The 69,012-nt window shown below is 57.2% G+C and overlaps 2 protein-coding genes and 2 long non-coding RNA genes across 4 annotated transcripts; 2 read left to right on the top strand and 2 right to left on the bottom strand.

Moving 5' to 3' along the window:
• Nucleotides 1-27,773: 27,773 nt before the first annotated feature.
• On the bottom strand, nucleotides 27,774-30,405 carry DIO3 (iodothyronine deiodinase 3). Its single transcript, XM_069558872.1, has one exon. The coding sequence runs from the start codon at nucleotides 29,735-29,737 to the stop codon at nucleotides 28,832-28,834; it is 906 nt and encodes a 301-aa protein (XP_069414973.1). The 5' UTR covers nucleotides 29,738-30,405; the 3' UTR covers nucleotides 27,774-28,831.
• Nucleotides 30,406-30,631: 226 nt separating this feature from the next.
• On the top strand, nucleotides 30,632-40,853 carry LOC138423424 (uncharacterized). The gene is made up of 10 exons (XM_069559312.1): nucleotides 30,632-30,971; nucleotides 31,400-31,589; nucleotides 31,732-31,873; nucleotides 32,507-32,618; nucleotides 33,199-33,345; nucleotides 33,615-33,822; nucleotides 35,779-35,858; nucleotides 38,294-38,422; nucleotides 40,532-40,657; nucleotides 40,749-40,853. Exons 2-10 carry the CDS (start codon nucleotides 31,571-31,573, stop codon nucleotides 40,851-40,853), a joined length of 1,068 nt encoding a protein of 355 aa, XP_069415413.1. The 5' UTR covers nucleotides 30,632-30,971; nucleotides 31,400-31,570.
• A 1,418-nt stretch (nucleotides 40,854-42,271) lies between these two features.
• On the bottom strand, nucleotides 42,272-48,642 carry LOC138423665 (uncharacterized). Its single transcript, XR_011250385.1, has 2 exons — nucleotides 48,331-48,642; nucleotides 42,272-42,700 (listed from the first exon to the last, which is right to left on the bottom strand). It is a non-coding gene; the product is annotated as an uncharacterized lncRNA (long non-coding RNA).
• A 1,142-nt stretch (nucleotides 48,643-49,784) lies between these two features.
• On the top strand, nucleotides 49,785-66,188 carry LOC138423575 (uncharacterized). Its single transcript, XR_011250318.1, has 4 exons — nucleotides 49,785-49,879; nucleotides 62,477-62,553; nucleotides 65,402-65,452; nucleotides 66,112-66,188. It is a non-coding gene; the product is annotated as an uncharacterized lncRNA (long non-coding RNA).
• The last annotated feature ends 2,824 nt before the right edge of the window (nucleotides 66,189-69,012 follow it).

Raw genomic sequence — 69,012 nt, 5'->3', positions numbered from 1 at the left:
TGGCTCACCAGTGGCCTTGCAAACCAGCTCTCTTCCCAGGCCCTCATTTTCTCTGGCTTGGGAACCTGGGGTGCAGGGAAGTGAAGTGAAGTGAAAGTTGCTCAGTCGTGACTGACTCTTTGCGACCCCATGGACTATACAGTCCATGGAATTCTCCAGGCCGGAATACTGGAGTGGGTAGCCTTTCCCTTCTCCAGGGGATCTTCCCAACCAAGGGATCGAACCCAGGTCTCCTGTGTTGCAGGCGGATTCTTTACCAAGGGAAACCGCAAGGGAAGCCCAAGGGCAGGGGTGCAGGGAAGCGCTGCACAAGCCTCGCCTTCCTCAGCTGGAACACGAGGATTCAAAAGGGCCTGCCTTCCAGGGCCGCTGGAGGAGATGACGCACGTGCCTGGGGCACTGCGGGCTCTCTGGGGTCAGCTGCTGGTGCAAGCATGCCTGTGTTGTCATCGCACATCTCACCTGTGCAGAAGGAAGACCAGCCTTGATGGGGACACGTGTACAGCACTCCTCCTGGCCTCCGCGTGGGCGCGCAGGCCGGGGCAGCCATGCTGTTGAGACATCCGCCGACTGACCCGGGTGCCCACCCTGTGTGTGTGCAGTCACTGCCTGCAACAGCCCAGCGGGGCTCTGAGCACCCCTGCTGCAAGGGGCATGGCCAGAGATGGGGTGGGGGCCGGTGCCGGGGCGTAAGATGTGCCGGAGGGGGGAAACCCAGCCGTGGCTCAAACCAAATAGACAGCCATGCAGATGCGTCTTCCAAACCCTGAGCCGAGTGGAAAAAGTAAGAGAAAGCATGTGAGCTACTATGCGGCGCTGTTTACGTTAATTGAAATGACATGCAGACAAAACATAGAGGACCAGTCTGTCTGAGCACACGCCATCAGACGGTGTCCGGGAAACACTCGGGAGGGCTGCCCTTTGCCGGGGGCGGGCAGGGGAAGGGCGGAGAGGGGCCTGGAGACCAAGCGGCAAGCCAAGGACGTGCGTGTGGATTTGTGATGGGTCGTGTGCTGTGAACTGGATAGTGGCTTCACCTTTTCCATGCGTGCTAAGTTGCGTCGGTTGTGTCCAACTCTTGCAGCTGAGGTTAAAAGAACAGTGGAAAAAGAGAAGAACAGAAAGAAAGACAAGTTCCCAGTTTGATGTGCTCCATGAAGGCCAGAATGAGATCCTGGCCCATGTCTGAAGCGGGACAGTCACTGAAGCGGTGCCCAGACAGCCGAGGGGTGGCCCGCAGACATTGCCCACCGCTGGAGGACGGTGCGCTGATCCCCGCTTTTTACAGTGATAGCTCTTTCCCTCCGTGTCCTGTCTCCAAGCATGGGGGCTTTTCTTGAGACGATGGCTCCCATTTTACAGAAGAGGAAGCTGAGGTCTGGGGTGGATGGGGTGGATGGGGTGACCTCAGGTCACCCCATCCACGAGGGCGGGCGGGGAAGGGGCTCTTGCCCGTGAATGACTCAGAAACGCCGAGCTCGCCCAGGGCCCAGAGCTGGCCAGGCTGGGACGAACCCCGGCCAGCCAGCTCCCTGCCTCCAGCTCTCGTCCGCGCCTCCTCGGGGCCGCCGAGCATTCATCTGACTCCAGGCAACCAGTACACCCAACAAAGCTCGACAACACACGCATGTTTTCCTCCACAGCTCAGTGCACGGGCACCGCGGGTATTTACAGCAGTCCTGAAGCAGTGCTCCGGCGCCCAGGCCTCTGGCATCGTCGCTGAGGACGACTCGACAGCATGGAGAAGGCTTTTAGCAGTGAGCCCGCTTGTCATATTAGCATTCTCAGAAGATGACAAATCCCCATTACTTAAAGCAGCCACGTTACTGAGCCCAGTGCCTGCTCCCCAATCTGGATAATCCTTCTGGATGCTTCTGAACTCCCCCGATGCCCCTGCCTCTTGCCTCCAACACCAACCACCCTGCCTCCCGCCTCCAAGGCCTGTGTTTGAGCTCCAGTAGTCGGTGAGAAAACGTCCAAGGTCTTCTCCAGGCTGTGCAAAGCCCTGCGCTGGCCCGGCTGCAGGCTGTCACCTCATCTCCCCCAGGCCTCCCCACCCGCAAGTCCCAGGCCAGTGGTTCCTAGCACAGGGCCAGCGAGGCTGGGGGCAGGCCCCCCGCCGGCTCCCCTCCACCCCCAGGCCTTTGCCTGGGGTATTTCCAGATGCCTCTCCTAGGCCGAAACAGCCCGATGCACCTACAGGCCTCGTTCACCTGTTCCCCCACCGGGAATAGGCCAGTGTGTCACAGTCACCCCACAACATTTGCGGGCACAAGGTGACTTCCCAGGGGCCCGGGGAGGTCCTTTCTTTTTTTGAACTTGTTCCAGGGCTGCCTGCAGCTGGAGAGGAAGAAACGGGCAGGGGTTCTCCAGGGGCGGGAGACCACCTGGGCACAGCCAGGAAGAGAAGCTTTGGTGGCACCAGCATAGGATGGGGTGGTGGGTTGTGTGCTTGGAGCAGGCTCCCCAGGGCAGAGCCTGAGACAGTGCGGCTGGGGGTACAATGGGAAGCGGGGGAAGCCCCCACCTTGGGGGCGGCTGCTCGAGCCCATAGGGCTTCGGTGAGGTCTTAGGATCAAGGGCCCCCAAGTCAGTTCAGTTCAGTCGCTCAGTCGTGTCCGACTCTCTGCGACCCCATGGATTGCAGCACGCCAGGCCTCCCTGTCTATCACCAACTCCCAGAGCTTACTCAAACTCATGTCCATTGAGTCAGTGATGCCATCCAACCACCTCATCCTCTGTCGTCCCCTTCTCCTGCCTTCAGTCTTTCCCAGCATCAGGTTCTTTTCCAGTGAGTCAGTTCTTCACATCAGTTGGCCAAAGTATTGTAGTTTCAGCTTCAGCATCAGTCCTTCCAATGAATAATCAGGGTTGATTCCCCTTAGGATGGACTGGTTGGATCTCCTTGCAGTCCAAAGGACTCTCAAGAGTTTTCTCCAACACCACAGTTCAAAAGCATTAATTCTTTGGTGCTCAGCTTTCTTTATAGCCCAACTCTCACATCCGTACATGACCACTGGAAAAACCATAGTCTTGACTAGATGGACCTTTGTTGGCAAAGTAACATCTCTGCTTTTTAATATGCTGTCTAGGTTGGTCATAACTTTTCTTCCAAGGAGTAAGTGTCTTTTAATTTCATGGCTGCAATCACCATGTGCTGTGATTTTGGAGCCACCCCAAAATAAAGTCTGTCACTGTTTCCCCATCTATTTGCCACGAAGTCATGTGACCGGATGCCATGATCTTAGTTTTCTGAATGTTGAGCATCAATTTTTTCTCTCTCCTGTTTCACTTCCATCAAGGATGTACTCTGCATATAGGTTAAATAAACAGGGTAACAACACACAGCCTTGAGGTACTCCTTCCCCAATTTGGGACCAGTCCATTGTTCTACGTCTGATTCTAACTGTTGCTTCTTGACCTGCAGGAGGCAGGTAAGATGGTCGGGTATTCCCATCTCTTTAAGAGTAGCCATTGCCACAATGTATCAGACTTTTTGTTGCCAGCAACAGGAACACAACTCAGATTGATTTAAACAAAAAAATGGCTTCCCCAATGAGAAAGTCTGTGTGCCATCAGGCTTCAGGAATAGATGGATCCAGGAGCTCAACCCATGTCAATGGGACTCAGTGTCTCTTCATCCCCATTCTTGCTTCTGTCTTGGCTCTCTGCACAGAGGGGGACAAGAAGGCCCTAAAACTCTATTTTTGTTATAGTTTATAGTCAAAGAGGAGAGACCTCTCACAGGTCCATACAGCAAATGTCCAGGAAAAATGGAAGGCTGGGCCTGGATCATGGACCTTGTCCTGTGGCTGGCAGGGCTCAGCCTCCTAGAGCCACACTGAACGTTTTCTCTGTAGGAAGAGGGATTCATTATCAAAGGAGGGGTAGGAATGATGGACGAAGTGAAAACCACATCCCGTACCTATAGATCAGTTAGGGCACAGATGGCTGGGAAGAAATAGCAATAGATTTCTCTGCGGTGTCTGTAGCGGTGAGCCCTAAACCCAGTCCAGCCTGTATGAAGTAAGTCGTCACCATCCGCAAATCCCGCCTGCAGCTGAATAGTTCTGGGGAGTCAGCTGACCAGCTCTGCTGGGGGCCTTTGGGAAACTCCGTCCTCCCCCAGCGTCCCTGGCGGAGAGACGCTTCCTCTCTCCTATTTCTTCCTTGGGCCTTGTCGGGCCTGAGGGTGACACCAGAAAGGCTGCTGCCATCTGGCCACCAGCTCTGAGGGTGCGGGAGCAGGGAGAGGAGGAGGACCTGGGGCCCTGGGGGCCCTCCCCCCGAAGCGCCTGCGTGGAGCCCTCCCTGTTGCTGGCTAATGGTCAGGAAACCCATTTGAATAAGAGTCAGCTGTGATTAAAAAAAAAAAACCAAAAAAAAAAAAAAGGGTCTTAAAACTCAACACTGAACAAACTAAGATTGTGGCATCCAGTTCCATCACTTCATAGCAAATAGGTGGGGGGAAAAGTGGAAAGAGTGACAGGCTTAATATTCTTGGGCTCCAAAACCACTGCAGACAGTGACTGAAGCCATGGAGTTAAGAGCTGCTTGCTCCTTGGGAGGAAAGCTATGAGAGACTCAGACAGCATATTATCAAGCAGAGACATCATTTTGCCAACAAAGGTCTGTATAGTCAAGCTATGGTTTTTCCAGTAGTCATGTACGGACGTGAGGGTTGGACCATGAGGAAGAGTCCAAAGAATCGATGTGCTTTGGTACTTTGGTACTGAGTGCCAAAGAATCGATGCTTTCAAACTGTGGTCCTGGATAAGACTCTCGAGTGTCCTTTGGACGGCAAGGAGATCAAACCAGTCAATCCTAAAGGAAATCAACCCTGAATATTCATTGGAAGGACTGATGCTGAAGCTCCAATACTTTGTGGTCACCTGATGCAAAGAGCTGACTTATTAGAAAAGACCCTGATGCTGAGAAAGATTGAGGGCAGGAGGAGAAGGGGGTGACAGAGGATGAGATGGTTGGATGGCATCACCGACTTCAATGGACATGAGTTTGAGCAAGCTCTGGAGATAGTGAGGGACAGGGAAGCCCGGCGTGCTGCATTCCATGGGGTCACAAAGAGTCGGATAGGAATTAGCGACTGAACAACAACAGCAGCTGGGACTGGAGGCCGAAACCACTCTAATTGATATCAGTTGTCGTGTTTTCTGTGGCACCGAACAGAACTGAGATGTATGTTTCACAACTTGCTAGTCGAGTTCATGAGCTTTTGACAGCTCCATCGCATATCCGGAAGTTGTAAAACTGTTCCTCCTCTGGGCATGAGGCTGTGCGTGGAGGGTTTTGGGTGCACAGATGGGGTCCCCAAATTACCCACTAGAGTTGTGTAACAGGAACATTCCTTACCGGCTCTCGCAGAATTGCACAGATGCTGAAACCCACAGACCTAATCGAGCTGCAGCCCACCCTTCTCCAGGACTCTGGATTGTTTACGCTCAGGGGAGACTGAGAGGCTGGGTGACATGGAAATCTTGGGTAAGCTTGGTCTTGTTGATGATTTCAGTCCTGGGGCCCAGCGCACACTGAGAGGTCACTGAAATAACTGTTGAATTGGTGGTCTTCCCCACTACAGACCATGAACTGTTGGACTGAGTGGACGGATGGGTGGATGAGCGGGTGGATTTTGGATGGTTGGAGAGACAGGTGGAGCTTCCTGATCTGGGGAAGCAGGCGTTCAGACTGGGCTCTCGTTCTTCCAAGGGAGCCCAGCATTTTTGCCTCTAGTCAAGGAAGGCACGGGTTTCCTAGGTAACTCGGTGGTCCCCTACACCCTGGGCTCTAGCAGCTCTCAAAGAGGGGGCAATGAGGATTCTGTATGCCAGCTCAGGGCCCAGCAACCTCACCTAGATCCTCCCGAGGCCCTGTTCCAGAAGTCTGGGGAGGAGGGAATGGGAGGAGGGGAGAGTGAGGGGCAGGGATGCGGCGCCTGGGCAGATATGCCCCCTGCCCATTCAGTCCTGAGCTCCTGATTCAGGGCAGACTTCTTCCAGGAGTAAATCCCAGGACAAAGAGCAGGAATCAGGGAATTGTTTCTGAGGTTCAGTACTGAGAAACGTAGGCAGACTCGGCGACATGGCAGGGGAAATGCCAGGCAGGATGTCTGTGTGAGAAATTAGACTTCGTGGTGACATTAGGAAATGGGGCTCCAGGGTCTTAGCATCCTGCAGCCCCGGGGGGCGGCCTGTGTTCTGTGGGAATGGTTCCCCCAGGTCACAGTGCATCGCTGAGCCTGCAGAGGTGGCCTGGCTCCCCCTCATCCTTGGAGGGGCCTGGGGCTGTGTGTGCACGAGGGTGTGTGCACACGTGTGTGCCTGGGGCTCTGGGTAGAATCGCCCATGTGTGCACACCTGCCCGTGTGCTGTCCGTGCATGCTTGTGTGTGCGTGTCTCTCCATGCACGGCAGTGAGAAGCCGCACCTGAGAGGGGCCCAGGCTTCCGAATCCTCCTGGAACACGGCATCCTCACAGCCCGCTCCAGCGCGGCAGCTCCACACTCAATAGAAACGCTCTTCAAGGCTCTGAAGGCACAGATCTCAGGTCCACCCGCGTCTGAGTAACCAGAGTTCTCTGCACCCTGAGTGCCGCCAGGAGTGTTTCTGAGCTTCTTGGAAACAAGAAGCCATGCTGGACGCCACCAGGAGGACTCAGTCAGTGCTCCCAGGCCACAGAGGAGGACAGTTTGGAAAGAGAGGATGGGGTGCTTTTGGGGCTGGGACAGGGGTGGCCTCTGCCATCCGCTCCAGCCTTGTCAGCTCTGGGAGGACCTGGGTCCCTGCCGTTCCACCCCAGTGGCACCCCTCAGTCCAGGACATCTGACTTATCCCCTGTGTTTTGGGTCCTGGGGATCCTCTCTCCTCGGGGACCCTGTAAACCACCGCCCTCTTTCTCATCGCTGTCTTGGAGCCCTGGCTCTCCCTGACTCAGTTTCCCCAAAGTTTCAGGCAACAGCAAGGTACTTGGGCCTCTGCACAGATGCCAGATACCCACCAGACCCCACCAACTGCAGCCAGAATGAAGCTTCTAGTGGGCTACTATCAGGCCCCATCTAGATACTGGGACGTCTCGTGGAGAGGCCAAGGCAGGCCATCCACCACAGTGACAGCTAACAGCCTCTAGTGAGCTTGGCTTTGTGAGCCGTGTGTACCAGGAACACCCATAGTCACTTGAGTACTGAGATGCCACTTTCAACCCTATTCTTCGGAGAAGAAATCAAATAAGAGAGAGGTTAAGTCATTTGCCCAAGGTCACACAGTCACAGAATTGGAGCATAGATTTTTTTTTATGGTTTATTACAGGATATTGGGGCTTCCTAGGTGGTGCTAGTGGTAAAGAACCTGCCTGCCAATACAGGAGACATAAGTGACACAGGTTTGATCCCTGGGTTGGGAAGATCCCCTGGAGGAGGGCATGGCAACCCATTCCAGTGTTCTTGCCTGGAGAATCCCATGGACAGAGGAGCCTGGGGGGCTACAGTCTATAGGGTTGCACAGAGTCGGACATGACCGAAGCGACTTAACATGCATGGATATCAAACATAATTTCCTCTGCTATAAAAGTACATCATGAGAAATGCTGGGCTGGAAAAAACACAAGCTGGAATCAAGACTGCCTGGAGAAATATCAATAACCTCAAATATGCAGATGACACCACCCTTATGGCAGAAAGTGAAGAGGAACTAAAAAGCCTCTTGATGAAAGTGAAGGAGGAGAGTGAAAAAGTTGGCTTAAAGCTCAACATTCAGAAAACTAAGATCATGGCATCTGGTCCCATCACTTCATGGGAAATAGATGGGGAAACAGTGGAAACAGTGTCAGACTTTATTTTTTTGGGCTCCAAAATCACTGCAGATGGTGACTGCAGCCATGAAATTACAAGACGCTTTCCTTTTCATGGCCTTCCCATGAAAAGGAAAGTTATGACCAACCTAGATAGCATATTGAAAAGCAGAGACATTACTTTGCCAACAAAGGTCCATCTAGTCAAGGCTATGGTTTTTCCTGTGGTCATGTATGGATGTGAGAGTTGGAATGTGAAGAAAGCTGAGCACCGAAGAATTGCTGCTTTTGAACTGTGGTGTTGGAGAAGACTCTTGAGAGTCCCTTGGACTGCAAGGAGATCCAACCAGTCCATTCTGAAGGAGGTCAGCCCTGGGATTTCTTTGGAGGGAATGATGCTAAAGCTGAAACTCCAATACTTTGGCCAACTGATACAAAGAGTTGACTCATTGGAAAAGACTCTGATGCTGGGAGGGGTTGGGGGCAGGAGGAGAAGGGGATGACAGAGAATGAGATGGCTGGATGGCATCACGGACTCGATGGACATGAGTCTGAGTGAACTCCAGGAGTTGGTGATGGACAGGGAGGCCTGGCGTGCTGTGGTTCATGGGGTTGCAAAGAGTCAGACACGACTGAGCGACTGAACTGAACTGAACTGATACAGCAGGTCCTTGTTGTTTATCTGCTTTATATATAATACTTTGTATCTGCTAATCTCAAACTCCTAATGTATCCCTCCCCAGCCCTTTTTACCTTGGTGACCGTCCATCTGTTTCCTAGCTCTCTGAGTCCATTTCTGCTTTGTGAATAAGTTCATTTGTATCGTTTCTAGGTTGTATCATGCTTACATCACACACAAGTGATGTCACTGATGTCTGTCTTTCTCTGCATGACTGACTTCACACTGAATGATCATCTCTGTGTCCATCCATGTTGCTGAAAGCGGCATTGTTTCATTCTTTTTTATGGCTGAGTGGTATTGTACTGTGGGGCTTTCCTGGTGGCTCGGTGCTGAAGAATCCACGTGCCAATGCAGGAGACAGGGTTCAGTAGCTGGGTTGGGAAGATCTGCCAGAGAAGGAGGTGGCAGCCAACTCCAGTATTGTCTGGGAAGTCCCATGGACAGAGGAGCTGGCAGGCTTACAGTCCATGGGGTCTCAAAAGAGTCAGACACGACTGAAGCAGCTGAACAACGAAGTGTTCCACTGTATCCGTATCACGTCTACTCTGCTCATCCATCTGTTGAGAGACGTTCAGGTTGCTCTCATGTCCTGGCTACTGCGAACAGTGCTGCTATGAAAATTGGGGTGCCATGGGAGAAGGCAATGGCACCCCACTTCAGTACTCTTGCCTAGAAAATCCCATGGACGGAGGAGCCTGGTGGGCTGCAGTCCATGGGATCGCGAAGAGTCGGACACGACTGAGCGACTTCACTTTCACTTTTCACTTTCATGCATTGGAGAAGGAAATGGCAACCCACTCCAGTGTCCTTGCCTGGAGAATCCCAGGGACGGGGGAGCCGAGTGGGCTGCCGTCTATGGGGTCGCACAGAGTCAGACACGACTGAAGTGACTTAGCAGCAGTAGCAGCATGTACCTTTTCGAATTAGAGCTTTCTCTGGATATTGGCCCAGGAGTGGGATTGCTGGGTCATTTGGTAATTCTATGTTTAGTTTTTTTCAAGCACCCTCCGTACTGTTCTCCCCAGTGGCTGCACCAATTTACCTTCCCACCAACAGTGTAGGAGGGCTCCTTTTCCTCCACACCCGCTCCAGCCTTTGTCATTTGAAGACTTTGTATGATGGCCCTTCTGACTGGTGTGAGGGGTAGTTTCCATTTGCAGGTGGAGCATAGATTTGAATTTATATCTGAACAACTCAGCTATGCCCCCTACCACCTCCTGCCCCCTGAATGTGTCCCGACTCACAAACTGCAGCCCCATTTCTTGCCCCCCTTTCCCTTCCACATCTGAAGAGGTGCACCCTGACCATCCCATGGGGTGAAGCCACCTACGCTGTCCCTCCTGGGCTACAGGTGCAGACTGCTCTGACTGAGGAGTCTGTGCCCCGCCTAAGGGAAACTGACTCTGCCAGAGGCTGACACCCAGCTCTGGGCAGGCACAGGCGCCCAGGAGAAACTGGGCAGGATCAGGCTGGCCCTGAGCAGCCTCCAAGGAAGCGAGTGTGGACGGACAGAGAAGTGTCCCGCAGCCAGGAGCTGGGCCTGGGGTGGGCTTTGTGCCCACCTTCCCGCCCTTGGGCTGTGCTCCCCAGTTGCTTCCTTAGACTCTCCCCTTCTGGCTGTATGAGACAGGGTCCAGGAGCTCCTCAGACTTCCAGGCTTATCTGGGTACTTGTCTCCGTGGTTGTAAAGAACCCACCTCCCAGTGCAGGAGGTGCAAGAGACTCAGGTTCCATTCGGCGGTCGGGAAGATCCCCTGGAAGAGGAAATGGCAATCCACTCCAGTATTCTTGCCCGGGAAATCCCCATGGACAGAGGAGCCTGCCGGGCTCCCGTCCATGGGGTCGTGAAGAGTTGGACAAAACTGAGTGACCGAGCGCAGCACAGCAGCACCTGTCTCCATGAAGACAGCGTGTTTTGGCCGTGGAAACAAAGCTCGTATGTAAAGAAAAGCTCTGTTTTGAAAAAAAAGAAAAATTATATCAGAGCATACTTGATAAACAATGTCGTGTTAATCTCAGGTGTACAGCAAAGTGCTTCAATTATATGTACGCATGTATCTATCCTTTTTCAAATTCTTAAGAAAAGGCCCCTTACTCTCCATCAGTGAGGGGAGAGAACCCTCCCCCCAACCCCACGATGGCTCCTTCCCGAGTTCTGGGAATGTCACCTCCTCTCTCATGATGCTGGCTACGTGCTGGCCCTTCGGATGGACGCAGCCCCTGGGTGACTTCTCTGCCCCCCTCCTGGCCTGCAGTTTTAGAAAAATCCCACCTATGGATGGTTTACTGAGTGCTGCTGCCTGGGAAGGGCTTCAGACATGCAGAGCCATGAGCAGGGGTCTGGGAACCGGGGCAGCCTCCTGGCAGATGGGCGACCCTGCTCCTCAGCTCACGGACGAGGGGCTTGAATGCATTTCTCTTGGAGCCTCCTTCTACTCAGGCATCTAGACTATTTATAACTCAACGAATTATTTGCTGATACCAGCTGGCTGCTTTTCTTTCTCAAGTGGCCTGTGTAATATCTAAAAGAATGAAAGGCAATTTAAAAAAAAAGAGAGAAAGGCTCCTTCTGTAAATGATTTATTTTCTGGAGGTGTCACGGCAGCTGCAAACACTTCTGAAATCCGGAAGCTTTTAGACCTGGGCCATATTGTTCAAATCGGGTCTCACTGAGGCAAGATGGGACTTATCTGGAGTGGAGGGAGGGCTTGTCTGTGAGCAGTAACGCTGAAGGCACAAAATAGCAACACCCCCTTCAGGCACTGTGTCTAGGCACTGTCAAGCTTCATCAAGTCCATCACAAGAACTCTCTGATGTAGGTGCTACTTTTACTATTTTTTAGCAAAGAAGAATTTTATTTTTACAAATAAGATATACATACATATATTTTAAACTTTATTTTATATTGGGCTATAGCCGATTAACAATGTTGTGATAGTTTCAGATGGACAGCAAAGGGACTCAGCCATGCATATACATGTATCCATTCTCCTCTAGGAGAAGGCGGGAGGAGAATGGGGCAACAGAGGATGAGATGGTTGGATGGCATCATCGACTCGATGGACATGAGTTTGAACAAGCTCCGGGAGTTGGTGATGGGCAGGGAAGCCTGGCGTGCAAAGAGTCAGACACGACTGAGCGACTGAACTGAACTGACCTGATTCTCTGCTAAACTCTCCTCGCATCCAGGCTGCCACATAACATTGAGCAGAGTTCCCTGTGCTACACAGTCAGTCCTTGTTGGTTATTCATTTTAAATACAGAAGTGTGTGTTCATGTCCATCCCAAATCCCCTGAATATCCCTTCCCTCCATCCTTCCCCCCGGCTAACCAGAAGTTTGTTCTTTAAGTCTGTGAGTCTCTTTCGGTTTTGTGAGTAAGTTCGTTGATATCATTTCTTTTTAGATTCCATGTATAAGGGAGGTCATCTTTACAAATAGAAAAATCCTTCTTACAAATCAGGGAACTGAGGCCCAGGGAGAAAACAGCGCTTGCTTGGTCACACTGCTCCTAAGTGGTGGGACAACCTGCAGGTGAAAAGGGGAGAAGGGGAGAGGGCTGCCCCGGGCGGTCCACAGCCTCGAGTTCAAATTCCGCCTCTGCTGCTTCCCGGCAGGCTGAGCCCCCACACTTCACGGCTGGAAGCCCTGCTGCAGGAGACCGGCTCCCCGGGGCTCTGTGCTGTTTGCTGATCGGGGGCAGCTGCAAGGTTGTCTGTGGGCCGAGACCCCAGGTCTGGGTCTGTGGCTCTCCTCCCAAGCCCCTGGGGCTGCCCTGTCTCCTAAACCAGGACATCCAGCTCTCTAGGAGCTGCCCTGGAGACACGCCCCTGCAATAGGCTTGGAACCAAGAGCACGTGTTTCTAGCTGAGAGGCCCCCTGGGGCCCCTGGAGCAGCTGGTCTGGCCGGGAAAGGGGATGTCAGCGCCTCTGGCTCCAGGATGTGTGCCCACCCGTTGCACAGATGGAAACACTGAGTCTAGGGGAGAGAGGAGCTCGTCAGACTGATGTTAGTGGTGGCAAAAGCTTGCGTGACCAACCCAGGATTCTATTTATTCGTTTACTACTCTAGATATTTCTTTATTTTAAACAATTTTATTTTATGTCTTTATTTATTGGCATGTGGGATCTTAGTTCCCTGACCAGGGATAGAACCTGTGCCTGTTGCATAGGAAGCGTGGAATTTTAATCACTGGACTTCCAAAGAAGTCCCTCTTCTAGATTAGAAATATCACCTAGATATATTTATCTAAAGATATCACCACCAACCACCATTCGTTGAGTCTTGGCCCTCTGACAGGCACCTTCTATCCAAACCCAGGCAATGAGGCAGGCATACCACCTCATTTCAGTGAGGAGGAAACCCAAGGTCTGGGGAAATGATAACTACCTGCACCTTGAGATTTTCATCCCGAGCTTGTGCAGATGTGCTGGGGGCTTCCGAAAGCGGAGGCCCTTGTTTCCTCTTGTCCCCACACCTGGCTTATCCCTGAGGCCCACGCGGGCCCCACTGGAGTCCTGAGCCCCGGGTGGCTTTCTTTCCTGCGAGGAGATCGGGGACCACTTCACTCAGCAGTGGCAGGGGCGGAAGCAGCTCAGTGGCCCTCCCCCCAGGTTTGGAGAAGTGGGCTGAAACTCCCCCTTACCCACGGCTGTACTTGGTATCACCCTAGCACAGGGTGCTCGGGGGTCACGGTGCAGAGTGGTCTGGACCAGTGTCAAGGGTGCGGTGGAGCCATGCTATCTGGGGGGCCCCAGGAGTTGTGGGCATTCACCTCCCTTTTCCTTTGACTCGTCCAAGGTTGGGTGCTGGAAGCTTGTAGAAATGAAGTATTGGGGAGTGTGGTCTGTATTTTGGACAGGAAGTGCCGTCCCTGAGGCGGGGGCTAGAGTAGCCCAGGCCACGGTCACTTGGACGTGATGGGGTGATGTTCAGGTACATTAGACAGGGTAGTAAAGGCAGGGAAGCCCACCCCTGGGAGCCTGACAGCCTGGGGTGGTATCCTGACTCTGCCTCTTGCTAGCTAGGCAATGGAGCCTCAGTCTTCCCACCTGCAAAATGGGAGTGTCGCTGTTAAGATGCTTTTAGGAGGTCTGTGCAAAGTGGTACCTAGAGGTGCTCAGCTGTTACATGCCGGCTCCTGTGTGTCTGCTCCAGCCAGGCCCTGGATCCAGAGGGTCCCCAGGGATGGCGTCTCAAGAGATCAATGTCACCCCATCTCAAGCCCCCTTGACGCTGAGGACTTATTTCTCTCTCACCTGTTTTAAGAAGTGAAATGCAGTAGGGCAGTGTGCTCTGCTTTCCATGTTATGAAAAATAAAGAGAAAAAAATAACCACGACCATGGCTGGTTTCAACACATAGCAACCTTTGTTTTTGGTTTTTAAACACGAAATCAACATTAATTACAGCCAGATCCCCTTTGCCCTCTTTCAGAACCCAGCCCGTCACCTTTCCCCGGAGAGGATGCCCTTTTAAAGGCCACGCGCCTCTCCTGAGCGTCCCCGTGTGCGTGTCCCCAGGTTTATCTTGGATCACTTGCGCGCGTCTCACATACACGGCACAGTTTTGTGCACACCCTCCACCGCTCGCTTTTTCCAGTCCACATCATGTTTGGGGGAGGGGGCTGTGTGGAGTCTTCCTGGCTCTGCGCCAGCTTTCCCTAGTTACAGCGAGCAGACCGCGGGCTTCCCGTCGTGTAGGCTTCTCCTGTTTGGGAGACAGGCTCTGCAGGCGCACAGGCTCAGCGGTTGTGCGTGGGCTTAGTCGCCCCATGAAATGTGGAATTCTTCCTAATCCACGCCCCCTGCGTTGTCAGGTGAACTCTTAACCACTGTTAAGACCAGGGACGTTCCACACCATTTTTTAAAATCGAGATGCAATTCACAGAACATAAAATCAACCACTTTAAAATGCATACTTGAGTGACTTTATCACACGCGCAGAGCTGGGCAGTCGCCACCTTTGTCTCCCAACACACCAGTGAGCCAGTCACAGGTTCTCTGGGCACCTTTCTGTGTTGACAGCCTAGGTGGGAAGGGGTGTGGCTTTGATGTTTTGGCTCCATCTCCCTGGCTCCTAGTGAAGATGCATATTCTCCTGGTGCTGCTATGGCAAATACCACAGTTAGGGGCCCCAAACGGTGCGCTTTTGTCCTGCCGTAGTTCTGGAGGTGGCAGTCTGGCTCCGGTCTCACTGGTCTGAGATGAAGGTGTCGGCAGGGCTGTGCTCCTTCCGAAGGCTCTGTGGGAGACTCTGTCTTCGGTTTTGCGTTTTCCAGCTTCTAGAGCTGTCTGCACTCCTTGGCTCAGGGCCCCTTCCTTCCTTCTCAAAGTCAGCCGTCTGGCGTCTTCCAGTCCCTCTCTCCTCGGACCCTCTTGTGGGGACCTTGAGATGACTTTGGCTCCAGTGAGAAAATTTCCAGGATCATCTCCCCAACCTCCAGGTCCTTCACTTCATCACATGTGCAGAGTCTGTGTTGTCATGGAAGGGGACCAATCCACGGGGTCTAGGGCTTAGGACGTGGGCATCCCTGGGAGCATTATTCTGCCCATCACGGAGGTGAGTGGTGGGCAGAATAACGTGGTCTCTGCCCCATTATTGTAAGTGGTCTGCCACACGTGGTCGCTGCCGTCTTCCTTCCGCCTCCGGCAGCCTCCAGTCGCCTCTCTCTGTCCGGCTGTCTACTGCACGTGGAAGTTCCTTGTTCTCTTGGCTGTATGGGCTACAAATAGGTTCAGTGCCTGCTTTGTCCTTTTTTTTTAATAAACAGCCAGGGTGCCAGCAGGAAACAACGCACACCCCCAAACCAGAGGACTGTTTCGTGAGGTGCAGAGAAACCACCAGGGAACAGTGGGGTGCCCCAGGCTGTCAGCACCAGGAACCGTTGCCACCCTGAGGCTTCAAGGGGCAAAGAGAGGCAGAGGCCTCCCAAGACAACTGTGCTGTCTCCCAGCCTCAGCCTCTACAGGGAGTTCACTGCGGGAGGTCTGGAGGGGGAGGCATGAACACCAAGACAAGGGTCAGCTTAGTTCACTACATCTTCGGTTACAGAGAGTATTTTTTTATTTTTCCACAAAGCAACATTTCCTTTATTCTTTCTTTATCTTTTTTTAAAATAGGAGAATCTTCTCTATCCTTAGAGCATAAGTGAAGTGAAGTGAAGTTGCTCAGTCGTGTCCGACTCTGCGATTCCACGGACTGTAGCCTACCAGGCCTCTCCATCCATGGAATTTTCCAGGCAAGAGTACTGGAGTGGGTTGCCATATATTCTTTAAAAAAAAAAATGGCAGGTGGCTTAGTGGTAAGGAGTCCACCTGCCAATGCAGGGGACACAGCATTGATTCCTGGGTTGGCAAAATCCCCTGGAGGAGGAAATGGCAACTCACTCCAGTATTCTTGTCTGAATAATCCCTTGGACAGAGCCCGACAGGCTACAGTTCATGGGGTGGCAAAAGAGCCGGACACGACTTAGGGACTAAACGACAACAATAATACATTATATGCATATTTTAAAATTGCGGTAAAGTATACATAACATAAAATTGACCATTTTAAACCATTTTCCTGTGTGTAATCCAGTGACATTAAACACAATCCCCGTGATGAGCAACCATCCCCACCATCCGTCCCCAGAATGCTTTTCATCTTGCACAACTGAAACACTGCACCTGTTAAAATGCTATTTCCATTGATCCCTCCACTGAGCCCCGGGCACCCACCGTTCTACTTCCTGTCTCTATAAATTTGATTCCTCTAGGGGCATCATATGAGTGAAATAAAACATCTGTCCTTTTGTAACTGGCTTTATTTCACTCAGAATAATGACCTCAAGTTTCATCCAGGCTGTGGCCTGTGTCCATAGGAAGGAAGGAAGAATGTCCTTCCTTCTTGAAGTGAAGTGAAGTGAAAATCACTTTGTCGTGTCTGATTCTTTGTGACCCGATAGACGGTCCATGGAATTCTCTAGGCCAGAATACTGGAGTGTTTAGCCGTTCCCTTCTCCAGGGGATCTTCCTGATCCAGGAATCGAACCCAGGTCTCCTGCATTGCAGGCAGATTCTTTACCAGCTGAGCCACAAGGGAAGCCCAAGAACACTAGAGTGGGTAGCCTGTCCCTTCTCCAGGGGATCTTCCCCACCCAGGAATCGAACCGGGATCTCCCACATTGCAGGTGGATTCTTTACCAACTGAGCTACCAGGGAAGCCCTTCCTTCTTAAGGCTGAGTAATATTCCATTTCAGTAGAGACTGCATTTTGTTTATCCGTTCCTCCATCCATGCACGTGCACGTTAAGTCACTTCAGTCATGTCCAAGTCTTTGCGACCCCATGGACTGCAGCCTTCCAGGCTCCAATGTCTATGGGCTTCTCCAGGCAAGAATACTGGAGTGGCTTGCCATGCCCCCGTCCAGGGCGTCTTCTCGACTCAGGGACTGAACCCGCATCTCTCATGTCTAACCTTCGTGGGCATCTTCTTGACTCAGGGATTGAACCACATCTCTTGTCTAACCTGCGTGGGCAGGCAGGTTCTTCGCCACTTGCACCGCCCGGGAAGCCCATCCATGGACACTTGGGTTGTTTCTGTCTTTTGGCTACTGTGAATAATGCTGGTTTGAACATGAGTGTAAAAGTATCTCTTAGAAGAGCCTGCTTTCCATTCTTTTGAGTGTGTACCCAGCAGTGTAATTGCTGGATCAAATGGTAATTTTGCATTTAACTTTCTGAGGACGTCCCGTAGTGGCTGCAACCATTTTACACTCTCACCGGCAGAGCACAAGGATTCCAGTTTCTGCACACCCCTCACCAACACTTGTTACTTTTCTTCTTTTTTAAAAATAGTAGCCACGCTAACGGGGGTGAGGAGGCATCTCATTATGGCAGAGACATATTCTTCCCAAAGTTGTACCTCGTTGCTTTCCGTGCTGAGCGTTAGCCCACGGGCAACTTATTTTTGTGTAGGTGCAGAACAGGGACAGGCTCCCCAGGTGGCTCAGCCATAAAGAACTCGCCTGCTGATGCAGGAGACACAGGAGATGCGGGTTCGATCCCTGAGTGGGGAAGATCCCCCGGAGGAGGCCATGGCAAGCCACTCCAGTGTTCTTGCCTGGAGAATCCCATGGACAATCCTGAGGACCCACTGACTGCAGACACCCCTGCAGTGTATGTCATGGCCCCCCAGAACACCAGCCTCTCTCTAAGTTCTGGGGTCTGTTGGTCTCTCCCGGGGTGTCGTCTTACTTTTTTTGTGATCACATTATAAGCTGCTCTATTCCATTCCCGTGGTTGTGCCAGGATGCTTTTCCAAAGACAGCTATCCCAAGCCCTGGGCCTGGATGGAGGCTTGTCCCCCAGCCCCTCTACCCACCATGTGACACTTCCCTGTCCCTCCCCAGGGCCTCAGGGTAAAACATCAGCACCACAAAGGGCCTTCCAGCCTCGCTTTCATCCCTGCCTGCGCCTTCCTGGCTTCGTGGACTTTGCTGCCTTTGCCCAAACCTGCCAGATTGTCCTCGCTGCCAAGGCTCTGCACATGTCATTTTTTTCCATCCCCGAGCTACCACCTGAGTTCCCAGTCCTTCATGATACACCTCCTCCAGGCAGCCCTCCTTGATGTCCCACCTAGGGCTTCCCGCCTCCCAGGCTTTCAGCGCTGGTTGGTGGTCTCTGTTTCTCCCACTTACCTGATTGCTTTGTGAGGGCGGGGCTAGGCCCTCCCTGTGCCCCGTACAGGCCTCGTACAGGGGGGCTCACTGAGGGTCTGGAGAGGGGAGGTGCGCGGTCACCCTTGGGCACACTCTCTCACACAGCTGCCCTGTGTTTCTGGCTGAGCGAGGGGCTGTGCGGTTTCCTGGCCTTTGCATGGGTTCCTCCCCTGCCCTGACACCGCACCCCTCCACCGCCCTCGGCTCTGCCTCAGCCCGAGGCCTCCCTGAGCCAGCAGGGTCCTAGCACAACGTGATGGCGAGTGTCCCCCTGCCATCTTCACAGCGCCCGGCCTGGGATGAGCAAGCAGCCCGTAGGGCCGGTCCCCAGAGAGGTGGCCAAGTGCAGGGGGATCAAAAGTATGTGTCCCCAGGACGTTACCTAACCTCTCCTCCTGGAGAACCGAGCGCAACTATAACTCGGTCCACTGTCTTATACCCCGAACAGCCAACCCCCCTCCTGGGACCCACGGCTTGTGTGTCTGAGTGTGGGCATGTGGCTTGTGTGTGTCTGCGTGTGCCAATGAGAGGAGCGTGTGCAGGTCTGGGCCAGGGTGCAATGAGGAGGCTGGCCCGGAGGGTCTCAGAGCCCTTGACTCTGGCCGTTGGAATCCCCTTCCTGGGCGCAGGTCCTCGGCAGGATCCCCTTGTTCAAAGGTCCCCACACTGGACTCAGTGCTCTGTGGTCACTGTCTTGAAGTTCTTTTTATTTTTTTTTTTTAAATTGAAGTGTAGATGACTTATGACTTACAATGCTGTGTTAGTTTCAGGTATATAGCAAAGTGATTCAGTGACTCGTATACATAAATGAATATATATATATGCATTTCAGACTCTTTCCATTATAGTATATTACAAGATATTGAGTGTAGTTACCTGATTTTTACAGTAGGTCCTTATTGTTTACCAATTCTGTACATAGTAGTATGTATCTGTTAATCCCAAGCTCTTAATTTATCCCTCTTCCTTCCCCTTTGGTAACCATAAGTTTGTTTTCTATGTCATTTCTGTTTTGTAAATAAGTGATACCCACAATGAAGTATCACCTCACACCAGTCAGATGGCCATCATCAAAATGTTTACAAATAATAAATGCTGGAGAAGGTGTGGAGAAAAGGGAACCCTCCGACAGTATTGGTGGGGATGTAAATTGGTACAGCCACTGTGGAGAACAGTTCGGTGATTCCTCGAAAAACTAAACATAGAACTATCATACAGTCTAGCAATTCCACTCCTGTGCACCTATCTGGGAAAATATCATAATTCAAAAAGATGCATGCACCCCAGTGTTCATTGCAGCACTATTTACAATGGCCAAAACATGGAAGCAACCCAAATATCCATTGACAAAGTGGATAAAAATGATGTGATGTGTATACAGACATATACACATATATACAAAATGGAATATTACTCGGCCTTTAAAAAGAATGAGATCATGTCACTTACAGCAGCCTGGATGGACCTAGAGCTGGTCATACGAACTGCAGTAAGTCAGGCAAAGACGAATATCATATGACGCCACTTACAAATGAAATCTAGGAAAAGATACACGCTGAAATTCTTGGGCATTTGGTCTTTGCATTGTGTCTTTTTCTTAATGTGTATCTATTTTATTGAAGTATGGTCGACGTACAGTGTTTCAGTGCACAGGAAGGTGATTCAGTTATATGGATGCACATAGATTGTTTTGAAATTATTTTCCATTATAGATTATTTAGGATACTGACTCAGTGAAACTGGAAGGGACTGGGGAGCATGCGTGAGCAGAGGAAATGGGGATCGTGCCGCCCTGCTCCTGGCCGCCAAGTTCCCACCAGGCATTCGTGATGCAGGGGGCAGAGGATCGCAGGGGTCCGCAGCTCCCGGGGGCGGAGTCGCACTCAGAGCAAGGAGGATGCTGGTACCTGTGTTTGGAAGCTGTTCACTTGCCCTGAAAACCATGGCCTGGAGGGTGGTGGGCGATCAGGTGCCTACAGCTCCATTCCCTGCCACCCTGCCTTCCTCAGCAGCAGCCTGTCCTTCAAACATGGGGCACGAAGTGCAATGCAAACAGCTGAGTCAGTTTTGCGCAGTATTTCCACCGAGCGGGCGAGGATGAAACATAGGTGCAGGTCTGACCTACGAAATACGAATTGTGTCATTTTAGTGACTATGTGTTGTGGATTAAATGCTCTCATGAAAGTGAAAGAGGCCTTCCTAGGTGGCTCAGGTGGTAAAGAATCTGCCCCAAAAGCAAGAGACCCAGGTTCAATCCCTAGGTTAGGAAGATCCCTTGGAGGAGGAAATGGCAACTCACTCCAGGATTCTTGCCTAGGAAATCCTATGAACAGAGAAGCCTGGTGGGCTACAGTCCCTGGGGTCCCAAAGAGTCGGAGATGACTCAGCCACCAACACACATTTGAAAGTGAAAGAGGGCTTCCCTGGTGGCTCAGATGGTAAAGAATCTGCCTGCAAAGAAGGAGACCTGGGTTTGACCCCTGGATTGGGATGACCCCCTGGAGAAGGGTACGTCAGTGCTTCTGTGTTACGAAGTAAATGCTCTTATGGGTACATGTGTGCTAGGTCACTGCGGTTGTGTTCGACTCTTTTGTGACCTTATAGACCGTAGCCCGCCAGGCTTCTCTGTCCGTGGGATTCTCCAGGCAAAAATACTGGAGTGGGTTGCCATGCTCTCCTCCAGGGGATCTTCCCAACCGAGGGATCAAACCTGTGTCTCTTATGTCTCCTGCATTGGCAGGTGGGTTCTTTACCACCTGTGAAACCCCAAGTGCTCTGATACTTGCATTTAAAACTGGAAAAATGAATGGTAAACATGCTTAAAATTTGAAAAGGTCAACTTTATCAGTCAACTTGACAGGGCTGTGGGGTGTCCAGTCATTTGGCCAAACATGATTCCAGAGTCTGTGCGGTGGATGAGGGTAACAATGGAATCTGAATGGACTAAGAAAAGCAGATTGCTCTCCCAATGTGGGCGAGCCTTGTCGGATCAGCTGGGGGCCTGACCAGGACGTAAGGGATGGAGGGAGGGAGAATCCACTCGTTCTGCCTGACTGTCTTGGGGCTGGAACATCCATCTTCTGCCTTCAGAATACTCACACTCACACCAGGACTTACTCCATCAGCTCTCCTGGGTCTTGAGCCTTCGGATTTGGACTAGAACTTAACACATGACTGGCTCTCCTGGTCTCTGGCTTGCCCGTGGTAAATTGTGGACTTCTCAGCCTCCATGATCACATAAGCCAGTTCCTTAGAGTTAAATCTCTCTCCCTCTCTCCCCTTGGCTTTATTTCTCTGGAGAACCCTGATAACACACAATTCAAAACGCTAATTTTTCTTTACTGATAATGACATTAAGTAACAAATAAACAGCACAAGCTGAGGTGCCAGCAGAAGAAAGGAAACAGCCTGTTATTTTGCACCTTAACTCCGGGAGACAGTGAAGGACAGGGAAGCAGAGAGTCGGACACGACTGAGCGACGAACAACAGCTGGCACGAAGCTTCCTGCATTTTGAACAAAGGGTTCTGCATTTTCCTTTTGCTCCGGGCCCCGCAGATGACCCAGCTGGCAAAACTGCTGGTCCTTTCTTCCTTGGCTGCAGGTCGCCAGGTACGTGGGGAATCTGGGAGCTTCTGTCTGGTCACAGAGGCCCAGCGGGCTGTGGAAGGTGGAACTCCAGGTCTCAGAGACCGCGGTCTCACGTTGAGCTCTGAGTCTGCCCCTGACTGGCCCGGAGAGACTGCATTGTTGTCAGCATCATTATCACCACCTCCTTCCCCCAGGACTGTCAAGTTAATTTTTTAAAGAAATAGTATTACTATCACTATTTTTAAAGATTCATTCACTCATTTTACTTTGGGCTGCACTGGGTCTTTCCGGCCGCATGCAGGCTTTCTCTAGCTGTGGTGAGCGAGGGCTGCCCTTCATTGTGGTGTGGGGGCTTCTCACTGCAGGCGGTTCTCTGGTTGTGGAACAAGGGCCCTAGGGTGCTTGGGCTTCAGTAGTTGCAGCCCACAGGCTTCAGTCCTTGTGGCACACGGGCTTAGCAGCTCCACGGCATGTGGGATCTTCCCAGACCAGGGATTGAACCCGTGTCCTCTGCAGTGGCAGGCGGACCAACAGGGAAGTCCTAAAAATGATGATTTGGCTGCATCGTGCCACATACAGGATCTTAGAACCCACGCCCTCTGCATCGCGGCCATGAAATTTTAACCAGTGGACCACGGAGAAAGTCCCAGGACCATCAAATTTAGAAAAACAAACAACCCAGGATGTCCAGTTAAATTTGAACTTCAGATAAACAATGAATAATATTTTTTAGTATAAGTATATCCATGCATTATTTGGTACATACTTTTACTAAAACATTATTTGTTGCTTGCCTGAAATTCAAATTAACTGATGTCCTTTATTCAGCAACCCCATTCCCTTTCTCCCTTTCAAATGTTTGTTTTCTCAGCACCACCCCACACCAAACCCTCCCAGCGTCCCCACCTCCCACCCCTGAGTCTGGTCCAGGACTCCCCATCTCCACCCAGAACCCCTCTCTGCCCTGATCTCTGGGTTCCTCCTTGCTACAGCCACTGTTTTTGCTGTTTTAAACCCTATTTTTCTGTCATAAGAGCAATACATGTTCACTACAGAAAAATCACAGGCTCCAGACAAGCACCAAGAAGAAAGTAAGAAAACACTCATAATCTCGCCCACACAGAGACAGCTACTGTGAATTCCTCGGGGGAGATTTTTCCAGAGCTGCATGTGTGTGTTTCTCTGCAGATATTAAAAAAAAAAAAAAAAAGAGCCCAATTCAGACCCACTGTCCTACAAGAGCATCGTGTTCCTGTCGCTGCAGAGGGAAGAAACGGTCTGTGTGGGGAGGGTCAAGGTCCTGGATCATTTAGCCACCGAGAGAGACTCTGTGTAGCCTGACGTTAGACCCCAGGGTCAGGGAGGCCGGTGGTGAAAGCTGCTTTCCAGTCCACAGCCCTGTCTCTCACGTCTAGGGCCGCTATCACCAAGCACCGAAGACTGAAGGCTTTAAATGGCAGGAATCTCTGCTCCTGACAGTTTTGAAGGCTGTCAGTCTGAGACAAAGGTTCTCAGCTGAGCTGGTTTCTCCTGAGGCCTCTCTTCTCGGCTTTATGATGGACATCTTCTTTCTCCATCCTCACGTGGTCGTCCCTCTGGGCGTGTCTGTGTCCTGACTTCCTCTTCTCATAAGGACACCAGTCAGATCGGAAGAGGGCCCACCCCAATGACCCCATGCTAACTTGAGTCAGTGTAAGTCGCTCAGCCATGTCTGACTCTTTGCAGCCCCATGGCCTGTAGCCCGCCAGGCTCCTCTGTCCATGGGATTCTCCAGGCAAGAATACCGGAGCAGGTTGCCATTTTCTTCTCCAGGGGATCTCCCCGACCCAGGGATTAAACCCGGGTCTCCTATGTTGCAGGTGGATTCTTTACTGTTTGAGCCACCAGGGAAGCCCATACTCACTTATAACCTCTTTAAAGATCCTGTCTTTAAATACAGTCACATTCTGAGGGACTAGGGCCAGGACTTGAGCATATGACTTTCGGCGGTCGACACAATTCAGCCCATAACGCACCGGGCCAACCTGCTTCACCCGTGCCAAGTCTCAATGTCTCCATCACTGAAATGGGGCTAATGACTGAACAACTCCTGAGCCCGTGCTCTAGAGCCTGGGAGCCGTAACTCCGGGAGCCTGAGCACCCTAGAGCGCGTGCTCTGCAACGAGAGAGCCCGCCACAGCAGCCCCTGCAACTAGCGGGGAGCCCTGCTCTCTGCAACTAGAGAAAAGCCACAGGGCAACGAAGACCCCGCATCGCCCAATAAATAAATATTCTTTTTTAAAGAGGGAGATGAGGATGACCAGAGCAAATAATTCTGATGAAGCCCTTAGCCCAGTGCCTGGCCCCTAGATCAAACACACAGATGTCACTTCTCCCTGTGGTACGTGTGGGTAGTCCCACCTCTGGGAAGGTCACTTCTCTGCAGATGGATGCCTGGGTAATATAAACAGGAAGCCATGGACCTGTTGGTACTTACCTAGCCCTTTGCCCAACAGTTTATTTCTGTCTGGTAAATACCAAGAGGTATTGTGTTCTGAACACAATTTGCACTTTTTAGGCCTGCTTGGCTCTGCACTGGCAGTACCCTCCACCAAGGATGTCCTTCCTTCCTTGTCTTCCTGGAGGAGGCATTTGTGTCTTCAAGGGAGTAAATAAGACCCTCTAGAACTCTTATCATGCCCCCCCTCCACTGCTTAGGGCTAAACGGTGAGCTAAGCTGACATGGGCCTTGAAAGTACTAATGATGAGGAGGCTGGTGATGGTTAGATGACTGTCTCCTTCCCCTCCTCCCCACTCCTCTGAGCATTCCTTGAAGGCAGAGATGAGTTCCTTCTGGGGGCGGGAAGGGGGGCACTCAGACATCCGGACGGTGCCTGGCACCAGTTACTCTGCAGGCAGAGACCTGCTCAGACTAGACGGATGGCCAGGCCGAGGATGCCAGGATAGGAAATGGCATGGAAACTGTGGGGGCGGGTGGGGTGATCACCGAACACGCCGCAGCGTGATCTCGATGACAGCGCCGTGGAGACTAGAGCTGAGGACGTGCTCGGGTAGGGCCGTCAGCAGGTGAAGTGGAGACTGGAAGGAGGCACACGAAACAGTCCACAGGGGCGCTCCCGAGGAGGAGGGCCTGGGGCGCTTGGGGGTGGCTGTCGAACCTTTCCAAACATTCTGGATCCCTCAGGAGAGCCGCACTTCACACCAGCCACAGTGCACGTGCCTGTCCGTACGTGCGTGCACACGCGCACACGCACAAAGGTTTCAGGAAGCCACAGTTAACTTAGATGACGTGAACGCTGGCATTTACATTGCATGTCTTCCATTTCGGTTCTTCAGGATGCCTGACTTGATCTGGTAAGTTGATTTCAGGAGCCGCTGCTGGGATCTGAAATGCAGTGTGAGACCGCTTGCTCTAAGCAAGCCTGACACTTTGTGCTCTGTGTCCCCCCCCGTATTTAAAATTTAATATTGAAAATGCATTTATGTCTTATCTTCATAGTTTCCAGTTCAAAATAAGGAAGAGAGAGAGAGCACTGGGAAAATACAAAACAATAAAATCAAATAGGTTTTCGGGAAGGCAGTTTAGCAAAATGTGGCAAAACAGACACAGGCGTGCGTGTGTCTAGCAATTTCACTCGAAGAAATGTGCTCATGGGGCAGAGGGGTGTAGAGCCCTGAGCACCTCATGAAGAATGTTTATAAAATGAAACAACATCCCTGACACCTGGGGCACCCATGGAGCCATCCTTGGCCTGAGGTCACCCAATACGCATTTACTGACGTGGAAAGGGGCAGGGATCGTGGAGAGAGAGGTGCCAGGGAGTCAAAAGTTAATGCCAGCCTATAGAAGGATAATCCTTCGCTGGCTTTACAAGGGTGGGTGAATGGGAGAGGCAAGTGAGAAAGTGCACACACGGAGAGGTTACCTAGGGTTGGCTGTCTCAGGACTTCTCTGTTTTTGGCAATGAGCGTGCGTTCTTTTTGTAAGGGGAGATTTTAAAGGAAATGGGAGAAAATAAAGGAACCAGAAAAGGAGGGAAAGGGAAGAGCGAGAAAGAAACGGAAAGATGAAGGGGAGGAAGGGAGACAGGGAGGCCAGAGAAGAGAAAGGAGGAAGGGGTGGATGCTGGGGCGCCCAGGAGAGGCGAGCGCGCCAGGCCGCGCGGGCCGAGGCAGGAGCCGCAGGTCCCAGCGCCGCGCGCTAGGGGTTTTGGTGCCAGAAGCCGGAGGAGGCTCGGAGGGGAGCGCGCAGCGCCTCCAACTAGACCCCCAGGTGGAGGACTGGGACCGGCAGCGACCCCGGCCCCCAGGGGTGGCCTTGCGGCGGCTCCGCGCCGTCCGGGGTCTCCCTGCGCTTCCTCCCGGCTGTGCGCGCCGGAGTTCACCCGGCAACCCCGCCGCTGGCTCAATATTCATCTTGGGAGTTTCGGGGTGAGACGAAGAGCGCGGGAGGAGGGGGATGGGAGGAGATGCAGAAACACCATCTGTGCCAATTTTTTCTTGTTTCTTAAAAGTAGCTTTTTCAATGTAAATACTTTTAAAGCAAAAAAAAAAAAAAAATCCCAGCTCAAGGCGTCAGTTTCAGAAAGTTTCACGGAGGAGCGGCGTGGGGGCTGGGCGCGGGACTGGAGGCAGCGTAGGTGGAGCTGGGGCTCCGTCCTGCCGCCAGCCTGCTTGGACCCTCGGTCCCGCAGACCACCCCGCCCCCCGCCCCGACCTTCCCCGGCTCCCCCTTCACGCGCGCGCGCACTTTGACCCAGGCGCTCACAGAAACCGCCCCCCGCCCATCCCCGCCTCCCCATCCCGGGCTCGGGACTGTCCTGGGTCCCCGGGATGAGGAAGTGCGGCGGCTCGGCTCCCCCGATTCCTGGTCCCCGGGCTCCCGCCTCAGCTCTCCTTTCTCTGTTTCTCCCACCCCCCACCCACTGTTCTGCTCAAGGCGTCACCGGCACTGGGAGGTGGAGACCAGCTAACCTCGCGCTCCCGGCATCGTCCTCACCTAGCGAGCAACACGCGAGCGGGGGGTGCGTGGGTGGCTGGGGGCAGGGACTGCGAGGGGGCGCCTGGCCCGGAATGAGGGGGGCGGGGGGCCTCTGTGCCAAACGCCAAGACCCCCGCCTCTCCCAGCCTGGGTGCCGGCCACCGCCATCCCTCTTTCGTCTCTCTCGGCTCGGCCACCTCGCTCTCCTCCGCTTCCCAGCCCTGAGCGCCTTGTGGGGGGGGTGGGGTGGTGATGAGGTTTGGCTCGAACTTGGGGAAGCGGAGGAGGGGGTGTTCTGGGCGGGGGGGCGGCCTCCAGCCACCCCCGCCCCGCGGTAGGAGCTGCTGCTGGAGTGATGGCGCTGCAGGCCGCCTCTCCTTCCCCGGTCTCCCCGCCCTCCCCCACCTTGCGCTTTTCCATGGCGCCTCCTGGGGGGACCCCCACAGCAGACCGGCGGGGATCGGAGGGGTGGGGGAGACGATTTTGCGGGTTTGAGGAGCGCGCGAGGGAGCAAGGAGGTGCTGGAAGTGGCTTAGGGAGGAGCCAGGTGTGCTGAAGCGCCCGTGGTGGGCGTGAGACCAGCCCAACCTGGTCCAAAGCCCCCGGGCCCTGCCTCGCTCCGTATCCCCCGCCTCCACACCGACGGTCGCCGGGAGAAGTTAGATGGGCGGCTGCAGGGTCAGCTGTCATAGCTTGCGTGCGTGCGCGCGCGCGCGCGCGCGCGCGGCAGCAAGTGCGGGCCTCGCCGCCTCTCCCGCCTCCCTGGGGACCCCGCCGGGCTCCACATCTCCGCTCTTCTCAACACCTCGGGTCCCCCACCCCAGGCCTGTGCTCATCCCGGGCGTCGGCACATACCCTCTTTCCTTCTTCATTCCCCTCCAGCACCCCCGCTGGCGGAGGTTCTTTCTCTCCACCCTTCCCCCTAGGGTCACTATGGGGACGCGAGGGAGAGATTTGTGTTTAATTCTTGCCGCTATTCAGAGGGAAGAACAAAATAAAGGGACCAAGGGCAACCCGAAAGCAATTTACTTCAAGCCTTTATTATTGTAGTGTAAAAGAAGTTTATATACAGGGAACGTTCCCAGCAAAACACTCACTAAATAGCCTTCACATCAGGTCCCCCCGCCCCTTCCGGCCCCGCAGTCAGCAGCTCTGTCTGGGAGACCCCTCTTTCGGGGTTCCCAGGCTCGCCCCTCATCTTTATTCTCCGGACTCCGCCACTCGAACCCCGGGTCGCAGGAGCCCCGGCCCCTTCCCTCTGCCCGGGGCGCCGTGAACCCCGCCTCCTAATTGGTCTTTCTTTGTCCCTAAGCAGTCCCTCAACCTCCCTCTCCCACCCCGTTGATGTGGTTTCCTCATGGAAAGCCAGAGCACTTTCCCCTCTTGTCTTAGGTGCTGCTGCGAGCCTCCTGCAAATCAGAACCAGCTCGTGGTCGAGGCCAGTTAGAGACAGCTCGTCATCAGCAGTGGGGCTCGTGAGCACCCAAACTAAGAGGGGGAAATAACCCTGCCCACCCTTCCCCACCCCAAGCATCCTCCCCCAAGGCAGCAACAAGACACAGACACAAAAAGCAGCAGGGTATCCCTTCCCCGCGCGCGCGCGTGCGCGACAGGTGTGGGTGCCAGGCAACTAAGGCGAGCGGCTCGCGCTGCTGGAACCCAGCTGCGCCCAGGGCGCGCGGGCGCAGCCTAAGTCTCTTTGCGCTGGGCCAGCGAGCCTGCTTAAAGGCACGCTGGCTCTTCTCTTCTGGGGAGGGCGTGTGAGAGCCGTGGCAGGGGGCCTCTGCGAGCACAAGTCCAGGGGCACACAGGCAAGGGCGGCGCTGCCTCCACCCTCAGAAGGGGATTTAGAACAAGCCAAGCAAGTACAGGCGAGGGACAGTCGAAAGCAGAGTCTCGGGAGGTGGAAGGGAGCCTTCAGGTGGCTTGGCTGAGAGGGCAGACTCAGACGGCGATGCATGGCTCAGCTCAGCTGTGTCACTGGGCCCACTCCAAGCCTGTCTGGGAGTTGTTTGCACGTGGGCTTCGAAGGGTCGAAGGCATGGCCCGCCAAGTTCAGTCACGTGTCCATCGGTTGTTTACACTCGACGGGGCTGCGGGCCGTGCAGCTGCTCATCATAGCGCTCCAGCCAGGTGCGCAGCTCGGAGACCTGGTAGCCGTCGGGGCCGCGGCCGCCCTGGTACATAATGGTGCCACTCTGGATGATGTAGAGGCGCTCGAAGTAGGCGCCGTAGGCCGAGCTGCTGGAGTTGGTCATCGTGTCGAGCACGAGAGCGCATTCCGGGGCCCCTTGCTGCAGTACGCGCGCGGCGCTGACCCGGTCCTCCAGGCTTCGGTGCTGCGGGATGCTGTAGGGAGAGTCTGTGGTGACCCAGCCGTCGGAAGGGTGCGCTTCCTCGATGTAGATGATGAGGAAGTCGACGTCGCGCTGATACTTGGTGACCAGGCGCTGGAAGGCGCTCATGCGCGCCATGAATGGTGGTCAGGTGCAGCTACCGAAGTTGAGCACCAGCGGGCGGTTTCCTCGGGCGTAGTCGAGGATGTGCTGGTTCTGGAAGCCGTCGGGCAGGACCACCTCAGAGTTAGGCGCCGGCCCGCCTTCATGCGCCTGCTTGAAGAAATCCAACTTCTGGCCGTGCCAGACGGCCCTCAGCGACGCCAAGGTGCACAGGCGGTTGTCATCGGACACGCAGACAGGAGGGTCGTCGGGGGGCACCTCTTCGCCGTCGCTGTTGAGCTCCACTTCGATTTCCGGCTGACCCCGGCGTCGACGGCCCAGTAAATGCTTGCGAATGCACAGGAAGTCTAGCAACCAGAGCATGAAGGCCGTGCCCAGGAAGCGCGGGAAGAGCACGAGGCACGAGGCCGTCTGGGCGCAGAGCCTCAGGGAGTGAAGCAGCAGGGAGCGCAGCATGGTGGCGGCGCCCCCCAGAGCCCCCCTACCTTCCCCCACCACCCACCGCGGGGCGGCCTGGCGAGGCATCTGGACTTCGGCTGTGCAGAGAGCTCAATTTATAGCCGAGGCATCAATTGGCGGGAGACTCCACCTCCGGCCGGGACCCGCCCCCTTGCAACTTGAGCCCGAAGGGATCACCCCGCGGCGCGGCCAGGGCCTTAGAAATCGCCGGCCGAGGGCGAGCACCAGCGGCTGGAAGGCGGGGCGGCCCGGCCCGGAGGCCAGAGGGGCGGGGCTGGGCCCCGAAGCCCGCTCGCCCGGACGGGCGATCAAGACCTCGGCGGCGGCGCGGGTCAGACAGCTGGACCAGGGACCCGGGAGTCCGCGGCGGAGGTCCTCCGGCTAGCTCAGGCACCAAGCTGGCCCCGATCCCGGCGTCCCGGCCCCGGCCCGCGCGCGCCCCTCGCCGCGCACCTGAGCGGAGATCCCCGGCGGACAGCCGCGCCGCGCCGGAGCTCCGGTTCGCTTCCCGCGCGCCGCCGCCAACGCCGCCCCCGCCGCTGCTGCTCGTGCGGGGCCGCTGCCCAGGTGCCGCCGGAGCCTGGGTCGGCGGCCGCCGCTTCGCTGGTCCCGGCTCCCGCCCCGCCGGGGACGCCGGCCCGCAAGGAGGCAACTTTGGGCCCCCGCCGCTTGCCGCGTTCGCCCGCGGGCGCCGCTCGCCTCCCGGAGCCCGCCCGCCTCCCGCGCGCGCTCACACTCGCGCCTCGCACACGGCCGCCCCCCGCACCGCCCCGCCACGCACACCGCGCTCGGCGCCCCCCGCCGTCGCCCGAGGCCGCCGCGCGCCGCGCGGGCCGCGCCCGCCCCGTCCCATAGCGCCCCAGCTCTGCGCCGCAGCTCTCGGGTCAGCGGCCTCCGGGTCCCGGCGGGGAGGTGCGGAGGGCAGGGCTAGCGGGCGGGTTGGCGACCGGCGTCAGAAACGCGGAGGCCCGGGGAAGGCAGCGCCGTCCTTGCGCCCCAGCAGAGCTGGGAGCGCTCTGGGCGCTGGGCGCGGCGGGCGCGGGGCGGCGGGCGCGGGGCGGCGGCGGCCCCGGGCGGCTCTCCCACTAGGGGTAGCTGTTGCCTGAACGCCGGAGCGCTCCCCTCTCGCCGCTCGCCTCGGCCGGCGCAGCCCCGGCCGCTGGGCGCACCCGTCCCGTGCGTCCCCGGACGTCGCTCTCTGCCCCGGGAACGTCGGGACTGGAGCGCCCGCGCTGAGCCACCTTCACCGACCCAGAGCGCTGCGGCTCGACTCACCGCGGAGGCGCTGGGACGCGGGGAAGTGCGTACTCTCAACGGGGAATGTGTGTGGAGGCTTTTAGGGGTGCGGGGTAACTCCCCAACTCCATGGGGGCCCTGGTCGGCTCTGCCGCCGCGTCCGAGATCCTCTGATGACTCGCTGCGCGCGGCGCGGGGCCGGCGACTTGGGGCGGCGGGGCGCGGAGTACCTTGACCTGGGGGGTCCCCGAAGCTGGGAGCCAGGTCGCCTCGTCTCGGGCCTCCTTGACCCCCGGGGCGAGGCCTGAACCGGGTCGGGAGCGATCTTGACGCCGGGGGAGTCCAGCCCGCCTGGGACGCTCTCTCGGTCGCGGGGACTCGTCTGGGGCGGCGGTGGCTGAGCCCGAGTCCGGCGCCGCCACCGCCGGCGTCCCGTGCGCTCGCTACCCGCCCGGGGACCGGCCGCCTAACTTCTTCCCGGGACGGACACAGCGCTCGCATCCTGGGCAGAGGTGGAAGCTCGCTGATCCGGATCCGGCGAGGGCACCGCTCTCGGCGGCGGCGGCGGCGGCGGCGGCGGCGAGGGAACAAGTCTCTGGGAGTCAACCAAGGGCACCGAGCCCCAACCCAGGACCCGGCGGGCCCCAGCGGGCGCGGAGAGAGATGCGCGTCTCGGGCAGAGGTCCTCTTCTCCGGTTTTCGCGACCCTGGCGGGACCCTCTGCCCTGCAAACTCCCACCTGGGACCGCGGCTCCGGCAGGTCGAGACCCGGAGTGGAAGGCAGGCCAGGGCCCTGAAGGTAGACCCTTTTCTCTGTCTCCCAGCCAGGCGATGCCGCCTGGGGCGGCCGCGTTGGGTGCTGCAGAGCCCGGGAACTTCCCACCCAGAGGAAAGGCCGCCTCATCCCGGTCCCCGCTGTTCGCGCCGCCGGCACTGCCCATCAGCACCGTGGGTAGGGGTCTTTAGGTGAGTTAGGGGATTCTTCCTGATCCCAAAACCTGGATTGGGGGCGTCCCCCTTGCATGCTCCCCCACCCCCCGCAGAGCATCTCTGAGCTGGCGAATCCGTGGTTCCTTGACTTATTTTTTGCTGGGCCGCGGAGTCGGGGTCGTGGCTGGCGGGGAGAAGAGAAGAGAAGCTTTCTACTTGGCTAGTCTCTGAAGGACATTCTGGGGCCCTGAGTTTGCCCGCTCCTGGGCAGGGGTCATGGGAGTCCCAACTTTTGTTGGACAGACTCTCCAGCCCTGATTCCTTAATTTCTGGGAAGTGGCAGTCTCAGACCTGTGCCCTGTCCCCACCGCACATACACAGGAACCGGGCCAGGGCCATGGGGCTGTCCTCCCTACCCCCTTCCCACATTTAGTCTCAGAAAATCAAAAAGCCGACGCTGCCGCCCCAGGCCACAGGGACATCGCCTGGCTGGGAGGGCCTTTGGCGCCGCCTGGGATGAGGTGGTGGTGGCAGGGGTGTGGGGAAGGAGTGGCCTGGAGCACAGGTAAGCCTGGTCCCTCCGGAGCCTCTGCGGGCAGCCCAGGGAGACCACTGGCCCATAGGCCCTCTGGCCCCAGGGAGGCTCGGGTGAGCTGTGCTTGGCCTCAGGACTGTCGGCGTCCTGGCGGATCTGCTCCTGTTCCTCGGGCCAGCCGGCTCCACCCCGCGTTTTGGGATTCCGGGACATCAGACCATCCGGCTCCCACAGCCCCTTGTGCAGGTGAGGACAGTCCGAGCTCCAAGTGGCCTTTGGGACGCAGGCCCCATGCAGAGACTCTTGCTCCTCTGTCTCTGCCCGGCCCTCCCTCCCTCTCTTCCGCCTCCTAAACCCTTTTCCCTCCCAAGCAGCCCCTGCCCCCTTCCCCGCCTCCCCAGGCAGCTTCCTCCCAGCTGCCCACGTCTTGTCCTGACTTGCCCTCACCTGAGGCCAAGTCTTACCTGGGACCTGGAAGATCCAGGCCTCAGGCCCTGGGGGACCAGAGTTGGAGCCTGGGCTGTGCCCACGCCAGTGGGCTGGCTGGGCCAACCGCCTCCTTCCTGCCTGCCCTGCGGCAGGTCCAGCAGGGGGCGGGCCGGGGAAAGAAAGGGAAGGACAAGTTGGCCTGGGTCTCCTGGGTGTCCAGGAGCAACTTGGATGGGGGGAGGGGGTTGGGCAGGTGGCTGGGGCCCCTGGGTAGAGCAGGGAGGGCGTCGTTGCTCCCCAGAAAACTTGCTCCCCAGACCATCCTCTCTGGCCCCTCCCCCATACTGCCCTGTGTGGGTGGCGGGAGAGGGGCCTCCCGGCCTGTGTCTCCCTCCAGGTAACGAAGCTCCCAGATGCCAGACAGATGGATGCTGAGACTCCCCGTGGGGCGCTGAGGCGCCCCCCTGCAGGAGGGCCCCCCTGGGGCTTCGGTGGGGAGCAGGGGCAGCTAGCACACCTGGCCAAGCATGTCAAAGAGCAACAGGTATGTCCTGGCCGTGAGCTTGCCCAGAGGCCTCAGCGCTCCCTCTCCCCAGCCCCCTCCCCAGGCCTCCTGGGGCCCTGGGGGAATCCCAGCTGCTCTCTTGCCTCTGAGCCTCCGTGCATGCTGTTCCCTCTGCCTCCTCCCTCCCCTGGGACCCGCGGGCCTTCTCCTTGGCCTGCACCTCCCCCTGGGTCCAGCCTGCCCCACCCCCACCGTCTCCCTCCTTGTGGCAGAGGCCCGGGCACCTCTCACCACTGTTCTCTTGTCAGCTGCTGCCCAGACCCTGCCTCTCCCAGGCCGGCCCAGCCAGGATCCTCCGTAGCGACGATCCTGCCCCCCACCCCGCTGCGTCCCCAAGGAATCCAATAAAGCTTTGTGAAACCACCTTCCCGAATGCAGTGTGGACTCATTGGAAACATCTAACTTCCAAACATTTCATCCTATCCTTCTGCACGATGGCGGACAGCCCTAAGCGAGGTAGGGTGTGTCCCCGGCCGGGCAGAGTGAGGTCTTCAAGGACCTGGGACTGGGGGGGGCACACAGTCCCTGGGAGCTCCCCTTTGGGTAGAGCGTCTGGTGAATCCGCCCCCACTGCGTCCCCCTGGCCGCTGACCCTCCTGGGAGTCCTCTCAGGGACCCAAGAGCCCCATCGGGGGGGCAGGGCTCACCCTTTGCTTTTGCTTCAAGGACCGTTTCTTCTTTCTGACTTGACCTCTTCCAACTCCGGCTCGGTTCGGCTCAACAGGGTGGATGCGCCGCTGGTGGGCGGTGGCTGCGGGCTCAGCGGTCTCCGGGCTTAGGGGTTTTAGAGGTGTCCTTGGCCTAGCAGGTCTCTGTCCATCTTCACAGGACATGCTCTGGCCGGGCACCCTCCCGGGAGCTGCCGGCGGGGCTCTGGGGTGGTTGGCCGCCTGGGAGCTCGGCCAGGAGAGCTTGTTGGGGCCTCCGGGCCTGCATGGAGCTGGTGTTGGCAGCATTCCTGAGCTGGGGGAGGTCTGAGGCTCCCGGCCAAAGAGAGGGGAAGGCCTGGAGGTGAGGCCCTGGCTACCTAGTGGGTGACCTGGGCGTGTCCCGCCCTCCCTCCGGCCTCATCATACATTGCATGGGGATTGGGTGGCTGCTTTCCACACCTTTCCTGTGCTATGCCTCCACAATCCCAGAAGATTCAAGGAGGGCCTATAGGTCCTTCCCTGGATGCTGCTCTGGGGCTGGGGTCTCAGTATGCTCTGGGGCTGTCGAGAGCCCCCTGCTCGATGGAACCTGCTCCCGGCCTGTCTTTCTCCTGCCCCTTTCTGGCCCCAGCTCTGGGGCCTTGTATGTGGGCCCAGTCCTACCTCTCAGACCCAGCCTGGCTCTGACTTGCTCCTGCCCTGAGCGCAGACACAACTAAGCATTCTGCAAGCCTCCTGGTGCCAGACTGGGCCCCTGCAGAGGGTGGGTGACTCCTTTCCCGAGGCCTGTATGGGAGGCTGCCCGTGGGCGGCCTGCCTGGGGCTGGAGGGATGTCGGATGCTCGGTCATTCATATGGAAGGCAAACTCTGCTCTGAGCCCTCCAGCGGGCTGGAGAGCCATCTTTGGGCCAGTCTGTCCTGTCCATCTCTTACTGTCTCTGGAAGAAGGTAGGGCACAGTCAGCCAGTGGACTGACTGCCCAGCTGCCCGAGATGGGCAGCTGTGGGTGTGCCTGCACTGGACACATGCTAGTGGGACCGTCTCTGAGGCCAGTCAGCCTCCGTCTCACCCTAAATCGCTTTCTTCTACGACTCTTTCCTCGACCGAGAGGTGTGCCTGATGCCGTGACCGCGTTGTAGTTGCCCTGTTCTCTATGCCAGGCAATGGCCACTCTATACGAGGGCACGTGTGGGTGTATCTATTTATACCCAGCCTTGTTCTGAAGTGCTCTTCAAGCCTCTTGCAGGAAGCCGTGGAATAGCAGGGGGCGCCACAGAGGAGAAGAAAAAGTGGAACCGAGAGGAAGGACCTGTTCCCCCCTGGGGACCCAGGGCCACCCCAGCAGCCTCCACGTGGGCCACAGACCCATTGTGCCTCCAGTATCCTGGTAGTTAGACCTGATGGCTGTGATTCCCAATGTCCAGAGGACAAAATGACTGTCCAGCTGCCCGAGATGGGCAGCTGTGGGTGTGCCTGCACTGGACACATGCCAGTGGGACCGTCTCTGAGGCCAGTCAGCCTCCGTCTCTGAACCTGGGGTCACCACGGTGCAGAAACCCAGGGCTCTGTACAGAGTAAATGCCACTACACTCATGGCTGCCAGTGTGTAGGAGCTCAGCAGAGAGGGACCCTCGCCTGGCATTGCTGAGGCTGAGAGATGGCCAATAAAGCGGTGAGGGCCTCAGCTCTGCTGTCTGGTGAGGGTGCCCTCCTGAACTGCATTGACCCCTTACCCCACCCCCAAACCCTTGTCCACCCTAGGCTCCCAGTGGGCTCCCAGTGAATCAGGCTTGGTGTTTACCTTTCAGGAGCCCCCGAGCCTGGCCAGGCCCCTGGAAAGAGTAGGCGTGCTCCAGGGAAAGGCCCCTAGTCTTCAGTGAGATCTTTTGGAGCTGGTGGGAGACAGGAAGGCTCAGGGAAAGGAGGGTCTATGCAACTCTGTGTGTCCCAGCAGCCTCCGTGTGTGTAACTCTACTACGGTCAAGCTGTGTGATCTTGGGCAAGTCACTTGAATTCTCCGTGCCTCCATCTTGTCATCTGTGAAATGGGCAGATGATTCAACCCCCACCATGTAAGGAGGTTGTTATTGTTGTTCAGTTGCTCAGTTGTGCCCAACTCTTTGCAGCTCCATGGACTGCAGCACACCAGGATTTCCTGTTCTTCACTATCTCCCGGAGTTTGCTGAAACTCATGTCCATTGAGTCAGTGATGCCATCCAACCATCTCATTCTCTGTCGTCCCCTTCTTCTCCTGCCCTCAATCTTTGCCAGCATCAGGGTCTTTTCCAATGAGTCAGTTCTTCACATCAGATGGCCAGAGTATTGGAGCTTTAGCTTCAGCACCAGATCTTCCAATGGATATTCAGTGTTTATTTCCTTTAGGATGGACTGGTTTGATCTCCCTGTTGTCCAAGGGACTCTCACGAGTCTTCTCCAACACCACAATTCAAAAGCATCAATTCTTCTGCACTCTGCCTTCTTTATGGTCCAACTCTCACATCTGTACATGACTACTGGAAAAACTATAGCTTTGACTATATGCAACTTTTATTACCCCCATTTTATAGATGAGAAAACTGAGGCTCAGAGAAATGATTTGCCTAAAGACACAGAACTAGTGTCTGATTCCAGAACTCACCCTCACTAGTTAATGAGAGATGCTCAGTGATTAATGGGGTGACACTGGGGGCAGAATGGGGCGTGGGGAGGCTGGGAGAAGGGCTTGGAGGTAACCTGGCTACTCAGAGGGATGGGAATTCTGGAGAAGGGGAGTCTGCCTCGTTCTTTGGGAACACGCCGAGTTGGAGGTGTCTGCAGGTCTCAGGAGAAGATTCGTGCACTAGGCCGGGATGGGGGGCCGCAGAGGGCTGGGCCTCGGCATTGTGGGCATAATAAAGCTTTGCTTTTGGAATTTCACACTGCTGGGGAAGATGGTTGCTGACAAGCCACAGTCTCGGAGCCAGCTAACCCTGCATCGAGAGGGCTGGGTGCTGGGATGCTGGGCCCTGGCCAGTGAAAACACTTCTCTGAGGACGGCGTCGCCAGGGCCCTCGGGTGGTAGCAGGTGTGGATGCCCATAGCCAAGGCTGTCCCCGTAAGGACTGAGCCCTTCCATCCCACGGGTCGCTTGACCTTTGGGATCTCTGGGATCTCACACACTTGATTCAAATCCTGGCTCCACTTCCTGTAGGCTGTGTGGCACTGGGCACATTCCTGGCCCTCTCTGAGCTCATCTGTGAATGAGGGTGCTGGTACCCTCTGCTTGGGGGTTGATGGAGAGCCCGGGAGGCGTGAATGAGGCGTGCCTGGCACACAGGGGCCGGACAAGCAGCGGCTTTTTGAATGCGGCTGCTTTTCCCCGGCTGGCGTCTGACGGCTCTGATGGAGGGGGTTGGCAGCAGCTCAGCACCAAGGGGGTGAAGTTCACGGGCACCGTGGGGTCACAGGTTTCTGTGGGGTGGTGGTGGTGATGGCCAGGAAAGGGGGGCAAGGTATGTCCCCTGCTTCAGAAGGACCCCCAACCCCGTCCCCACGCTCCCTTCTGCCCAAGGACCCGCCCAGCAGGCCAGCTGAGAGGCAAATGGTGGGGTTGTCAACGTCACAGAAGGGGGTCATTAATACACATCCTTGTACCCATCACCTCCACCAAGGGGTATGCAGAAGCTTCTCGAAAGAGGCAAGGCAGAAGGGAGGGTGGAGGTGAGGCTGGGGTCCCTCAGAATTAGGGGCCAAACCTTGCCTCCCTTCCCTGCCTGGGGGTGGTTCCTGGTAGGGCGGGGGGCTTTATCCAGGACAGGAGCCTGTTACCGTGAAGCAGTTCAACACGCGAGGGTACAGGTACCCAGGAGGACTGCAAAGTCTGTTCTATTTCTGAGGAGCGGAGTATCCACCGCCTTGGCTGCTCCTCTGTAGACAGGATAGGGACGCGCGGGTGCTGGGGAACTCTCATCAAGTCCCTACTGTGCGCCAGGCCCGAAGCGAAGTGTGTCTTCACGTGTTAGTCCTGGGGTGGGAAGCTCTGTGCTCAACCGTGGTGAGGCGGTGGCAGGGAGGGGGATCCTGCCAAGACTGTGCAGGGTGGCGTGCCCATCCATTCGTCCGTGTGTTCATTCAGCACCTGCCGCACTCAGCTGCTCTGAGGACCGCCCCAGCCTTGCCTTGGAGGGGCTCTGGTCTGTGGGTGGGAGCTGGAATTCCAGGTCGGCTTGGAGGTTGGCCCAGGGCTGGCTGGAAGTCTCGACAAGCCTGGGTAAACCTGGTCCTTACCCTGTGGCCAGCGGGCCAAGATGCAGAGGCTGATGACAGAGGAAGAGAGCCCAACCCAGAGGGACCTAGCTTCCTCCGGCCTGTCTGGGACCCGCAGTGAAACGGCTCTGCTGGAGTTTCAGGGTGACTTGCTTGGGGATGTAAGGGCTGTGGTGGGGCTGGCTGTGGACCGGACGGGGACAGGCAGAGTCATCACGTGACCGCCCTGCGGGGAGACTCCCCTGGTGGGGGAGGGGGGTCCTTGAACATCCTCTCCCTGAAGTCCCTTGGTGTCCCTGGCCAAGGCTGCTTCCTGTCCTGAAGGCTCAGAACTGAGGCTGAGATCTCCTGGGTGCTGTGGGCCCCAGGCAGGGCTAGGCCGTGGACAGCCTGGTCTTGCCAGGACCCTTCCGGGCTTCAGGCTGGGTGGCCCACGAGTCCACGATTTGGGATGTGCGTTCTTGGAGCTCAAGGAACTTCTCCCCAAGACCCCAGGCCTACCACCGGAGTGGGTCAGCATGCAAGGCCTCCACCAGACAGAAGGAGCCCCCGGGGAGGGCCTGGGAGCCCTGGGGAGAGGGTGGGTCAGCCGCCGGAAGGTGTGGTCAGAGCCTGCAGAGACAAGGGTGGGGAAGGCGAGGCCAGATCCTCATTCTAGAGTGGATGTTGAAAGCGGCTGCTTGGCAAGCCTTTGGCAGGTGTAGTCAGTGTGCTGGGGCAGAGGGCCACGACCTCCCCCTCCCCTCCTCCAGTCTCCCCTCCTATCACCTCCACTCCTGCGCCCCCTCCCTCTCCCCCACCTCGCTCAGCCAGCAACCCCATGTGCGCATGACCCTGGGGGCTGGCTCCGTGGGTCAGTGGATGCTCACAGCCCTTTAGAGCAAGCACTTCCGTGACCTCCACAGGCCCCGCTGGCAGATGCTGATGGTAAGACCTACCCTCCCCAGATGATGCTCCTGCCCTGAGCCGGGCAGGTGGGCTCAGGAGCCACCCTGCTCTCGGGACCAGAAGGGCTGCAGCCCCAGCTGGGGGGTAGCAGCTGAGCGTCTCCAGAAGTCAGGGTGCAGGTGTGGGCATGTCCGGGGCAGCCCCATTGCCCACTGTCCCAGGATGGATAGGTCACCTCCCCAGACCCCTTGCAGGGCATCCCCCCACCCTGGCTGGGGTCAGGCCCTCCTGATGGACTGCCCTCCCTGGCTGGTGGTGGCCCCAGAGGGATTCTCGGGGTACCTCTGTCCTCAAGAAGGGCTCTCTGGAGAGGAAAAAAGAACACATTTCAACACCTCCAGATTCTGAAAATGGATTTCTCCCAGGGAAACAGACTCAGAGCACGCTCCCTTCCCGGAGAGAGAAAGAGCTAGGAAAACAGTGGGGGTGCTGGGGGGAGGGGAGGAAGGCCCCAGCCAGGCCAGGATCGTGGGAACAGGACGAGGAGTTGGAGGGAGCTGGCTGCAGACCCTGCTGGCTGGCGATCACGGGCAGTGCCCCCCGGGCAGGCGACTTGCTCTCTCTGGCCTCAGTTTGTCTTCCTGGTCAGTGGGTCCCTCTCTCCGCCTCACAAGTGATGCTTGGAGGCTAGGATGCAGGTAAAGCAGGATGAAAAGCCTTCCTGAATCCAAGAAGATAGCATCAGAGCATTTCTGAAGGTCATCCTATTGGACCCAGGATGGTTCAAGTGTGCCGAGGGCTCCAGGCGTGACTGCTGTGTGGCCTTGGGGAAGTGGTCAGCTCTCTCTGGGCTCCAGCTTCCTCTTCTGGTAAATGGGAGCAAGATCTCTACCTCGCTGCTTCCTGGGAGGGTCAGCTGGGACAAGGATGTACTGCCAGGCACAGCTAGAGCTGCCAGGGTGCTCTGAGTGGCTGGGGGCATCTGTGGGGGCACTGCCAAGCTTTGGCTTATCCGCCCTTCCCTCGCTTGTCCCTTCCAGGGCAAGTCCCCTCCCCCCTCCCATTCCCTTGCTTTGGCTGGCACAGCTGTGGGACTGCCTCCTCCAGGAAGTCTTCCCAAATGCCTGAAGGGTATCCTGACTTTGGCAGGTCTGTGCCACGCTGTCTCTCTCTGGGGACCGTGTGTAGCTGCCTTCTGTTAGGCTTTGACACCTCCGATCTCACTCCTCCTCTCCATCCTCCAGAGCCAGGTTTGAAAATCTGCTCTCTGCCCAGGATGCTGTCCCACTTGCAAATGTCCACAGCTTCCAAGTAACATCCAAACCACTCAACCTGGCCTTGGAGGCTTCCAGTGGGCTCTCTCTTTCCCTCTTCTGGTCCAGTGCCTGCCCCTGTCTGACACTGACCCGGTGATCCCGCCACTCAAGTGTCACGGCCGCGACTCCACGAATGCCAGGCCCGTGAGCACTGATGGAGACCACCGGCCTTTGCACGAGGCACCAGCCAAGGCTTGGGGAGATGGGACACCTCTCCATCTGACTCTGCATCTGAGCATGAACTCCTGTCTCCGGCTTTGAGTTTTTGCTCTTCACAACAAAGCCCAGTTTCTGCACAGGTGCTCCATCCGCTATCTGCTACCACCTCTCCTGGAACTCCTTCCGGCTGCTCTTCCAGTCATCCCTCAAGCCTTGGTCCAGACATTGACCCCTCAGATTCTTCCTCATATCACCTCTCTCCTCTCCTGAAGTCTGCACTGCCTTTTACTTGTGACTTTTGGTTCACCGTGACCCTGGAGGGAGGGGGGATGGTGTTCTAGGCAGAGATTGTTAGTCGTTCCCCACTACCTACCCTCCACGCTTTCAAAAGCAAAAGAAACCTCAAATTTGAACTGGGTACCTGGCTATTCTTTCAAGTTCTCAGCCTCCCTCGTAGCTATATGTATCTATTTAACCAATGACACATATGAAATCAAGATCTGTGAAACCTCTAGGACTTTCCCCCACTAGGAAGAGAGGTGGCTTCCCCTTCTTCTTTCTGCTCCCACTGCTGGATGACAGATGCGATGGCGGGAGCCACAGCAGCCATCTTGACTGGACATGATGGAAGCTTGGTTTTGAGGCTCACAGAGCAACAGGGTGGAAAGGGCCTAGGTGACCACAACATGACTCTAGAATGCTGAAGCTCAGACTGTTACAAGAGAGGGAGAAAAAAGAAAAACAACCTTCTCTCTTGTTTGGCTTCTGCACATGCTAAGTCGCTTCAGTCGTGTCCGACTCTTTGCAGCCCTGTGGACTGTAGCCTGCCAGGCTCCTCTGTCCATGGGATTCTCCAGGCAAGAATACTGGAGTGGGCTGCCAAGGCCTCCTCCAGAGGATCTTCCCAACACAGAGACTGAACCCACGTCTCTTATGTCTCCTGCACTGGTAGGTGGGTTCTTAACTAGCGCCGCCTGGAAGCCCTCTATCTGGTTTAATCCAGTGGTCTTTTTGGGCATTTATTACAGCAAATATGTATCCTAACAAGTAGAGACACAGATAGGAAAGTTCATCAACTGTTTGCAAGATGACTACGTGATTACCAGCCGGAGGCCAGTGGGCCTCAGCTTGGAGGCTGCCTTTCAGAGCACGTGGCGCTCTGCGGTCCTAGAGGGCTGTGTCCACAGCTTTGCATGCTGGCCGTGTCCCGTTGTAATTGCGGCTCCTTGGACAAGTCTGCATAACAGCCCAGCGGCTCAGATGCCTCTTCTGTGACTGGCGGCTGAGACGAGGTGATGCACGGAAAGCACCCAGTTTCAAAGGCACTCATTTGTGTTGACCCCTCTCCTGGGCTGAGCCAACCCACTTTAGTGAGAGCTGAGGGGTCACCCCTCCTCTCGCCTGCCCTGTCCCCTGCCCTCCCCGTTTCCTCTTCAAAGGGACGACCCTCCTCTCCCCTGCACTCCACCCGTCCCTCTCCCGCCCCCCGCCCCCCCAGCATATTCCTGGGATAGCTGGTGGATTTAATGAGCCCACATGAAACGTCCAGCTTGTAACAATGAATATTTTCCACCAGGACTTCTCTTGCACTTAAATTAATGATCTCGAAATCTCTGGAAAGGGCTGCAGAGGAGAAAGGGGAGAATCTTTTCCAGAAGCTGCTTTTAATATTGTGGAGTTACAGGCCCCCAAGGCTGTCCCCACAGGGAGCCGTCCTGACTCGACCCTTCGGAGGAGGAGGCTCTTTGGAGGCTTCTGCCCACTCCTCATTGGTGGTGCGGTGCTCTTCAGGCCACACCTACCCCCTGGGCAACCTCCAGGTATGACCAAAGGGTCTGCAATGCTGACCAGCAAAGTCAGGGAGAGGCGTCCCTCAGCCCCGTCTCCATCTCTGGGACCTTGGACTCCAGGACCCACCAGCCTGGAAGGGACTGGAGGAGGCGCCAAGTGGGGTGCTTCATGCTGCCCATCGGAGGTGCTGAGGGTCGGAGGGGTGCTGCCAAGGGGGGTCTGGGCCCCACATCCACCTGGACAGCCCTGTTCGCTTGCGGTGTGGGAACAGGGTTTCCCTTTCAGCTGCAAGAAGATACAGAGGATTTGAAAACAACAGTTGGAGAGGAGATGGTGCAAGTCCAAGCCACCACCCCCCCTTTAAACCGGTTTAATTGTGGTAAAAGACACATGAAATTCACCACCCTGACTGTCTTCAAGCGTGCAGTTCTGCGGCTGTGAGTGCATTCGCAGGGTTAGGCCACCATCCGTCCCCGCGACGCGTCCATCTTGTAAAACTGAGACTGTCCCTGTGAAACACGCCCGCCCCTCCCCCAGCCCCTGGCCACCACCCCTGTACTTTCTGTCTTTATCAACCTCACGGGGCGGAAGCAGAGAGCCTTTGTCCTTTGGTGACTGCTTTACTTCACTCAGCGTAATGGCCTCGTGGCCTGTGTCAGAGGCTCCCTCCTTCTTCAGACCGAATCTAATAGAATCATGCCACATTCTAGCAAATACCACTTGTTGTTCAGCTGTCGGCAGTCGCCAGGCAGCTTCCACATTTTGGCTGCTGTGGATGCTGCTGCTAGGAACACAGATGCATTGAAACGTCTCCTTCGTATCTCAGTTTCTTCGGGTGCAATTGCTGTGTCAAATGGCAGTTCGGGGATTATTTTTTGAGGAAGTTCCATCCTGTTCTCCACCTTGGCTGCCCCACTTGGCATTCACACCGGTGGTACACGGGGGGCTCCTGTGTCTTCATGTCCTCCGCACACTTCTTCTTTTCCTTCTCTTTGCTGTTTGGTGGTGCTAGGGGCAAAGAACCCGCCTGGCAGGTGGACAGAAGAGACACAGGTTCGAGCCCTGGGTCGAGAAGATCAACCCACTCCAGTGTCCTTGCCTGGAGGACCCCATGGACAGAGGAGCCCAGCGGGCGGCAGTCTGTAGAGTAGCAAGGAGTCGGACACACTGAAGCGTCTGAGCACGCACGCGTGATACTTTATTTCTGAGTAGCCGTCTTCACGGTGTCAGAGCCTCCCTTCTTACAGGGGTGACGGGAGATGCAGGCTGCGGGCTGGTTCCAAGGCTGCTTGTGGGTCCAGGGTGGGGACCTTCGGGGAGTGCAGCCTTCATGCTCCTCTGTCCAGCCAGGGGTCATCCTGGGGGAGGCCCTCGGCTCCCGAGCTCCTGCAGCAGTGGCGAGTGTGTCCCCACGTGCCCCTCCCCCGCCGGCACGCACGTCTGGATGCTTTCCCGACAGCCCTGCTTTGTAAGGTGCAGGTGGGCTGGCTGAGGGTGGTCCCCCAAGCAGGGGATGAGCATTCAGCCACCTGCTCTTGAGGGGCCCCTGGCTGGGTTAGGGGCCACGTGGGTGCCAAGGGGTGACTGAGCCCTGGGAGGTGGACCAGGAGGGAGCAGGGCCACCTGTTGAGTCTTCATTCTAAAATTCCTGCCCTTTCTGTGGTCTCAGATCAGGGTCAGCAGTTAAGTGTCCCATGCCATTTTGAACCTGGACAAATGTGTGTGTGCTAAGTGGTGTCAGTGATGTCTGACTCTGTGACCCCATGGACTGTAGCCCACCAGGCTCCTCTGTCTATGGGATCCTCCAGGCAAGGACACTGGAGTGGTTTGCCATGCCCTCCTCCAGGGGATCTTCCCAACCCAGGGACCGAACCAGTGTCTCTTATGTCTCCTGCACTGGTAGGCGGGCTCATTACTAGCATTACCTGGGAAGCCCACGAAGCCAGAACTTGAGTCTTTAGTAGGGGAACGCAAGGCCAGAGGATGGTCACTGCCAAGCCACCTGCTGGTGGGACCCTCTAAAGACTGTCCTTTGATTCCTGAGGCTCAGGCCCTTTAGAAACCCCAAGCTATCCCATCTAAGAGCTAGAGGCCATGGATCCCATTATCTTCCAACACATTCAGCTGTTCAAGGTAGAGCGTCCTGAGGATCGAGAAGGCTGTAGCGAGGATGGGACCCTGGGGTGAGTGCTGTGTGGGAGCTGGTGGACAGCCTCTGGCCAAGGAGGGTTGTATCAGGCAGAAGGAACAGTGTGGCTGAAGGCCGAAGAGGCTGGGCGCTCAGGGCAGTAGGGGAGGGGAGCAACTGTCTCCAGGGTGGAAAATGGCCAGGCAGGCCTGGAGACCCGGGGGGGAGGGGTTGGGGTTGTATGAGCTTCCTATCACTGCTGTAACAGCAAATCACTACAGATGGAGTGGAGTTGTTGTTATCGTTGTTGCTCAGTTGCTAAGTTGCATCTGACTCTTTGCAACCCTATGGACTACAGCATTCCAGGCTTCCCTCTCCTTCACTATGTCTAGAAGCTTGCGCAATCTCATGTCCATTGAGTCGGTGATGCCATCCAACCATCTCATCCTCTGTCGTCCCCTTCTCCTCCTGCCTTCAATCTTTCCCAGCATCGGGGTCTTTTCCAACGAGTCTGCTCTTCACATCAGGTGGCCAAAGTACTGGAGCTTCAGCTTCAGCACCAGTCCTTCCAATGAATATTCAGCGTTGATTTCTTTTAGAATGGACTGGTTTGGTCTACTTGGTGTCCAAGGGACTCTCAAGAGTCGTCTCCAGCACCATAGTTCGAAACCATCAATTCTTTGGTGCCTAGCCTTCTTTATGTCTGAGTTTCATATATCACCTGGAGGGCAGAAGCTCAAAAGGGGCCGGGGGGGAAGGTTCCTGCTGGAGGCTGCAGAATGGGCGGGGGCCATCTCCTCGCTCCTTCCAGCTCCTAGAGGCCGCCTTTCAACCTGCCCGCACTCCAGCTCCGAGTCTCCTTTCCCGGCTTCTTCACTCAGAGGACCTCGGCTATTTAAAAATGGGTAACCAGGGACTTCCCTGGTGGTCCAGTGGTTAAGAATCAGCCTTGCAATGCAGGGGACATGTGTTTGATTCCTAATTGAGGAACCAAGATTCCACACACCTCCGGGCAAATAAGCCCTCGAGCCACAGCTACTGAAGCCGCGAGGGAGTCCACGTGCCACAGGAGAAGGTCCCTCGTGACGCCACTAAGACCCGACACAGCCACGTAAGTGAATAAATATTTAAAATAAAATAAATAGACCTATTGGGCTTCCTTGACAGCTCAGCGGATTAAGAATCTGCTTGCAATGCAGGAGACCTCAGTTTGATCCCTGGGTCAGGAAAATCCCCTGGAGGAGGAAATGGCCACCCACTCCAGGATTCCTGCTTGAAAAATCCCATGGACAGTGGAGCCTGGTGGGCTACAGTCCAAAGAGTTGCAAAGGGTCAGACACAACTGAGCAACTAAGCACGCATTGTATAGCCCATGGAACTCTGTTCAAGGTCATATCGCAGACTGGCTGGGAGGGGAGTTTGGAGGAGAATGGACGCGCATAACACGTATGGCTGAGTCCCTTCGCTGTCCACCTGAGACTATCACAACGTTGTTGATTGGCTATACTCCAATATAAGATAAAAGGTTTTTTAAAAGGCAAAGGACCTTGGTGATGACACTAGGCCCACCCAGACAATCCAGGATCACCCCCCGTCCCCATCTCAAGATCCCTAACTCAATCACTTCTGCGAAGCCCCCTCTGCCAGAGAGAAGAACTTGTCAGATTCTCAGCATTCGGATAAGGCCGTCTTTTGGGGCCATGATTCTGCTGACTCCTGGGTTGAGCCTTTTCTGGATGGTGACGCGGAGCCGCTGAAAGCGTCAAACAGAAACAAGTGGCGATCAGATGTGGCCTTGAGAAACATCCCTTTGGGAGGCTGCTGCAGCTGTGGGGCCCACGGGACCCGGGCATGCTAGGGCAAATGGCCTTTCATGGAGAGGGGGGATCACAGGCACCTTCACAGCTGATGGCCCAGCCTCTAGCAGCACCCATTCTCCTCCCGGAAAACTAACGCTGCTCCTTCAAGGACCAGCCCAGGGCAGCCCTCCTCCCTGCACCGTGGTGTGGTTTAAAGCAGCAGTCTGTAATCTCTGAGATTGAATCCCTAGGGATCTGAGATGGCCCTGATGCAATAATAATAGAAATAAGAAGTGAAGTGAAGAAGTGAAAGTCGCTCAGTCCCGTCTGACTCTTTGTGACCCCATGGACTACAGTCCATGGAATTCTCCAGGACAGAATACTGGAGTGGGTAGCCCTTCCCTTCTCCAGGGGATCTTCCAAACCCAGGGATGGAACCCGGGTCTCCCACCTTGCAAGTGGATTCTTTACCAGCTGAGCCATAAGGGAAGCCCAAGACTACCGGAGTGGGTAGCCTATCCCTTCTCCAGCAGATCTTCCTGACCCAGGAATCAAACTGGGGTCTCCTGCGTTGCAGGCGGATTCTTTACCAGCTGAGCTATCAGCAAAGTGCACAATAAACGTGATGAGCTTGAATCACCCCGAAACCAACCCCCGGCCCCAGTCTGTGGAGTGGGTTCAGGAAGAGCCAGCACATTGGGTGAGCTCTTGGGCCCCACTCAGGAGCCTGGCTTGAATTCACCGGTGGCATCCTACCGACAGGAGTGCTTAGGGTCCAGAGTAGGAAGTAGGCAGGCCAGGCCTGGGTGGGGTGGTGGGGCCCCCTGAGCAGGGCTGGGGCCTAGCTCACCAGCTGAGAGGAAGGCTGCTGCTTATTCCCAGCTGTGGAGTTTGCCCTGAGCTGAACCAGCCTGTGGCCCCAGAGGCCCTGGCTGCTGAGGTCAGACAGACGGTGAAATCTCCCAGGGGCCCTAGTCACTGCGGGGGTGGGGGGTAATGGCTCCTTCCATGGGACACGTAATAGCAGCACCTTTGCCCCAGCCCCTCCCTGGGGCCCCTCCCCGCTTCCTCTTCCGTCTCCTCACCTGGTGTTGGCCCTCGCTGCCCTCAGCCGCCCAGTCCTGACTCCTAGCACTAAGGGAGGGGAGCCCAGTGCCACCCTGGTCTTTTCCTGGCTCCTCCAGGCCCTCTGAACATGACTGCCCCTCTGCCCACTGGGTGTTCGGATACACAGGTCACAGGTCCCTGGGGCCCCTCTTTCATTTATTCAGCGACTCCCATGGAGACTTTTTTTTTTCCCAGATTGGGGCTGGGTGCTGGGACACACAGATTATCATAGTCTTTGCCCCTTGGTGGGGGCGTCTCCTGTCTCTGGAGACACAGTTGGTTTCTCAGAATGAATAGCTGCTTCAATAGGCCATCACAGGAGGGGGCTGGCTAGGCTGGTGCGAACTGGATTCTCCACCTCGGCTACTCAGCCTGACTGCTCTGCTTTGAGATGTTCCACTCACACTACACCTCAGGACAGCAATTTTTTCTTTTTTGGGGGGAAGGGGGCAGGTGCAAAGCCTTCCTTTGAGAAATCCTGAATCACCTGGCTGGGGATGCTGAGGCTCTGTGAGGGGATGTCACGTGACTAAGCATTCCAGAGTCAGTGGTCCAGCTGACCAGTGGCCCAGATCATCTTCCGGCCCTCCAAGCACCTGCATCACTGCCTCCTGGCTGAGCACTCCGGGGGCAGAGCGATTTGTCGGGAAGTGAATCCAGCCTCACTGTTCTCTAGCCCGAAGCCTGCCCTGGCCAGTCAGTCCTACGTTCTAAGGCACTGTTGAGCCCTTCAGCAGCACCTAGTATTTGCAGCTGGCCTGGTCAGGGTCCCCAGACCTCCTTCCGTCTTCATCCTCAGTGCCCTAGGGCCCTGCACCCCCACCTAACCCGGATTAGGGGCTCAGGGATAAGGAGTAACGAGCAGAGGGATTCTTTCTCACCTGCCCAGTCTGTCCTGGTCACCATCCCAGGTCCTGTCTCACAGACAGGGATGTCTGGTGGCTCTTTCCATTTTCTTCTGAGCAAGCTTTGGTTGAACACCTGCTGTGGGACCCTCAGGCCTCATTCTTGCTGGACTGGGAAGAACGATGACAGCTCTTGGGTGCGGTAGGGGTCACTGGAGCATCAGACCTGGATTCAAAAGACTGGAAGCTCAGGGGAAAACAAAGCACTCCGACGGAGACACAGCCACGTCATTGGGGTGCCCGAGGAGGGGAAGGCAAGATCCAGCTGGGGGATCGTGAAGGGCTGACTTCCTGGAGGAGCAGGTGAGCGCAGCACACCTCTCCATTCTGAGGCTGGTGGGCTGGGTGCCTGAGCTGCACTGCATTATTGATCCTTCCTGGCGCCCTGTGGGGAGGTGGGCATTGCCAGTTTACAGAGGGGGGCACTGCTCGACGATTTCAAGGTCACAGCCTCAGATCGCTACGTTTCTCTGTCTTATCTGATGCCACCTGTCAGTCACCCATCGCCGTGTGACAAAGTATCCCAAAACTTAGTGCCTAAGACTTATGCCCTCACTCTGGGCATCACTTAGCTGGGTCCCCTGCACAGGGGTCCCTCCCAAGCTATAGTCTCGGTGTCGCCTGGGCCGTGTTGATCTTGAGGCCCAGCTGGGGAGGATCAGCTTCCAAGCTCCCTTGGTGGCGGCTGGCAGGATCCCTCGCGAGCTTATGGCTGGAGGCTGCCCTTGGTCTCTGCCTACATGGGTCCCTCCAACATGGGAGCTTGTGTTATCCCAGGGCCCGAGCAGCAGAGTCCCACAAGATGGAAGGCCCACCTTTCATCGGCCAGTTGTGGGAATGACATTTCATCAGTTCTGAGAATGAGTCACGGGGGCCCAGCCTGCCCCGCAGGGGAGGGGCTCACACAGGAGGTGCACCCCTGGTTGGGGGCCATCCTCGGACGCTGCTCCCTGCCCCATGGGACAAGGGAAGTCATTGTCCCAGCTTCTCCCCTTTGAAGCTGGGCAGTGCCGGGTCATGGCTTGGAGTGGTGGCAAGACGGGAGTATGACAACGTCCTGGCAACAGCTGTGGAGACATGTCGGAGCTTCCCAGCTGGCACCTCCCAGCACCCCCACTGCCTCCCCCCTTGCCCCGCTCCCCCAACGCCTTTGGCCTTCCCCCGCTGCCTACAAGCCTGCCTGGGGATGGGCACAGTTTGGCAGCCAGGAAGCGCTTCATGGTACCCTCTCCACTAGCACACTCCCTCCCCCAACACCTCTTTTTAGGAAAATGGGGAAGGGTTACGAGGAACTGACCATTTGTCTTTCAAATGTTTTGCAATCTTCCTGGAAATGTGAGTGCTCTCACGGGGAGCGGGGCGGGGGGGTGGGGGGGGGTGGGCAGGCTGCTGGTCTGACCTCCTCCTGCTGCGGGCTCCAGTGACCTAGGCAGGGGAGCCAACGAGTCCCACCACAAGCCTTTTCAGGAACTGCCCGGGCCCTGGCCGGCCGAGCCCCCCAGAACCGCACAGGCCGCACTGAGGGGTGAGCAGCCAAGATTCCCTAGCTGGTGTGGGGTGGGGTTGGGGGGTACGGAAGAAAGTGCTCCAGGGCCGGGTATTCCCTGCCCAGCTCCCAGTGCCCAGCGTGACCCCCTGCAGGCCTCCCAGGCCAGCTGGGCCTTCCCGCGGTTCCGGCACCCCTGGGGTCTCCCCTTCCTGCCCTGGCTACTCTGTACTCCAGTCACTGAAGGGACAGCTGCACTGTGCCAACGATGGGGGCCCGCCAGGAAACCGAAGCCTGGGAGGCAGGCCCAGCACAGGTGACCTCGGCCTCTCTGGACCTCCGCTTCCGGGTTTCTGAAGAGGAGGGGGACGCCGGCCCTAGAGAGCACCCCCACCCACAGCGGAAAGAAGAGGCTGGTCTGGAGCCCTGCCTCCAGCCACGTGTCCTCGGGGAGGGGCGGGGCTGGAAGGCCTGGAGGCGGGGCCTCGGCGTCCCCAGGTGTGGACGGGGCTGGGTGGCTATCCTCGGGCTGGGCTGGGGGGACCGCCCTGCTCCCGCCCCTGTACCTCTGACCTCCTCGTCTTCTGCTGTCTGCTCTCTCCATGGTCGTCCGACTTCCTCCGGAGCATTACTTCCTGCCTAGTCCTCAGCCCCTCTCCCCACCGCCTGGACTCCCAGGCTGCATGTCAGTCTTGAGGTTGATTGGCAGCCCCTTTCCCAATCAACTTGCATGCATCTTCTCCCCTTCAGGTTAGGGGATGGCGCCCTTTGCAAGTTCCTGCTCTCCTCCCCGACCCCCTTGCCCCACGTCAGAGCCCTGTCTAGCTCTAGAAAGAAAAGAAAGTGAAGTCCTTAGTTCAGTTCAGTTTAGTTGCTCAGTCATGTCCGACTCTTTGCGACCCCATGAATCGCAGCACGCCAGGCCTCCCTGTCCATCACCAACTCTCGGAGTTCACCCAAACTCATGCGCATCAAGTCCGTGATGCCACCCAGCCATCTCATCCTCTGTCGTCCCCTTCTCCTCCTGCCCCCAATCCCTCCCAGCATCAGAGTCTTTTTCAATGAGTCAACTCTTTGCATGAGGTGGCCAAAGTACTGGAGTTTCAGCCTTAGCATCAGTCGTTCCAATGATCACCCAGGACTGATCTCCTTTAGGATGGACTGGTTGGATCTCCTTGCAGTCCAGGGGACTCACAAGAGTCTTCTCCAGCACCACAGTTCAAAAGCATAAATTCTTTGGTGCTCAGCTTTCTTCACAGTCCAACTCTCACATCCATACATGACCACTGGAAGAACCATAGCCTTGACTAGACGGACCTTTGTTGGCAAAGTAATATCTCATGTCCAACTCTTTGGGACCCCATGGACTGTAGCCCACCAGGTTCCTCCATCCATGGGATTTTCTAGGCAAGAGTACTGGAGTGGATTGCCATTTCCTTCCCCAGGGGATCTTCCTGAGCCAGGGATTGAACCCAGGTCTCCTGCATTGCAGGCAGATGCTTTACCATCTGAGCCGCCACAGCAGCTAACCCTAACCCTAACCGTAACCCTAACCCTAACCTGCCGCCTTTCTGCCTATGGCCTCCCCTGTCTGGTGCAGTCTCTGGCCCAGTCACCACTGGGCACTGCCCTCTCCCTGAGGGGTGTGTCCCCCACCCACCGCATCCCCTGAGCTGCTCCATCAGGCTGTCCCCCAGGCAGGTCATACTCAACGTGGCCAAACACACCTCGGTGTCTCTCGGCACCTTCCCTCTGCCTAGATCTGCCCCTCCTCTGCCCTCGCCCCCACCCCAGCTCCTTCCAATGGACCTTCTATCCCAGAGCACCCCCTCCTCCGCTGGGCTGCCTGCCTCTCTCCAGAACCGAAGCTCAAATTGCCCCCTAATCAGTGGCCCTGGCAGACCTGGCTAGTTGTCCCCACTGGCCGCTCCTCCAGCACCTGGCTGCCCCAGGAGATGGCCTTTCCCAGCTTCCCCTGCAGCCAAGGGCAGGCTGCCCTGCAGCTGGCAAGGGTCCATGCAGGCTCACATATCTGGGCCAGAGCGGCCAGAGTGGAGACTGACCCCGACGACCACGTGGGGAAGAGCTCCAGTTTCAGTCCAGGTTTCTAAATGAGAAAAGAAAGTAAAGTCACTCAGCTGTGTGTCCAGCTCTTCGCGACCCCGTGGACTGTAGCCTACCACGCTCCTTGGTCCATGGGATTCTCCAGGCAAGAATACTGGAGTGGGTTGCCATTGCCTTCTCCAGGGGATCTTCCTGACCCAGGGATGGAACTCGGGTCTCCTGCACTGCAGGCAGACGCTGTGCCACCAGGGAAGCTAACTGAGCAGGGAACCTTTCTTTCCTGAAGCCACTGTCATTTGGGGTCTGTGACCCACAGTTCTACTACAACATCTGCCCCCTCCCCCAACACACCCCACCCCTGAACCTCTCCCATGTTGCATGAAGACAAACCTGGCGCCTTTTTGCTCCTTGATCCCACAACCTAGGATCTCCCTGCACCCTCGATGAGGTCCCAACCCTTTGCTCAGCACACGCGTGTTTTAGGGGTTGCACCCAACTCCCTTGCTGGCCTTGTCTGTGGGCCTTCAGCCCCCTTACTTAGTCCACAAAGCTCTGTGGATGGAGCACCTGCTGCGTGCTGGGCCTTGTGCCGGGAATTGAGGGTGCAGCGGTGAACAGGATGATTCCTGACACTCTGGAGGATGTCTTGGCTTGTTTCCGGATGTGTCTGCCCATGGGCTGGGGTTTGTGGAGGGCAGGACGCTCTCTGGTCCATCTCTGAGCCCCAGCACCCGGGCACAGGGCTGAGCATTTTTGTTGAGTGAATGAATGAATGAATGATCAATGCCTAAGTTAGAAGGGAGCTGAGACATCTTCAGATCCAGCTGGGGTTTGAGTGTCCACTGTGTTCCTATGACCGGGCTGGGTTTGCACATCACCAAGGCAGAATGGCTCTTCTCAACTCCCTTGGGCTGCAGGGCCCCCAGGGTCCTTTCCCTGCTGGCCCCGGCCCAATTCCAGACCCCAGCATCTGTCGGCATCCTGCTCTCGGGGAGAAAGGACTGGTTCCTCCTGGTCAGGGGTGGGTTCCTGCTGCCCAGAGCTGCCACCCAGTGAGTGCTGCAGCAGGCATGGTGCTGGGCAACGTGACCAAGAGCTCCTGGCCTCTGGGGGTGGAGGCTTGGTATGGGCACAGGTGCATAGAGGCCAAATTCCTTTTACTAGCTTCTTCTGTTGCCAGCTTGGAGGTATGGACTTCCGCCCCTTCTCTGGGGAGGCCCAGGCCCTTGGCTGGAATCAGAGTTTGAGTCCTGAGCTGGGGGCAGCCCCTCTGATGGATGGCCTGGGACTATGCTGACTATCTGGGGGCGGAGATAAAAAGACAGAGCTCCATCTCTGAGGGGTTCTGGGTTTAGCAAGGTGACATTACTTTTGCAGCGTATACCCCGAACATCACAGAGGCTTGAAGCAAAGCACCAGGCTCTGGGATTCGAGGGGAAGAGTTGCTTAGGGAGCCAGAAAGGCCATCAGAGAGGAGGGCATGAGGGATGGGGGCACTGGCCGCGTGGCTGAGTGGAAGGCGAGTTTTCCAGTCAGAGGGAACAGTGCTTGAGAAGCTATGGAGATGTTAGGGTCTCACAGGCTGTTTGGTGATGTTGGAGCAGAGGGGGAAGGCGGGTGGTTGGGGTCCAGCCCAATCCTGGGGGTCCCATTCAGGCAAACAAGGTCTCTGGGCCCCTTTTCTGGGCAGGGGCAGCCAGGAGGGTCTCTGCAGGGGAGAAGGGCCCGGATCTACAGGGTGGAAAGGGTAGCAGCAGGGGAACGGGGCTGAAGAAGGGGGTCACTGAGGATGAGCGGGGTGCCTGGCTTGGGCAGTGGTGGGGCCGCTCCCTGAGGAGACGCCCCTGCCGAGGACGGGCGTGAGTCCTGGCACCCTGCCATGGGGCAGGGTCCCCCACACGGCGGTCTGTGGCCCAGTGCTGGGCATGGGGATGTGGGCAGAGGCTCCGGGCTCCATCCTTGGCTTGAAGCGCCCCGTGTGCAGGGGCCCGGCCGGCCTGGGTGGGTTTCTCAACCCGCAGGAGCCTGTGGCTTGTGCATCTCTGACCAGATGAGGACCTTCTGGTGTTTACGGTCGACAAAGTGTAACTTCCTGTTTTTAAGAGAAAAGGATTAGAAACACTTATTAAAAAGCCCTTTGAAAGGCATCAAAAGACTTCCTGAACGTCAAATGACTCTTACAAAGGAGCCATTTAGTGATTTAAGCAACACAAATGGGAAACATACAGGCCGGACCTCCTCAGACCGCTCACACACTCACAAAGCCTGGAGGGACCTGGTAGCCACGTGCAATGTGGACTGAGGGAACCTGGAGAAGCTAAGAATAGTCCTGAGGGTAGGGTAGCCCTTCTGTGGGACACAGGCATTTGGTGGTGTTGGGGGACCCTGAGCTTGGGGTGGCCGGGGCAGACCCCCAGGTGAGTCTAACCTCGACCCAAACCCTCTTCCAACTCCAGCATCTGGAACCCCCCTTGGGCCTCTGAAACACCCCCGTTTTCTACTGGGATCCCCTGGACTGACATCCCCGACACCCTGCCTCCACCCCCCCCGCCCCGCCCGTGTACCAGCCTCAGTCCCAGCTGCCATAGTCTCTGTGTCTAAGTGTCGGCATCCATGCGGTCCCTCAGCCTGGTGGGCCCCACCTGTACACCGTCCTGTGTGTCCTTTGTCCCCAGGCCCCAGCCCAGGGGACCGTGGTGGCAGCCTCCTCATCGGTCTCTGGCTCCCCTCTCTCTGGCCTCCCACCACCACCTGGGGGAGTCCCCGTGCTGGACACAGAGGACCCCGGGCAGATGCAGAGACCCTGGCCAGCTCTTGGGGACACCTTGGCTACAAGATGTCCTCAGGTTGGCCACTGAGAAGATGGATTAGAGAGATGGTGACTCTCATCCTTGCTGGGTGCTGGGCCTCCCCAAGAGGCTGTGGACCGTGAATCTCAGTTTAATGGGGAGACAGAACACACACACACACAGGCACCCGAGCCCAGTTCCCTGGAGCCCCGTGTCGCAGGGAAGCCAGAGGCCCCCAGGGACCCAAGTCCTCCAGCTTGAAGACCTCACCCTCAGCTCCTCAGGCATGACCCCTCTGCCTGCTGTCGTCTTCATCAACCCCAAGGCCCCAGACTCTTTCTTCTGTGCAGGCTCCTGGCCTTTTAGACTGATCACCCCACCCGGGGACTCAGAGACCCCTGACCCAGCTGGCATTCCACCCGCCGAGCCAGCTGGTGACCTCCCCTGCCCTCCCAGGAAACCACCCCCCCACCAACCCTCCCGGGTTGTGACTATTTGCTCCTGGGTTTTGCTCCAAACAGGGTACATTGCTACTTAGGCAGCTATTAAACCCTTCAGTGGCTCCCAGAAAATGCCAGAGAATTCTTGGAATAAAAATAACAATGAATAAAGTTGCCTGGAAATGAGGCTATGGGGCTGAATTTGATTACGCCCCACTTAGACGAGAAAATTAGCTTATTACAGCTGAGGTGAGGTGAGGTTTTTCCATTTTCTTCAGTGAAAAAAGATGCTTTTCCCATGCCCCTCTCACAGGGCTAGAAGTTAAGGGGGCCCTCTGAGCCCTGAGTTGGCTGGAGCAAAGGTCACTCTGGCAGGGTGCATGCCTGGCATGGGGGTGGGCCCCCATCTCCTGAGGCTGCACTCGTGGGCACCCCATGTGGCCCTGCGACATGAGAACATCCCAAGGACGGGTACCTGGGCTGATAAGGGGTGGAGGTGGGCCAACGCCACGATGCCCTAGGTCACCCCCTGCTAAAGGGGACCTACGCTTCCAAGGCCGTCTGCCCATGCCTGCCCCGGGGACCCACACGTCCCCTCCTCTCCCGTTCCTCAGCACCTGGACCTGCCCGGACCACCTCCTGGGTCTCCCCTTCCGGTCACGGCACACGGTCTCTCTCATGTACAGTTTCACCCCAGTGCCTCCCGTCATTATTCCTCTGGCTCTCCATGGCCCTCAGGATAAAGACAGGGCTCCTTACCCCGCATACAAGGCCTGCCATCATGTCCTGTGGCCACTGTGAGCCTTGATTCTATGTGTGTACTTGCCTGGGCTTTAGGGTGGCCAGATATTTGGTCAGACATCATTCTGGGTGTTTCTGTAAGGGTGTTTTGGATGAGATTAATCTTTAAGCCTGTAGACGGAGGGAAGCAGACTGCCCTCCCCAAGGTGGGTGGGCCACACCCAATCAGTCCACTGGAACAAAAGGCTGACCTGCCCCTGGGGAAGAGAGAATTCTTCCTGCCTGACAGACGTTGAGCTGGGACGTCATCTTTTTCATGCCTCTGGACTGAGACTGAAACATCAGTTCTGGGGACCGGGCCTGCTGGCCTTTGGATGGGAACGGCTCCATCAGCGCCCCTGGGTCCCAGGCCTTTGGACCTGGCTGATGCTGTGATCTAAATATTCAGTGTTGTTCAGTTGCTCAGTCCTGTCCGACTCTTTGCAACCCCGTGGACTGCAGCCTGCAGGGCCTCCCTGTCCCTCATCTTCTCCCAGAGTTTGCTCAAGTTCATCTCCTTTGAATGAGTGATGCCATCCACCATCCCATCCTCTGTTGCTTACTCCTGCCCTCAGTCTTTCCTAGCATCCGGATCTTTTCCAAACAGTCGGCTGTTTGCACCAGGTGGCCAAAGTATTGGAGCTTCAGCTTCAGCATCTGTTCTTCCAATGAGTATTCAAGGCTGATTTCCTTCAGGATTGACTGTCCCCCGCCCTCCCATTCAGATGTTGAAACCTAACCCGCAGGATGATGGTATAAGTGGGCTGGGGGGCGTTGGGAGGTGGTTGGGTTGTGAGAGTGGAGCCCTCATGTACGAGACTAGAGCTCTTGGGAAAGAAGCTAGTGAGCTCCCTCGCGTCTTCCTCCCTATGAGGACACAATGAAAGGCTCCCCTGACCCCGCTGGCACATTACCTCGGACGTCTAGCCTCCACAACCGTGAGACGTCAATGTCTGCTGTTTTTTAGGGCACTGTCAGGAGCATTTTGTCACAGCAGCTTGGCAGACTGAGATGGACTGGAACCAAACTGTCAACTGGGCCTCCGGCTGGTCAACTCACTGCAGACTGTGGGACTTGTCCGCCTCCGTAATCCTGGGGCCCAATCTCTTCCTCTTTCTGCACACTCATCTTACTGGTTCTGTCTCTCTGAAGAACCCTGGTGAATAGAGCTGCTGTGTTAATCTGCGTAACAAATGACCACAAATGTGGTGGCTCTTACAGCTCTGAGGCCTGGGGCTGAAATCAAGGTGTGTCAGCCCTGGGCTCTCTGGAGGCTTCAGGGGAGTCTGCTCTCCTGGCTTCTTGCAGCCTGCAGTGGCCGCCGGCGGCTTGGGTCTGTTGCTGCGTCATCACCAGCTCCGCTTCTGTTTTCACGTGCCTCTCTCCTCCGTATGCCTCGTGTCCCTCCGTCCCTCTTGTAAGGACACCCGTGACAGTGTTTAGGGCCCACCCCGCTAAACCAGGATCATCTCACCTCAAGGTCCTCGGCTAAATGACATCTGTTAAGGCTTAGCTGTGTACGGGGCCGCTCACAGGTTCTGGTGACAAGGGCCTGGTTTCTGTTGGGCTGTGGTCACCAGCGCAGGCCTCTTGCCTGTCGAGGCCACTGTGGACCTCTCTGGCTCTGGGCTGGCTGAGCAAGTTGGTGCGGGTGAACAGCAGAGGATCCCTGTGAGGCCCCCACGGGACGCGGCTGCAGGCTCTCAGCAGGCCCGCCTGCCTGGCCACTCCAGACGGCTGGGTTCCCTTCTGCGCGCTTGTCTCCGTTTCCCCACACTTTCTGCAGCAATGTCATGGACGTGCCTGGCTTTAATAACCAGGAAAAAGGGAATTGTGAAGACTTTCCGAGGACTGTAGCCCCAGGGGAGCCAAGCCCAGGGGGTCACTGTTTATTGAGCGCCTACTGAATGCAGTCAGAAGCATCCACCTGGTTCAGCTCCACGTGGAACCCCACGACATGTGCTCAGGCCTGGAGCACTTTTCAAAAACATCACTGCCCGCCTGCCTCTCACCCCTGCCCCCCCGCCCCTCACCCCTGCCCCAGACCCTTGATGGAGCAGCTTCTGAGGCAGAGAGTCCTGCACTGCCCAGGCTGGCCCAGGAGCTCAGAAACCCAGAGGGGCCTGAGGCAGAGTCTGGGGTGGGTGTAGGCAGTGGGCCTGGTCGGGCTCTGCTCCTGCCCTGTCTGTGCTGAGGGTCAGTGCCTTCCCCGCCCCTGGACCTGACCTGCTTGTGTGGACCTGCCAGGGCAGGCATGGGGCAGTCCCGTGGGAGCCAGCGCTGAGCGGGCCCCTCTTCCCTCCCCGATGGCCCTCTGTGTTCACCCCTGTCCCCCATCTGGCTGATGGCCTGGTGGATACTAGGGAGGACTGTCCGGCCATCCCCGGAGGGCCGCTAGGGGTGGGGGGCTGTTCTGGGGTAGGTGGGGAGCCGCTGTGAGACTGGGGAGGGGGACTGGCACAGGCTGAGCAGAGGCTGCCAGACGCGGGCTGGCGTCCAGGCTCTGCGCGGAGACCAGGCTCCAGCTAATTAGCTCCCACCCACCCACACCCTCCCCTCCTCCCACAGGCAGGCTCACGTGCTGCGCTGCCGATGCGCCCCCATCTCACCCTGCTCCCCAAGACCTGCCCATCCCCCTCCGCACCCTCTGCAGCAGCCCCCAGCGCAACCTACCCCCGGGTTGCGGGGTGGGGCTGGCTCCGCCCCCGGCCCCAGCCCACGCTGCCTGGAGACACAAGCGTCTCCTCCTCCCTGCAGGCACCTGTCACCCCTGCGGTCCTAATTACCCACTCGGGGAGCACACCCACCTACCCCCGCAGGGACGGCCCCCACCACGCACGCCCCCCACTTCCCAGCCCCGCCGCACAGCCCTGCCCAGCCTTCCCGGAGCCCGTGGGCTACGTGTGGAGCCAGGACTGGAGGTGGGGGGTGGTCCCATGGGTCATTGGGGACCGCCTGCCCCTGGATGCTCTCTCTGCTGCCCTCTGAAGGAGCAGGATCAATCTTGGGGGCAGGAAATAGGTGTCAGGCAGTCCTGGTCCTGCAGGCCCCGGCTCTGGGTGGGGACCCATTCTTGCCTCTCTGGGCCTCGACCTCCCGCTCCGTGCGGGTGATGCTCTGGAAGCCCCAGGGTGCTGGCCGCGCGGCCCCTTGCTCCCTGGCCGAGGCTGACCTGGCTCCCCTCTCCCGGCCCCAGGCCACCTGTTGATGGTGCCTCCCTCACTGCACCAGCTCCCCCACCCCCCAGGCTTCTCCAGCCAGACCCCCTTTCTCCAGCCTCCTCTCCCCCTGCACCCTGCCTCTGTTTTGCTTCCCACCCCCCACCGGCCCATCACCCGTTTCCACATCTCCATGGTCACCCAGCCGCTGCTGGCCTCTCAATCCTCCACCCCTGCGGCCCCCACGACCCTCCTCGGTGTCACCACCGCACCCTAGGCACACGCAGACTCCACCGCACCCAGCCCCTCTGGCTCTGAAAACCTGCGCCTCCAGCATCTAAGCATCTCCTTCCCTTCTCGAGGGCCTCCCTGGTGGCTCAGATGGCAAAGAAGCCTCCTGCAATGCAGGAGAACCAGGTTCAATCCCTGAGTTGGGAGGATCCCCTGGAGGAGGGCATGGCAACCCACGCCAGTGTTCTTGCCTGGAGAATCCCGGCAAGAGCCTGGCAGGCTACAGTCCATGGGAATGCAAAGAGTCGGACACGACCGAGCAAATAACACTTTCCCTTTCCCTTCTGTATCCTTCGTTCCTGATTCGGATCATCCTGTGCCTGGTTCTTTGTCCCCTGAGCCCTGACCTCTCCACTTTCCCCTTACCCATCAATCCTCCGTGTCACACCCCTCTTGGCCACTCTGGGCCCCTGATCCCATCGTGTGAGTCCTCACCTCCCTCATTCCTGGCCCGCCTGGCCACCAAGCCCCAGCCCTAGGCAAGTCCAAGGCCCTCCACACCTGAGCAAGCCACCCATCTGACCCAGATGCCGCCCCTGCGTCTCTGACCCCTGTTGAGCCTCTGTCCCCTGGTGCATGGGGGAGGTGGGAGCCACAGCTCCTGCCTCCCAGCCATGGTACCCACGGGGCTTTCCCCACTCCCTCCTTCATCACCACCTCCTGCATCCCCCCCATCTCCTGCATCTCTCAGGGCCCTCTCCACCAGCTTCACCGTCTGGCTCTAGGTACCAGTTAGTGCATTACTCCCCTCGCTCCTCCAGGCCTGGGACAGGGTAACTGCTTGCAGTTGCTGCCCTGGAAGAGTGTTCTGCCCCTGCAGGTTGCCCATGCTGCCCACACCTTCACCGCCTTCTGCTTTCCTGAGCTCTCCTTATTTGCAAGGGCAGTGGCCTCCTGCCGGGACCCAGTGGGCATGGCCCCCTAACCTGCAGCCCAGGGCCCCTCCTCCTGGTGGCACTCAGCACTGTCACCCACAGCCGCTGTTCTGGGTGCCTGGGGCCCTGACCCTGATGTCCTTTCTCCCTGTCACACTCGCGGTGGGCTTGTGGGCTCTGGGATCCCCCAGGGTTCTGCCCCAGGTGTCCGAGGCCAGGTCAAGGACCTAGGTCTTCTCCGCCTCTCCCTTGCCTGAGCCATCTCTCCCACACCTAAGTGCCAGTGGATGCCACATGCTAATGACAGCTAACCGCTCTGTGCCGAGCCCAGGTGCTCCCTGGACCCAGCTGCCCTTGGGCATTTCAAGGAAACATGCCCCAAATACCTGCTGACCTCCTGTGCCCATCTCAGGAGCAGAACCACCATCAACCTGATCATGCAAACCACCCCTTTCTCCCTGGCTGTAGCTTCCTCGTCTCTAGGTCCCACTGACGGCACCTCTGCCTTCCTCACTGGCCCCGGTCACCCCCCGTCTCTCTTCCCACCACTGCTGCCTGGGCCCTGGTCCCATCCCATCCCTGTGCCCAGCCTGGGCCCCTTCAATCCACCTGCAGCAGGTGTGGCCTTCCTGGACCACCGCCCTCCTGGCGCAGCCCTGGTGCGTCTTCCCAGCCCCTCCCTGCCAGCTGCTTTCCTGTCCATCCAGGAGAGTTCATGGTTGGCTTTGACCCTTGAGACTTAAATACGTGGTTCCCTCCATCTGGGTGGCCCGTTCTCTCCCGGTGTGCAGGGCCAACTCTGGCACAAAGGCCCCACCATGCCACTGCTGTTGGTTATCATTATTGGCCCTCAGACTCTGCAGCGCTTCTCCCGGCGGGTGGGGTGGGGAGCATTGGCCTGGTCCTTTGTTTTAAGGCCGTGCAGTGGGAGCAGGTGGGAGCAGGACCCCGGCACTGTTCTGACGATGGTTAAGAAGGGTGCAGGCCCCTCCCCACTGCCTGTAATGCTGGGAGGGGGGCTGGGGCTTCTCTTGGGGGACACAGAGTAGCCCTGCTCCTCCCCTTCTCAGCTCCCCCATCAAGAGAGGGAGTCTGGGTTGGGAGGGGAGCCAGGGCCTCACCCCTCCAGGTCTCCCCATTTTGGGGTGTCCCCAGGTCCTCCCAGACCCCTTGGCAGCCGCTGGCCCCTCGAATGGGTGGTGGGGCTGGGCTGGTGATTCTAGATGCTGCTGGTGGGTGGGGGGAGGTGTCTTCCAGGACTGTTCGGAGCCCCTCCCCCACCGGGCTGGGCTGGGGCTTTTCTGCTTTGCTAGAAAGGGGAGGTGATGGCAAGGGACACCAGGGGACGGGAGAGGGGTTGGGCCCGGGGCTCAGGTGGCCACGGGGTCCTGGGCCCCAGGCCCTGCCCAACAGCGCCCAGTGAGGAGTCCAGGCTGGGCCGGCTGCGGGGGGCTGCCCGTGGCCCGAGATGCCCCCTCTCGGCCTCCTGTTCAGAACACCGGGCGCCGCGGGGGAGCAGGGCATGTTGGCGCGGAGCCGCGGAGTGTTTGTCATGCTCTGCGCCATGGCGTGGATGCCTGCCATCGTCTGCCATTATCATTAAGTACAATTTGGCAGGGGGATGGGTGGGGGAGCGGTGAGCCTGTGAGCCCTGATCACCGCCCAGGTAGAAAGCTCTCCCTGCCTCCTGTGCCTGCCGGGCTGGCCCCAGTGGGGGCTGCCTCCTGGCCCTGCCCTCTCCTGCCCACATTTCCCGGCCAAGCTGAAGTCACCCCTCCGCCAGGAGACTGGCTCGGCCACCAGACCAGGCGGCCTGAGACCTACTGTAGCGCCCAAGGCAGGCGGCTTCTTACGGGCAGCCTCTGGCCCCGACTCGGCTGTGGGCTGACCCAGAAGGGCCTGGCCAGGGGCAGCTGCTTCCCTGTGAGAGGAGGTGGGATCCAGGGGAAACAGGGGTCCAAGGCAAGCAGGGATCTGGCTGGGGTCCAGGCGAAGCAGAGGCTGCACTTCCTGCTTGGGGGTCCTCGGCCCCTCCCTCCCCCCCGGGGTCCGGGGCCTCCTCTGCAAAGGGGTGGTTGGGAAGGCTAAGGAAAGAGGGAGGCAAAGCACCCCGCCTGCTCCTAGGGCTGTGAGAACCCAGGGAGACCCGCTGGAAGGTCTTCTTCTTAGACAGTCTGCTACTTTTTTGCCATTTAATTATACATATAGCTGTCTTTTAAATGTCTCTCTTCCTCACCAGAGGGCAAGGATGGCACATGCATGGAACCCCCAGGGCCTGGTACGTGAGCAGGTGAGCGGATGCTGCCTGCTCACCAGGTGAGTCATCCCCACAGGTGCTGGACCGGGAGTTGGGGCCTTGGCTTTACCTGCTCACAGGCAAACACGACACAGTGTGTCTGCTGAGCGGCTGCAGGAGCAATGACCGGTAGGGGTACCATAGGGACCCCTCACTAACGGGAGAGAAGACTGGAGCGGGGCTTCCTGGAGGAGATGAGATCTGAGCTGAGACGAAAAGAGGAAGCATGCTCAGAAAGAGGATTCATCAATGAGACGGCCGTGGGGCAAACCTTCTGACCGTGCATCTAGGGCCGGGCCTGGCCTGCGCCTGGGTCTTCCTCTGGTCTTGGCGGCATCAGCCTGGAGGGGGCAGCAGCCATGGACACAATGCAGCCTTGATACTCCTCACCAGCACGGTCACAGACCACTATTCACGGCGCTTCCCTTGGAAAGGCAGTTCAGTTCAGTCGCTCAGGCGTGTCCGACTCTTTGCAACCCCATTGACTGCAGCACACCAGCCCTCCCTGTCCATCACCAACTCCCGGAGCATACTCAAACTCATGTCCGTTGAGACAGCAATGCCATCCAACCATCTCATCCTCTGTCGTCCCCTTCTCCTCATGCCTTCAATCTTTCCCAGCATCAAGGTCTTTTCCAATGAGTCAGTTCTTCGAATCAGGTGGCCAAAGTATTGGAGCTTCAGCTTCAGCATCAGTCCTTCCAGTGAATATTTAGGACTGATCTCCTTTAGGATGGATTGGTTGGATTTCCTTGCAGTCCAAGGGACTCTCAAGAGTCTTCTCCAATACACAGTTCAAAAGCATCAGTTCTTCAGCACTCAGCCTTCTTTATAGTCCAACTCTCACATCCATACATAACTACTGGAAAAACAATAGCTTTGACTAGATGGACCTTTATTGGCAAAATAATGTCTCTGCTTTTTAATGTGCTGTCTAGGTTGGTCAGAACTTTCCTTTCAAGGAGTAAGCTTCTTTTAATTTCACGGCTGCAGTCACCACTGCAGTGATTTTGGAGCCCCAAAATATAAAATCTCTCACTGTTTCCATTGTTTCCCCATCTATTTGCCATGAAGTGATGGGACTGGATGCCATGATCTTAAAGCCAAGAGGAATTAAAGAGCCTCTTGATGAAAGTGAAGAAGGAGAGTGAAAAAGTTGGCTTAAAACTAAGATCATGGCATCCAGTCCCATTACTTGATGGCAAGTAGATGGGGAAACAACGAACAGGTAGGTGCTATTTGATAATAGTAGGAGGCCTGATCCTCAGGGCTGGCTCCCAACCTCGCTTCACTCTGCTGCTGCTACTGCTGCTAAGTCGCTTCAGTCGTGTCCGACTCTGTGCGACCCCATGGACGGCAGCCCACCAGGTTCCTCCATCTATGGGATTTTCCAGGCAAGAGTACTGGAGTGGGGTGCCATCGCCTTCTCTGAGCTTCACTCTAGACCAGGGATTTTATCTTATTTGTCAGCTTTGATCAAATGGTTACCTTGTGCTCTGTGTTGACAAGGATTCTAGTGTTCTGTATGAGCTCAGTGGGAAAGATTGATGGGTGAGTGATTAGTGATGTCGGAAAGATTGGTGATTGATTAGTGATGTCTGCTGTAAGTGTGGAAATCACATGTAGGGACGTGTGTGCCATAGACTTAAACATTTCTGCTCTAGACTGTAGACCACACTGTGTCAGACAGGAAAGGGTCTCGGCTATTACTGGGGCAAAAAACCTCTTGTGTGATGAAAGGGAAACCAAGGAAGAGCTCAGGGGTGAGCAGAGCAGGAAGACGCTCAAGCCCCAGCTGGCTAGGCTCTTGGCCCTGCCCACGCTGTCTCTTTTTGCTTCTGGCTGAGAGGCTGCCCTAGTCAGGAGGCGGCTCGCAGCCCAGGCTGGGGAGTGAGAATCTGCTTTCGACATGCAGGAAGTAGCCCAGGAGGCTGGAACCTGTGGGCCAGTGGAGGTGGGGAGGAGGGGGCGCTCTGGGGGCCAGGGTCAGGGTTCCCGTCCAGTCCCCCAGTCTTGCTGTGTGACCTTAGGTGAGTCAGTGCATCTCTCCAACCTCATCCGTGAAATGGGGTTGATCGACTTGTTTTAAGGTTAGGAGGGAGCCTTCCTTCTATGAGCATAGATTATAAGACAGGCTTGGTGCTGGTGAGTGAAACTGTCACGGGTGAGCAAGACGCATGCAGGCCCCACCCTTATGTTTGCTTGCAGGGACAGGCTTTGCTCAAATTGTCACCCCCTGAAACAGTGGAATCAAACACTAAGGGCGTGGGGCTCCAAGGGGCAGAGTCAAGTCTTGGTGCACTAGAAAGTGGCAGCGTGGGGGTGGGGTTATTGTTGGGGTGGTCCTGCCCCATGGAAGCAACCGCTGAGGGACGCGCGTGGGATACAGGCTGCATCCCACCTCAAAGGATGCCCTTTCTCTGAATCCCACCGAGGCGCTGATGGACTGCGACTGCCTTGCTTCCTGGCCCCCTGCTTGTCGCCCAGGAGAATCCTAGGGGCAGCAGCCAGGGTTAGGGGGCCATGGAGCCCACCCAGGACAATGTGCTCTGTGTCAGGCTCCCTGGGTAGTATTGTCTTGCCAGGCCTCAGTGTTCCCTTCTGTAAAATGGACACACTGGGTGCTGGGGGAAGACCCTGCCATCTACGCTGTGCCTCTGGGTTGGCACCCCTTGAATTGGGCAAGTATTCAGGGGTCTCCCACTCCAGGGTGATTTCTCAGGGCTGTGATCACACATGAGAGCCCAGGGAGACCCGCTGGGCCCCTGGAGGAGGCCCCCTGGAAGGTCTCCTTCTTAGACAGTCTGCTACTTACTGCCATTTAGTTATATGTGTAGCTGTGTTTTAAATGTCTCTCTTTCTCACCAGAGGGCAAGGATGGCACGCGCATGGTACCCTTGGGGACTGGTGCGTGAGCAGGTGAGCGGATCTCAGAGCCAACTTGTTCTGGGGAACCTGACCTCCCAGACTGGCAGATCCAGGAAGTGCCCCTTCACTTGGCCTGGCCCTGCCTGGCTCAGGGTAGGGGCGGCCAGGATGTCCTGTGCATCAGGAGGGCTGCTGGAAGGACGGGAAGGGCTGGGGCTGGGTGGGCGGTGGGCACAGTGTGGGGACCTTGGGACCCTGGGGACAGGAACGCAGTGACTGGTTCCTTCTCGTCCCCTGGTGGCTGCAGACTGCCTCCACCCCCATTCCTGCATGCTTTCTGCCCACAGTCCTGGACGCTGGACCCAGTACTGAGGCCGGGGGATGTTCTGGTCACCCCTCGGTTGTCCCCTCCAGTCCTCCACCTCCTGGTGCTAGGACCCTCCTCCCGAAGGTTCTCGGGGAGACTGCAGGGGGGATTGCTGCAAACCGGGACGTCCTGTGACCACTTGGTTGTGTCTTTCCATGTCCCCGGCTCCGGGCTGGGACGGCTGGGGTGAAGGGTCTGGATTCTGGGCCTCCCGGCCAGGCCAGCGCCCAGGAGGGTGCCCCGAGCCCAGCTCTGTGGGCCTTGGCACAGGCCGGCTCTTCCCCAGGGCCGGTGTTTTGCAATCCTTCTTGGCCACTGACTCCCGTTTCTCTGGCAATTGCAGGTTTTCTCGGCTGTGATTTGGACAATGTTTTTTCCCTTCCAAACAACCACTCTGGAAAAAGGGACTCTAACTTTGAACGAGCTGGCTTCGATTGTTCCACTTCTTTCCACAAACAGCACCCCCTTCTCACTCCGCCCCCCAATGCCCTCGCCCAGCATTTCTAATCCAGCGATGCCTGGGGGTCACTCTGGGGTGGGGATCGTGGGCAGGGATTGCGGGCAGGGACCGCTGACCTCTGGGGCCTGGCGTCTCAGCTTCGGGGGCCACACTGTCCAGTCGCTTTAGTGTGGTCCCCAGTCATGTGCAGGCTCCTGAGGGAGTTTCCTGAGCACCTACTATGTGCCAGGCACTTGCTGGACACCTCTCATCATTCCCGCCATGGAGGCCCCAGAGGAGGGCAACTGGCGAGGACAGGACTGGGCTTTGGAGGTGAGTCTGCATCCGTGCGCCTGCCCCGCTGTCTCTGAGCATGTGGAGAGCGCAGCCCTGCCCACAACTCTTCAGATTCCGCCTGGGGCGGCTCTGTACAGCTTTATCCAGAGTGGCCTTCACCTGGACACCCACCTCAGACTGTTCACGTCTGCTCACAACTGACTCTCACTCCCATTCCGGGCGTCATGGGCCCCGGCTCAGAGAAGTCAGGGGACTTGCCTGCAGCCACACAGCTGTAGCAACACGGGGCTGGGCCTGGACATGGGGTGGTGTGAACGCTGGCTGAGGAGGGCTGAGGGGCCCTCGGCTCTAGTCCAGCAGCCTGAGGGTCAGGAGTGAGCTCTCTCCAGGCAATGGGCCTGGCCCCAGAAACCAGCTCGTCACCCCGTCCCTCTGCAGGGGGTGGTGGGCCACTGGAGGGGTCCTCGGGCTCAACTCTGGCTTCAGTGAGGAGGAAACGGAATTCATGGTTCACCAGGGCATCAGAGGTGGCAACGGGGCCGGGGCTGCAGTTTCCTGGGCCCCAGGATTTAGTGAGGTCAGGGCCAGGCAGGAGGGCACGCTGTGTTTCCCTTTGGGAGGATGGTCCCTGGCAGACACTGTCCTCCTGGCATCTTAGGCTCTGCCAGCTGAAGACTAGAAAGCTGGTCCCTGTGAGCACTTGGGGGCCCCTGGACTTCTGGGATCCTTGAATTTCACATCTGCGCTCTGTAATTCTGCTGTCTCTGTGGCCGTAGCTCATGGGGAGAAGGAGTCACGTGATGCTGGGCACACATGCTTCCTCCGGGCAGCCCCCCTCGGCTGCATCTGGCAACTTGAGGCCTCCGTGGCTGCGCACTCCTTGTTCCGAGACCTCATCCTCGTGGGACTTGCCCTGTGGCTTCTGCATAGCTCCGGGTCGTTTTCCAGGGGCTCTGCAGAGCCCTGCCCTGGTCCCGGTCCTGCCCTCACCTGCATCCTTTCTCCGGCCCGCTGTCCGTGGTCCCAGTGCCTGACAACTGCTGGTGGACGCGTCCCGAATAAGGGAACAGGCTGCATAGAGTAGAATGTCCCTGTGCAGAAATCTATTGGCATTTTGGTCTTTTTTTTTTGCCGACGATGACGTGAACTTGTATTGATTCAAGCAAAAAAGCCAGATACCTCGTCATTTAAAAAAAGGACCAGCTCCCACTTTGCTGTGTGTAGCTGCAACCTGGGAAGATGCTATGGAAGGCCATGTTTCGAGTGGTTTTACAAGCCGACCTCTACGTGCCAAGATTTCGGGAGCGAGGAGCTGGGCTTATGACTCCTGGAGTCCCTCCCAGCCAGCCACAGGCTCCTGGCTGCGCTTGCCAAGCAGTCCCTGAAATGTACTCAGACTCCGAGAGGGGACAGGGGCCCAGCCAAAGTCCTAGCCCCGGACAGTGCTGGGAAGGCCCAGGAATGTTGATCATCTGCCCTTGACCTGGTGAGCAGGGCAAGCGAACCCTGGACACTGGCCCCCATGGGCGGGCAGCCTTTCAGGCCAGCTCTGAGGGCTACCCCGCCACGCTTCCTGTGGGCGGGTCACACCCTTCAACCCCTGTGGGATCTGCTCTGTGCAGGGCCAGGCCCAAACCCATCTGGGGTCCCCCATGTACCCAGAGACCCCACACCATCCCCTGGGGACCTTCTGCAGCCTCTGATGGCTCCCCTGCTGGGAGTTTGGGGGTGACGCCGAGGAGGCCAAGGAAGCCAGCTTAGCCGTCCCGCCTTCTGTTCTAGCCCTCGGAGTAAACAGGAACATTAAATCACTACTTGGGGGTCAGGAAACTGGAAATAATCAAAACACAGTGTCCTGTCCTCGGCCCAGGCGCTGGGCCGCTTGTCCCCGGCCCAGCCCTGCCGCCTGGGGCTTTCCCGGCCTCGGCTCCACCCAAGACGCTGCCCCCGCCATCTGCCTCATGGGCCCGGGTGACCACAGTGGCCCACGCCCCAGGGTTCAATTAATGAGACACCCGGAGAGCTGGCAGTCACCCCCCACGTGGGCACCACTTGGCTGGGGACCTCACCAGCACCCCTGAACCCCCACCAGCCCTCTGATCCCAGGTGATGGGGGTGGGTGTGGGGAGGGCCTCAGGGGGTGGCAAGCGGGGGCGGGGCGGGGGGCTTGTACCTGGTGCCCTGTCTCTGCTTCTAGGGCATGCGTGGCCTGAGGGCTGGCCACACCGCATGCCCACCACCAGGGGACAGTTAGATGGCCTAGGGCACACGGAGGCGGGGGGTGGGCAAGGGTCTTCTCTCCCAGGGCGTTCAGATAACGTGCCTTCCTGAGTGGGTCTCATCCCCAGGGGGCACTGCAAATCTTGTGGGTCTCCTGGGACTCCGCAAGGGCCAAGTCCTAAGGGGAAACTGAGGCTCGGCCAGCGAAAGCAGGCTTTGAGGCTTAGCCCCAGGGTTCCTGCACCTACCTTCCCACGGCCCTGGGATGTTTTCCAAGGCTGGTTCTAC

This window comes from Ovis canadensis, chromosome 18 (assembly GCF_042477335.2).
Source record: "Ovis canadensis isolate MfBH-ARS-UI-01 breed Bighorn chromosome 18, ARS-UI_OviCan_v2, whole genome shotgun sequence".
In the NCBI taxonomy this organism is placed as follows: Eukaryota; Metazoa; Chordata; class Mammalia; order Artiodactyla; family Bovidae; genus Ovis; species Ovis canadensis.
This window is presented reverse-complemented; position numbering and strand designations above follow the sequence as displayed.

Bases quoted from the DNA above. Each gene is read 5' to 3' on its own strand.
- LOC138423424 (XM_069559312.1), top strand. The intron at 32,619-33,198 runs GTGAGGACAGTC...GTCTCCCTCCAG, and splicing joins TCCCACAGCCCCTTGTGCAG to GTAACGAAGCTCCCAGATGC. The intron at 33,346-33,614 runs GTATGTCCTGGC...TTCTCTTGTCAG, and splicing joins AGCATGTCAAAGAGCAACAG to CTGCTGCCCAGACCCTGCCT.